Source organism: Paramisgurnus dabryanus, chromosome 9 (assembly GCF_030506205.2).
Source record: "Paramisgurnus dabryanus chromosome 9, PD_genome_1.1, whole genome shotgun sequence".
Taxonomy (NCBI): domain Eukaryota; kingdom Metazoa; phylum Chordata; class Actinopteri; order Cypriniformes; family Cobitidae; genus Paramisgurnus; species Paramisgurnus dabryanus.
In genome coordinates, this window is record NC_133345.1 from 26,034,247 (window position 1) to 26,106,335 (window position 72,089).

Below are 72,089 nucleotides of genomic sequence, written 5' to 3' on the forward strand. Positions count from 1 at the left end.
TCACTGTCACCTGTTCCCCTCTTGATTTTCTCCCTATTTACGCCCTTGTGCTGTTCTGTGCTAGTCCGTTTTGTATATTTGAAGTAAATGTCAAGTTATGTTGTAGCTAAGTCAAGTATTGAATTAAAGTTTAATGTCAAGTTTATTGTTAGTCTAGCCTGTCTTGTGTATTGTTGGCAAAGTTCTTGTTGTCTGCCCTTGTGGGTTTTTGTTTTCCAGTTTTTGTTTAATAAAAGTGTTTTTATGTTCATCTGTTGTCTGCGCCTGGGTTCTGTCCAACCAATTCCTGACAATTTTATCTCAGCGTTGATTGCTTTAAAGTAGGAACAAATGAAATTTTAAATAGACCTGCACATCGAAACCCTGTACCACTTCCCTGATGGTAATAAAATAAAGTGTGTATACAGGATATGATCCCGGCAATTTTCTTGGCATGATTTGAAATTGAGGCATCAAACAACTCTTGTTGGTTTCTCCTCACCCCCTATAATTTTAAAAGCAGTGTGCACCAAATGTCCTAACCTAGATTTTAACTGGACAGATAAATTACCATACCATGCAGTAATACCAATCTCAGTGATTCTCAAACTTTTTTGGCGTGAGACCCTCCCCAAAAATTAAACATTCTAAAATTTGAATTAAACAAAACATATTAAATTATTCAATGTATTGCTGTTGGCTAGCCTTATTTTTTGAGGTTTTAGAATTACACGTTACTTTATGATAAATTAATATATTTTATAAAATTTCATAAACTGGGGCCCCCCGGCACCATCTCACGCCCCCCCAGTTTGAGAACCACTGCCATATCTGATCTTGAAAGCAGACTGGTAAAACAGATATCATGTTACATTATTGTCAGGGAGTCGACCATTTTTCAATCGTTCCCTAAAAATTCCCACAATTCAACGCAAAAACAAGTGAGCATCGATGGTCTCTATGTTCCCTTACCGTATATCATGTGACCTTTTCTGAAGCTCTCCAACCGAAAATCATACGAGCCAACTTTGTTTTAGTTTTAATATAAACACACATCGCTAGACAGTAAGGGACCACAATATTTAAAATAATAATATTTGAAATGGTAAAAAACAATATATATTTAAAATTGTATTATATTTCTCCATTTTTTTGCATGGATATCTTTTAGTTTTAATATAAACACACATCACTAGAGCAGGCACGTGCACAGATAGGGCTCAACCTGTGCAGAACACATGCCCTTTTTGTCCTTACACTCCGAAGTGCCCTTTTTTGGAGGTGTTTTATTATTTTTTTAAATATATAAATTAATGCTATTGTTAAACATTTACGTCTGTCTGTGTGTTTTACAAATATATTTATCAAATAAAATTATTAAAAAACTAAATATTTTTGGATCCGCTCAAACTGTCTGTCAAACATCTTAACTCCGCCCCCTGAGTGCAGCGAGCTGAAGTTCACAGCAGTCAGAGGCAGCTGAACGTCTTGCAACGGTAAATAAGTATCTTGTTGTTTGAGTACAATGCTGTCTCATTACGAAAGAAACACTAGTATGTATATAACGGCGCATGTTTTATAAATTTGAGCAGAGCCGAATTATCCATAGACGGGATTGGTCGAGTGGGCAGTAGGGGGCACTAAGGGCTCCAAACTGAAGCAAGGGCTGGCGCAAAATGCGACCAAATTGAGTTTTTGACAAAGCGCGAGGAGTTTTTAAACAAGTGTTCACCCATGTGAAGGGCACCCATGACAACAATACGGAATGCACGGTCGGGTTTTTACCGCTTTTTTTGCATGACGCGTATTAATCGTTTAACTAAAGTCAACACATCTCACGCGAGAAGACGCGCCCGCGCGGGTAAATGTCTAGCCTACATTAACACCAAAAACATATCAGATTAGAAAGGTCTTAGACATCAGATGCCCAGTTGGGAAAACTGGATAGAGACGAAAAACGTGTAAAGGATACAAGTATGTACATTATATTGCCCTGTCACTCATTACAGTATGCAATCTGGATATAATTGATTGTATATGCATGTATCTTATGCCTTGAATTAGTCAAGGGAGTTGTATGATTATTTGGTTCATAACTTTTTATTCTGAAATCAACTGCATAGAGTTAAGTCTATTTAGTATTTAGTATATTTTTTTAGTAATGCAGTTATCTGCACCTTCAAAAGACCAAGGTTCCTGGTCCTCAGCACCAGGTAGGCAGATACATGTTGAATATGCTTATGGTATGGCTATAGTATAGTATAATCTCCTATTTTGATCTTTAATATCCTATTTCCCCCTCTTCTCAATCACATGCATAAACATGTTAACCAAATAATAAAAATTAGCTTATAAAACCAAACAGAATACCTTTTTTTTCTTCAAACATATTTTTATGTAACTATGTATGTAAGCAGAGGAAAAAATTAAAATTAATATATTCTACAATTAAATAAGAGCGAGTACACACGAGCACTTCACAAACACATGACTACAAATAGGCCTAATACAGACAAACACCCAGGATGTAAATTGTTAAAGCCAACTTACAAGGGCAGATATCCTTTGCACTGTATAATGCCAAGCTATCATAAAATGTCATTTTTCATTCATTAATAGTGATTTTTTTTTCAATCATTAATAGTGAATAAATATACAGCTATTAAGATGATTATTAAGTGATATTTATTTGGAGGGGGTGCCCTTTTTCAGTTTCAGCACATGCCCCTCAAAAGGTCTGTGCACGGCCCTGCTAGACAGTAAGGGACCACTCAATATTTAAAATAATAATATTTAAAATTGTAAAATATTTTTATATTTAAAATTCTATGCACGGATATGTAAGAGAATAATGACAGCATTTTACACAATGTACTGTTTAAAAATTAAGTTAAAAAAATTAGAAATGTTGGGTTTGCCGGTTGTTGATGAGTAACAGCTGTGAATGATCACAACACGCTTAAGCAGCCATGTCTCAGGAGAATAAGTGAACAGTGTCTCAATGTAAAGTGAGCTAGGGTCCGTACCAGTGCCCGAATCTTCGTACACGATATGATTCAGCTAGGGAACCGATTGAGACACAGGGATGATCTTCTGGTTCACACCAAACACTTTGCTTACTTAAAAACTATAGTCTCTGCTGTAATCTGTAAGCTCCTAATATTTACCATTTAGGTACCAGTATGTACCTTTGAGGTACCAGTATGTACCCCTAAGGTACCAATGTTGGTGGTACCAATATACCCCCTTTTAGGTACAAGAGTGTACTTTTTGAAAAGGTACAGCCCCAGTGAAAACTTTTGTACCTTCATGTATCTTTTTTCTGAGAGTGTAGTAAATTATCCATATAGAGTTATCTGATGTTATCATCATCATCATCATCATCTAACATGTATCGTTACCGGACTATGGTCCCCCACACTCTAGGACTCATTTCATATGTCAGATCGAATTGCTACTGTACAAATATGAGCTGAAGTGTGATCTATCTTTGTTTTCTATCTGTGATCTTTCTGTCATTTGCTTATAGCACAGGTCGTCTAGCCGTCGACAGCTCACAAACGCGTGCAACAAAAATCATTACTTGTACGCAACCGGTATTTTTTCTCTTCCTTTCAAAGCATGTGCCAGCATCAACACGAATAAATCAACAACTCATTAAAATTCTGCACTTGTATCCAGCTTTAATTTTCACATAGGATGCCAAATGAAACCAGGCAAGGAGAAAAAAATGTGTGTGTATATATATATGCTTTTTTCATTCATATGAATTTTTTTACTGTTTTGAAAAATAAACAGTGCAGTGAACTGTACTGAACACCCAGACAGATTTTAACATTCAATTATAATTCAAGCAAACACCGAACACAGTTTTAAATGAAAAGCAAATAGAAGCTTCATATCACAATATGAACATAATATCAATGGCTTTCAAAATAGATTACATTATTAATAGAAACTAGTAATAAGCTTTCTAGGCTCACAATTGTCTTTTCAACAACATCAGGAAAAGCTTCTGGCATGGAAACATGACTTTAATAAATAGCGGATATTAGGAATCTCAAAACATTGTGGGATAGCGACGAGCACAGTCTAAAATTACCGTACACAGGCTGAGCATTATGCGCTACAGACTAAGCAATGTTCACTGTTTAATACATCTCTCAACATAAAATGACATACAGAAATGTAGTCCAAAAAATATTGGATGGAAGGCAGAGGAAGTCTGAAATTGAATAATCATCTCTGAGAAAGAGACAAGAAAACTGAAAGGTTCATAGTACAGGAAAGTATGTCGAATTCAACTTGTGCTTCAATGCAGAACGACACATTCTCCGCAAGAAGAACAACAACAAAACACTTCAGAAGACATAAAAATTTCTTGATGCAGTTCACCCGGCCTCAGAGAAAGCAGATTTAATGTCATACCAAAATAGCAACACATGATTCACATTCAACTGAGGATGACAGCAAATCATGCCAATGTTAAATCTCCACATAACCACTTTGAGAGGCTTTGAAAGGCATAAAGTAGCGCATGCTTAATAACACTGTTCCTTCAGAATTACTTTTTCGCTCTCACTGTGATCCTCAGGGAAAAAATAATTTTTTTGTGGTTAGATCAGAAGTTGTATGTCAAACTGTCAATCAAAATGATTGATGACCTATTGATTGATGACCCCTATTTTTATGGCTTTTCGCTGTCAATCAAGTATATTATACTTATATACAATATACATTTTTATGGTGTTATTTTAGTGTCAATCATGTTTGACTGTCATTCTTATGACCTGTTCCTTTGTGTGGTCTAACCCCCCACAAGCATTGCCCTGTTGTAACAGATATGTCTTCCTTCCTTACCCCCCATTAAGTTTGTGATAGGTGTAATTAGTTCTAAATGTGTTGACAAGGTAAATAAATAAATGTTGGGGGTCGAGGAGGAAAGGATGAACCATCAGTAGGACAATGGTGGTGGGGGGTCACAAACACCCACACACAAAATAAACATTTATTCACCATGTCAAAACATTCAGAACAGGGCAATATGTTGGTGGGGGTCAGACCACACACAGAACAGGTCATAAGAATGACAGTCAAACATGACCAGTGGCGGCTCGTGACTGCTCATCCGAGGGGCGCAAATTCAAAATAAGTGTTCGGAGTGTCATGTGTGTTGCTCATGTTTTCAAAAGATGTGTTTGTTGCGTCATGTAAACCATGTGCATCATGTGTTTCATCAAAATAATTGCCTGCTGCACACGCGTCAAAACCTTTTATAATAAAAGAGACGCTCATGTTCACAAAATACACGCAATACACTCCCTTAACAGTAAACTATGATTACACATGAGATTATGTGAGTATCTGGCAAACGCGAGCGTCTCTTTTATCATAAACCCTTTAGACGCATCTGAAACAGGCAATTATTTTGACAAGACACGTGATGCACATAGGATCTCTCAATGCAAAGAACACATATTTTGAAAAATGGATCCACACACATGACAGCTAAATACATGTTGTGACGAACTACGCATCAAGTGCCCTTAAAAAAAGAAGTCAGCGGCCGCCAATGAACTAGACTGGCACTATCATAACTCCATAAAAATGCAAACCATAAAAAATGCCAACGATTATTGATTAAAAGCTAAAAGTCATAAAAGAGGGGTCATCAATCAACAAGTTATTAATCATTTTGATTGACATTTTGACATATACGTATATGTTACAACTACTTACATCTCTTAATTGTGGGCTGGCATTTATACCTGGCATTAAGATGTGTTTTGGTTAAACACCTGGTGTTTTAATCTGTCTCTTTTGTCTGCTTTCGACAGCTTCTGTCATGATTACTTTAAGGGGGTGGTCTGTGGGCGAGTCCCTTTGCTTTTGTTTAACTGCAAGTAGGAGGAATAATAGGTTTAAATTGATGCAAACTAATATTATGTCGGAGTCCGCTGCTTGTGTTGCTGCACAGTGTTTTGCACATTTATATTAAGAGCTTTCTCTGATATTTCATATCAAATTTATAAAATGTGATTTCATATCACATTTATTTTATTTCACATGTATAAGCTTGCGTAACTTTCAAACACTCACAAAATGAAACAAATATAAAAGAGGCAGAGAGCAGTCACTTAAGTTATATCGATGAAAGCCTAAAGATAGTGCTGAACCCTGCTTGTCGCGCTAGAAGTCAGGTCTTATGTAAAAATAATGTGCTCTGTAAATCACATATGTGGAGAGTAGGCAGTCTCTTGTGGCTGTTTGAACACATTTAACTACGTGCGCATCTACACCACAAAAGCAGTCTAATGCGTTTTCAACTACCTCTGAATGTCGTCATAAATGGACGAGCTTAAAACGTTTTACACCCCATTTTTAGTGTCATCCACTTGTGATCCAAACGACCAAAACACATCTTAAAGAGGCGGTTTACACCTGGTATTAAGATGCATTTCGGTTGATCGGATCACAAGTGACGACACTAAATACATGTGTAAACGAGACGTAAAAAGTTTTGAGCTTGTCCACTTTTGACCACATTCAAAGGTAGTCGAAAACACACTGTGGTAATATGACATAATATTAGGCTACGTTTACACGAAAACGATCTGAAGAGAAAATGCAAAAGTAGTGTTGCATTATCAATTTTTATCAATGTTTATACGAACGTTTTGGGGGGAAAACTGCGTGAATATGGTGATGCAAAAGTGTGTGATATTCGATGTAGTATGCCCTCCAGGCCGCTAGATGGCAATGTGAAGCACTGACACACAACAACATGAAGTCTGTGCACCTGCATACAACCTTCTTCCTTGTTCTCCTAGGTCTCGTCCAAAGCTGCCTGGTTTGCCTCTGACGAATTGGCGCATCAACAATTTTATAGATGTAATTAATGCACCTCATCATCAGTAATACTAGCTGTCAATATTCCGTACAACTGCTGGAAAGAGAAGCGACGAAAGCCACCCTGAGCAGACTTTTGCGTTTTTACCCTATAGACGGGAACGTGACTGTAGAGCATTTTTAAGATTTCCACTCTGGAGGGTGGTTTCACTTTTTTGCGTTTTTTAGCCCCAAAAATGCTGTCACTGTGTAAACGAAATGAACATCCGATAAAATATTTTTACGTTTTCACCCTTGAGTGTTCTTTTGTAAACAGGGGCCTTTTCTCAATGTCAAGGATACTTCCTTGGCAGGACTAGTCCTTACAAGTCACTTCGTTCAGAGGATAGGCGAGGCTCCTCTTAAGCATTCGAAGAACACTTAAATGGAACAGGCTAGCAAGTGCGCGTCATTGCGTCAATGAAAGGTCTGTTTTCGGTGCTGCGCGCATAGGATTGTGGGTGATGTCAGCGCGCAAAGGATACACATATGCATCCTTTCCTGTCTATGGAATATTTCTCGAACGAAGGACTCAGTCCTTGGCTGAAATTCCGAGGATCCTCGACATTGGAACAGTCCTTCGATGGACGTCGATGACGTAGAATCCTCGAAATACTGGCTTCCGAGGATCCTTCCTTGACATTGAGAAACGGCCAGGGCCTTAGTTTGCATCAATTTCAATCCGTCATTTCTCCCGCTCGCATTTAAACGAAAGCGAGGTACTCGCCCACAATCTCCAAAGGGCATTCCCTTTAAAGTAATCAGGGCAGAAGCGGTCAAAAGTAGACAAAAGAGAAGGATTAAAATACCATGTGTAATCCGATCGACAAAAAACAATCTTAATTCCAGGTATAAACAGCCCCTTAATACCAGGTGTAAACAGGCCTCTCCTTGCTTCAACAGAAACCATCGGCTCTCTCTGCTCTCTACAGAAATAAGTGAATAACTACACCTGACAAATGAATGCCTTACTCTACTCATCTTTATGAGGTCATAAATGGGGTCTAAAAAGCTCAGCATACCTCTAGCCATACAGGGAGTTGAGTGTATTTCAGTTTTTATGAAACAAATGGATAGACAATACATCCAACTATGGGATGTCTTGTGTTAGTAAAAACACAGAAGTGTCTCTGGGCCTTATAGTTGGTTGAATGCATCCGAATGGATCTCATGCCCTAAAGCACCTGCCAAGTTCCTCAGTGTTTTTTGAGGACAACTCAGGGATGTTGCTTTAAAAGCTGGATGGGTGGTAAGATTTGTTTTTTCTCATTCAGTTGGAATCAACCTATGTAATGAGAAAAGACAGCACACACCGGAGTGTGAATTAAATTCATTGAATTAAAGTCTTGAATAAATTGAGCTAAAACTGAATTATACATATAGTTCATCTTTATGCTCTGTTACTCAGTATTTTTTTGGGTGAAGTTCTTTGAGATAAACTGACTGAATCTTTTAAAGACTCATTAAAAAAAGAGACATTAAAGAGGTCTCATTTGTGCTTTAGTCTTACAGGGCACTTTTATGCCTTTTTGTTCTTCTAGTCTTTATAACTGAGCAGCTGCAATACACTTTGTCAAATATTTATCATAGTTTGAATTGCATTGTGATCATTTGCCCAAATCGAGCATGCCATGTGTGTGTCTCTCTGAAAAGGAGGCATGTCAGTTTTGCCACCTTCACTGGAGAGAGAACACGACAGCTAAGGACGTACATCACAATTTCAAACCTCTTTTTGTCCTCTTGGATCTCTTTTCATTCTCTGCATGCAGTAAATAAGGAAAATATTGAGTACTAGTGATTTATACATGGCTATGAATCAGCTCTCTGTCATTCTGATCAGTTTTTTCCAGTGTGGCAGAGCTCAGCATCTCCTCTGTGCTTCCCATGTCAGCGATGATATCTTGAATAGTAGCCTCGCTTTTCTCCGTATTCTTACCATTATCAGTATTCTCACTCCTGTCCACATCTTTCAGTGTAGACATCTCCTTGTCTTCTGAGGTTTGGCTTTTATCGCTAGCAGTGTTCCCGATGTGTACATTTGGATCTGTCTCGTTTGTTACATCATCGCTTGTTGTTAGGGTGTTCTCTATGTCGTTGAGTTTGTTTTGGTTTTGCTTAGGGGAGCTTGAACCATTTTTCTTCAGTGTGTTTCTGGTGCCATTGGTATTGTTACAGGGTCGGGTGTCTCTTAGGCTGCATCCACTTTGGAGCATGGAGAGCGTCCGATGTTGTCCGTCCTCCCTCTGACAGCGGTACAGCCCGCGGAAGGCCGAACGAAACTTCTGGGACATCAGGTTGTAAACCACAGGGTTGATCGCACTGTTGGCATAAATGCAGATCCGGCAGAAGAGCAAGAACCAGGCATCTAGGTAGGGCGTGCTTACGAATGAGTTAATAAGAACCAGGGTTCTGTACGGCATCCATAGCAGGGCGAACAGCACAACCACCACTGCTAGCATCTTAGTGACCTGAGGAGGTGAGAAGGAAAAAGTTTAAAAAGTGTCGGTTTGGCATAAAGCAAGAGTTTATTTTTGTTTAGTTATCATGGACTATTAATAACAGCAAGCATGTGTCTCTTGTTAACATATTCTACTACGCTTTAAACAAGTTGTTTTTATAACATTATCAAGAAGTTATTAACTGTGTGAACATATGTTAAAATCTTCTTTTTAATGGTATGAACAAATGTTTTCCTTTTAACAAGTTCCCACACATCCTTAAGGGCGATTTATAGTCGTGCGTAGGTGCTACGCCGTAGCTACGGCGTAGGCTATCCGTAGCCTGTGCGTAGCTCTGCGTAGCCTGACGCGCACCTCACAAAATTCCTAACAGCGCGTCGGACCTACGCGGACCGCAAGCTCTGTGATTGGTCCACCAGAACCCCTCCCGTCAGGTAAAAAAAACTGCGTCATAGGTATTTCCGGTTGAGACGGTGAAAACAAAGATGAGCCAAGTTGAGGAGTGATTTAACTAAAACTGCAACATAAGTCGCTGTTTATTTACTTACATCATTGCTGGTCTTCTCAAATTATACACAACAAGTTGCTATTTTTTCTTCGTTTGTGGGTTAACTTGCTTAGCTTCTTCTTCTGTGACGACTTCTGCTGCTACTGTGGTTACACGCGTGATTACTGCCAACCAGCGGTTTCGCGTGTCTTTGCACGTCGACGCGGACGGCGACGCACAAGTATAAATGAAAACCGACGCGGAACCTACGCCGTCGCTGATACGCCGTAGGACCTACGCACGACTATAAATCGCCCTTTAGTGTTGACAGATGTTGGGCTTGTGGGATTTCAAGCAGTGACAGATAAAAACAACCTAATTTTATAACTAGAAGTATGAGGAAACCCAAAGCAACCAACCAAAAAATGCATTTCATTTCAAACCCACGGGAGTTCACAGTGCTGGTTCATCCTAAAAGCTTCCACTCTTCGGGGAAGGTTTTGCACTGCTGCATGGATACAGGAATTGGGTCTCCACTGAGTCTTAATTAAATACACTTAAATATAATGGTTCCTTAAAGGTTATTTGTCAGGCTGTTTGAATCCATACAAAACCTTTAGTTTCCATAAAAGCCCATGTTTACTTATCATGCTGGAACAGAAAAGGGCACTTCACCAAGCTGCTGCCATTAAGTTAAAAGCAAGTGAGTTCATTGTTAATATAAAAATATGAAAGGACTTTCATATTGATTTTTAACAGCTCTTATAATGTTACTTTTGAAGCAAATATCACAATTCTACAAAAGTACGGAAATTACGAACTTCAAATTAAAAAATATTTTAACAGACATGTATTTTATTTTGAGCAAATACAAACAGGCTTAGACACATAGTTTTGATTTTAAAGGAACAGTTCACCCAAATAATCAAAATTAGCTCATAAAGGCATTTTACCATTCTTCTTTTCTCCAGCCAAAAACATTAAAGGTGCAGTGTGTAATTTTAAGAAGGATCTCTTGACAGAAATGCAAAATAATATACAAAACTATATTATCAGGGGTGTATAAAGACCTTTTTTTAATGAACCCTATGTTTTTATTACCTTAGAATGAGACATTTTTATCTACATATCGAGGGTCCCCTTACATGGAAGTTGCCATTTTGTGCTGCCATGTTTTTACAGAACCCCTTAACGGACAAACTTTTTTACGAAGCTGTCTCGGAAGATGACATGTTTCTCTGGTGGCGGCTACCGTAGCTTCTCTATGCGTTTTAAAAGCGAGGGGTGAGCAGTTACCTAAGCCATTCGCAACCTTACCACTAGATGCCACTAAAATTTACACACTGCACCTTTAAGTTACTCAAATATGTATAAATATGCTCAAAATATGAATATTTTTTACTCTCAAACATATCATTTTACTTCAAAAAACATATATTAACCCACAGTAGTTTCCTTTTTCAGAATATTCTAACGGGTATCCAACACGCAGCTACAATTCAGTGCCAGTACAAGACAGAAAAAGCCAGGACATTATTTCATATAATATAATGTAAACTTCCATTATATTTGTTTTCCTACTGTGGAAGTCAATTGTTACGGCAGCTGTGTACTTACCATCATTTATTAAAATACCTTCTTTTGTGTTCATTAAAATAAATAAAAAACTCATACAGGTTTGTAACAACATGATGGTGAGTAAATAATGACAGAATTTTCATTTTTGGGAGAACTATCTTTTTTATGAACTTAATCATAATTCTAAACATCTGTTTTAAAAAAGTTATGCATACATTTTACAGTATTGCATAAAAATATTAGCAGTAAAGTGCCATGGCAACATAGGGTGGTATATAGACAGATGGATGCCTTCCATCAGATTCAGTCAAACATTACCTGTGTGTCCAGGGTAATTGTAAACAGACAGACACTTGATGAATCCCTATGAGAAGGATGGGATATATCTGCAGTCTTTCAAAGAAAACACAATACAGGCCTCCTCTGTGTCCCCTTACCTATTTCAAGTGACAAATAAATACTGAAATCCTCCCATTGACATACACACGTGGGGCATCCACTGGGGTGCGCGCATACTTATTATCCCATGCTAGAGACAGACGAGCGAGAACGGAGACCTTCAATAATAATGACAAAACTGTCTACAAAACAAAGCGTGTAATTGAAGCCGTGTGAGGCTGGGAGGAGCTCTTTAAATTAACAAAGCAGCAGATAATCACCGCATGACTGACAGTGAATATTTGAATATGCATTTTTATTATCTGGTTATTGTGATTCCTTATCAATAGAAAACAAGGTCTTAACACAGCACAAACAAAGCCGTCTGTTACTCACGATTAGGTTAAATAAAGAGAAGCCTCTACTGTAATGATGACTTAATCTGATTCGTAGAAGAGATAACTTCACTCCGGCACCAAAGTTGCACGAAATCTCGAAACGCATTGAACTTTTTGAAATTTTCAGATGAAGCGATCAAACGCCTGGAGGTGGTACAAAAGGGAGTCACTCTCCTAACCTCAAAGAGCATAATCTTCAGGAATATTAAGCATACTTGACTGAACATCACAAATCATATTATGCTAATGTTCTGCTCAAGTGGGGACCACTTGAATCTTCAAGATTTTCATCTGAGATACACGTGAGCTACTAAGCGCACACACAAGCACACTCACGATAAGCCCAAGGACACCTGAATGGCCTGAAGTTCACATTGAAACATCATCAGCTGCTCTGAAGTTGTATGGTCGTACCCATTTGACCCTTCAAAATAGCCATTCAACCCTATTAAAGGGACACTCCACTTTTTTTTATAAATATGCTCATTTTCCAGCTTCCCTAGAGTTAAACATTTGATTTTTACCGTTTTGGAATCCATTCAGCTGATCTCCGGGTCTGGCGCTAGCACTTTTAGCATAGCTTAGCACAATCCATTGAATCTGATTAGACCATTAGCATCGCACTAAAAAATAACTAAAGAGTTTCAATATTTGTCCTATTAAAAACTTGACTCTTCTGTAGTTACATCGTGTATAAGGCCGACAGAAAATTAAAAGTTGCGATTTTCTAGGCAGATATAGTTAGGACTATACTAGGCTGATATTACGCACTGCCCGAAAATAGTCCCCTGCTATCCACACTATTCCTGAGGTAAATGCATATTTTCCAAAAAGTGGAACGTCCCTTTAAGTATTATCCATAAATAGATAAGCATATCTGGGTATTTGAGCAATATCATTAACGTAACTGATTTTAAAACGTTATGACTAATTTAGAAGAAAATAGGTTGGGCGAAGGCTGGTCTTTGCATTACTCAACAGCTCTTATTTTCTCACATGCACAAATCATATTTGTAAAACATGTGATGTGTCTGAGAGTCCAGCAGTGTCTTAACACAGCTAATGCACTGTTGGTCATGTAAAAGCAAAGGGCACTATGATTTTGCCTCTAATGTCTCTCCGCTCATCAGCTATAGCCTATCCTAATCATCCAGAGGCACAATATGTTGCCTGCAGGCCCTTTCATGTAATAAAAATGCTTTAGATCCACATATGTGTTTATTCTGGTGTGATGGTGAGGTAGGTGTGCTTGTGATATTATAGACTGTGTAAAAAATTATTATAAAAGTGATTGTGATTTGCTGTATTGCTTGGCCATGAGTCCATGGTTAGGATAATAAACTTCAAAGCTGGTCAAATAAATTAAATCAAATGTGCAACAAACCAGTCTTGATTATCTAAAGTCCACCAATTAAATGTGTTATTAAGAAACACTTTAGGTTCGGAGCAGTTTAGTAACTTCCGGAGAAAAATAGCAACACATTAAATACAAACTGACATTTATTAAAGCGAAACATTACTCCCATTGAAAGAACTGACCTTTCAAAAACCAAATATGAGATAATAATCATACAGCACGATACAGGAGAGGAGCTTTGCCCCACGTTTGCCCTCGACTGCAGTCTCGGTGGATATTAAAATGCTGAATTAATTGTATAAACCCAAGCATGCAAACACACACCCACCTGCTTCCGGGAGGAGAGCGCAGTCTTCGGGCGTCCTTGGCGACCTGCCTTACTGGCATCTGCTGGATCTTTACAGCTCCTCCTGAGAGTGGGGGCAGTTATGGTGCCCGAGTTGGGTGTGTGGGGTAGAGGGTTCAAATAAAGGATTCGGGCGATGAGACCGTATAAGGCAATGGCCAGAAGTAGAGGGATGACGTAAAAGATGGCGAAGTCGATGAGATAGATGGGCAGGTAGAGGTCTCGAGAGACACGGTAACCACACTGTACACGCCCCTCGGGGTCCACCTGGATGTCCACTAGGAAGAGCCAAAGCATGCAGTAGACACAGGTAAAGGCCCAAACCCCAGCAATGATGCGCTTGGCTCGAGACACCGTACAGACAGTTTGTGCCCTCATTGGGTGACATATGGCGATGTACCTGAGTAACCAAATATCAAGATTAATAAGTTAAAGACCACAGAACATTTTTAGTTTGTGGATAATTGTGGAAATTTAAATAAAAAGGACTTAAACCATTGAATATGTCCTACCTACAATCAGTGCTTTAAAGGGGACATTTCACAAGACTTTTCAAAAAAGTAAAATTAATCTTTTGTGTCCCCACAGTACATATGTAAACCCAATAGATAATTTATTATAGCATGTTCAAATAGGTGTGATGAAAATGTATCGTTTTTGGATGTGTCCTTTAAAATGCAAATGAGCTGATCTCTGCACTAAATGGCATGGATTATTATCCCCTTCTGACATCACAAGGGGAGCCAAATTTCAATCACCTATTTTTTCACATGCTTGCAGAGAATGGTTTACCAAAACTAAGGAACTGGGTTGATCACTGGGTTTTCACATTTTCTAGGTTGATAGATGCACTGGGGACCCAATTATAGTACTAAAACATGGAAAAAATCAGATTTTAATGATATGTCACCTTTAATAGAAATAAGTCTTAAAATGCTTTATTCATTGCCAGGAAATATGTTAGATATATAATGCCCACCTCATACGTAATAAACCACAAGACTCCAGTAAAGCCCACAATTTTCAATTAATTTGTTTCTTTAAAATCGTTATCCTACCTTTCCACCGTGAAGGCTGTGATCGAACAGGAGGATGCATTAATGCCGAGGTACTGAAAGTAGGTGATGCCCAGGCACCCGGCATGCCCATACACCCAGGTGCCCATCAGGCTCTCCGAGATGTTCGGCAGACCTGCAGCCACCAGAACCATCAGATCCGCCACCGCCAAACTCACCAGATAGCAGTTGGTGGGTGTACGCATGTGTCGCGTGGTAAGAACCACCAGCACAACCATGATGTTTCCCACAATTCCCACCCCACAGACCAGCAACACCAAAAACACAGAAACTGTTTTATACTCCAGGGACTCGGAAACGGCATCACCGGGTCCCACCAGGGAGATGTTTGTGGGTGTGTCCATTCTGGAGCTAACATTTTCTGGCATGATTTGTGTTTTTGGCGTGTGTATGAGTATGTGTGTTACACACAGAGAGTAAGAAAGAAATGGTGCAGAGGGAAGGAGAATTTACTCTTTCGGTGTGCAAATGAATGATCTATTGTGTTCCAGATTTTACTAATGGTCTTTTTTCTTAGGTATGTCGTTTCATTTTCTAGCCTTCGACTGTGAAAGGATGTTCCTCTGCAGACTGCAACCCATTATTTCTTCTGTGTTAAACTGTAAAAGTATCCCTCCATTAAAGGCATCTCATTTAAAACCAGAGGCTAATTTTCTCGTAGTTTCTTTTTTCACCTGGTAATACAATTGTCCATCCAGTCGATCACCCTGTTAAAAGATTGCAGTAGTTAGTGGGGAAAAATGCAAGTCTCAATCACTGTTAAGAGGATTTAATTACCATGTGTTAATTGATAAATAATAGTCTATTTCAGCTTGCACAAAATGATAAGACAGGACACATGGAGTCTAGAGCTTTACGGATTAAAAAAGCATAAACACTTTATTTTGTCTTGTTACAAATATTCCCATAACACCTGCTTTAGTCAGGGTTTTAGGAGAATTCCTCTGAACATGTATGAGAAGCTTTTAATTATTCAAATGAGACATTTTAGTGGCGCACAGTGATAAGTAGGAAAAATCGCAGAAAGGCACATTCCACATTTAATAACCAAGTATTTATGTATAAATCAATTTGACTATGCTTTACATCAGTGATCTTAGAAACCTTTAGATAACCGTACCTCATAAATTGCACAATATAAATATTAGAAATGTTCTTTGATAGCATTTTAACAAAATTCTAGTCTGAAATTGTGTTTTTTCGATTTATTTAAGCTTCTAAATAGGGTCGAGATATGGGGGAAGCTTAATAAACTCTGGACATCTGTTGCTCTTTTCAGCTGTCTCTTTGGCTTGGAAATAAGACTGCACTGCCTCACCTGTAGCTTCCCTAATAAATTGAGGTGGATGCGATATGCAGAGTAATTGAACTCGATCACGAATTGCCAACATTGCACGACCTGCTCGGACTTCATCTTATTCTGTTTCATATTCTATTACTCTGTGAATGCTTATAACAAAACAAGAGCACTGCGAGTTTAAATAATGTACTGAAGAGAGACACAGATGTGTGTATGTGAAAGAATCAAAATGATGTCCATATATGTCAGAAAGGAACGAAAATCTAATTCAAAAATTATAAAGCTGTATTTATAATGAGGGTATATAAATAACAAGTAATAAAGAGTGGCTGCATTTACTTAACTTAATAAACATCCAAGTAACATCCAATATTAGCAATATCTATAATATTCAGATACTATCACATGGAGAGCTGTATTCTCATTGCCACAAATTTTCACTTATGCTAATATACAGACATCCTGCAATGTTGTCATTCACAGTGTTTAGCTTGACTGAATCACTAACAGAATAATAAATCAGTTCTTAGGGCTTTTAGGCAAACATGTGTGCTTTAAAAACTAGTGAGCTGTCTACATATACAACAGTTTTCATATAGCCTACGCCTTCCAAACCTCTGATGCCCCAAAATAGGTGATGCCCATTAATGCTGCTAGGTAGGCAACTCGGTACGTTTTTAAACAAAGGCAAACTGTTGATCTGAGAGTCAGTGTCTCGCTTTTATTTGTGCTTGAATAGAAAACATATTTCTAATTAAGATTACATACAATCTTAAAAACAAAGGTGCTGCTAAAGGTTCACACTGATGCCATAGAAGAACCATTTTTAGTTCCTCAAAGAACCATTTAGTCAATGGTTCTTATTCGTACCTTATCATAATCTAAAGAACCTTTTCCCACTACAAAAAAGCTTTTATAAAACAGAACACAAAAGGTTATTTTGTTGTTAAGGTCCTTTATGGAACCAAAAATGGTTCTTGGGTGGCATAATGTGGCACCTTTATTTTTAAGTGTACTATGGAAATAAAAATAGTTCTGAAAAGACTCTGAATTTTGCATGAATTTTCAAGAATTTGGCAGCATGAATATGCATGAATATATGCTTTTTATAATATGTATGTCAGTACGCGTAATAATAGTTTATATTTAAATATGCATTTTCAAAACACCAAAAATAAATCTTACAGAAAAACGTGTGAGCGAGAGATTGATTAACATAAGACTTCAAAAACATCGAAGCGAAGTAGGCTATATTTCAGTCTAAAAATAAAACGTTAAACATTTGTAGACAATACTCACAATGAAACGAAATTATATTAACAATTTTGTACATATTATCCATTCGCATTTCTCTAAGTAATGCAAATATTTTAAACTGAGTTATGCATAAAGAAAAACACTTAGGTTTGAAATACCTCTAACTTCTAAAGGTAAAGAATAAAGCGTTTCCTACCAGACGTCATTCTTGCTGTGTGAAACCGATGCACTGAAAACCACCTCGCATGAAGGCTCAGATGTAAACCCCAGATGAAAAAACAAAATGCAGTGATGTGAAGTAATTGACATAACCTTGCGAAGAAGCGCTAGTAAATGCACTCTTTTAACTGCAAGTCCTTTAAACCAGAGCTCCCTTCGTAACAATAGCCCCCCTTAGTGGATAAAGTTGCTGGTAAACATGCGTATGTTTGTTGGTTGGAGACACGACTACTCGTGAGAGATTTTAACGGATAAAGATTAGAGTAAATAAACATTTAAAATCTCTAATTTACCAGCTTTATTCTATCAGTCAATTTTCCTTTCATATATTAGCATGATTGCAATAAAAATGATAGAAAATAGCAATTTACATTCCAATATGAAATAAAGTAAAATAAAATAAACTTTCAAAAAGACATTGTATTAATGTGCTGCAGTGTTGTACAGACAATTATATATATATATATATATATATATATATATATATATATATATATATATATATATATATATATATATATATATATGTTACCATGTTAGCCTAATTCTTGATAAAAAAAAAATCGTAAAGCAAAATACACTATGTTCTATTTCTTTTTAAGCTTATTTGTATGATCTCGTAGCAGTTTATTGTTATAATTTATCATTCATTTAACTTTTTAATATTTTACTTATTAACTTCACATATTTATTATTATTTCTAATTCTATTCTTTGTTTGTTTATTATCTTTTTTATTATATATTTGTTAGACAAAATTGTATAACATATGTTGATATATAAGTGACTATTGCACTGTTTTATTGATTTTAATGTCACTGGCAATAAAAAAAAGACTATCGCAGACGTCGCGGTTTGATGACGTCTGTGTAATGGCCGCCCTCACTCTGTCGTGCAGGGTTTATGAATTTCTCCGGTAAAGAAAAATAAGAACCCTCGACAAAATCGTTCATTGTTTCAACACAGTCACCCCGAAGAGAGAGAGAGACCGGGTGACTCCCTACATCGAGACCCTGTCTCCCGAGACTCTGTGTTTTGAAAGGTGACCGAATGTGTTTTAATTCGCGATCTCCTTGTGTTTTGCAGGCGGCGGCGCTTTATTGTTGCATGAGACTTTAGTCAGCGTGCATCGAAGAAACAACGTGCGACGATAACCGACGAATTTAGGGTCGCAGATCAACGCCTTGGGGTTATTTACAGTCACGTTTCGATGTTAAAGTTGCGCGATCGTGCGGGAAATGTCGGATATTACGTCGTCGTCTAGTGAGCGCGCAGGATTCGGGCCTGTTAGCCGCATCGCCATCAACGAGCTGTCTCGTTAAAGATAAAGCGGCTTATAAGACATGTGTCGCCCTCTCATGAATCCATTGCCTTAAATCTGAGAAGGTAAACAAGTTCCGTATGATTTACTGATTGGAGTTTGTGTAAATATGGAAAAGTTGGTAAAGTTTTGGATGCGGTTATGCTATAACAACGTTAGCATGCTAATATACATTTGTTATTGTTAAGTGTCTCAGTGTTCGCTTAACAAGGGCCTTGTTTGTGTAAATTAAACCAATTTACTATGGTAATCAAAGTTTCTGCCTAAATATCATATCATTACTCTTGGTATTAACTATAACTGTCATGAGTAGACAATGATAACCACCAAATTTTTGAAATATTCTTGAAGCTTCTTATACTGTTTGACGAAATATCATTATTTTATCATTTCATATTAATAAAAATATTTTGGTATTTTGTCAGAAACTAGGTTGCAAATGGTAAACATTTTCATACTGATTTTGGGTAAAAAATATTTTTATGTAAAATAATAGCAGCAATAAAGCTTTTTTTTCAAGTTTACATTTATTTTTTGTAAATTTTAGTCTGTCTTTCTGAATGTGTTTACTGGAAAATATAAGATGTAACTTGTAACTATTTGAATTAATTGCTTTATATTTAGTCTTTAACTCAAGTAATCTGTTTTAAATGTAGCGGATAAGTTATTTTTACTTATTGGCCACCATTGAATTTCTACTGCAGAGTTCTTGCTAATGGATACCCCTGAGAGCCCAACCCAATCCCCACAATCCCCTGAGGAGGAGGAGAAGGGTCTCTCTGACAGCGAGCTGCTGGAGTCACCCGAGTCCCCGACAGAAGAAAACAAGGGGATATCGGACAGTGAGCTTTTAAAAGATGATGAAAATGAAGAAGAGGAGGGAGGAATAGACTCTGACTTTGATGATGGAGACAGGCTAGCAGCTGATGGAGGAGATCCAGAAGAAGTCTCAGACCAGGAGGACTACAAGATGGGCGTGGACAAAGGAGAAGACCACAATCAACAAGACGTTTGTAATACAGGGCTAGGAAATGGGAAGGAGTGTAGGCGGTCTCCTGAGGAGGAAATTTTAGAGACGCCAAGATCACCAGATCCTGATTCACCAGGTCCAGACCAAGAACGACCTTTCACCCCAGTAGTGGAGGAGAGGGAAGACACAAGAGAAGACGAGGAGGACAATGATGGCGTAGAAGAAACTACCAAGTCTAGCCATGGCCGTGCTGTGCTTGAGGAGGAGGATGAGGAGGAAGAGGAAAGAAGGAGGAGAAGGGCGGCGATGGTAGTGAGTGAGTTGAAGGATGAGTCTTCTGTGTCCAGAGATCTAGATGAACACGAGCTGGATTATGATGAGGAGGTTCCTGAGGAGCCGAGCACTGCTGTTCCCGAGGAAGAGGATGCGGGAAAGGGTCCTGCTGGAGAAGATGATGATGAAGAGGATGAAGAAGAGGAGGAAAAGAAAAGGAAGAGGAGAGAGAGGAAACCCATTCTGCCCCCAGATAATAGTCCACGAAGAAAGGAGGATTCCAGGGGTCAGGAAAGAGGCAGAAGACACTCGTTTCGGGATCAAAAGAAAGATGAAGATGATGGAGAGATTGATGAGGGAGAGATAGATGTAAGTATGATGAATTATTGCCTTGTAGCTACAGCACAATTTATAACGGTATGGTTAGGAATAAAATAAAAATAATCCACTAATAGTGTAATGTGCAACAACTATTTAAGCCCCTTGTAGTTGGATTATTTAATCCCTTACCTTTGGTTTAGAGCGAAACAGAAATGTTTGTCTTATGTTATTACATCCTACTGTTTTGCACAGGATGATGACCTGGAAGAGGGGGAGGTGAAAGACCCCATGGACAGAAAGATCAGACCTAGACCCATCTGCAGGTTTTTCATGAAAGGTAGCTATTCATTCATGTAATGAATGTACTACAATCAGCACTTCCGGAGCTCAGATACAATAGCTGCGAAATCAAAAATGAAATAATGATATATTAACCAAATGCCTTCAGAACGTATTATACATTCATTAAATACTTGCACTTAATCCAGCCCCAGCCATTCAGAAATACATGTTTGTTGGCAGAATCTTTAAAAAGTCTGATACAAAATGCTAATTTACAAGAAAACATGTCAGATCAGTGTTTCCTCTAGGATTTTTTTCCAGCTGTGGTGGCAGTGGGCGGCTATGTTGATTAAATGTACATATTTTTTACATTTAGAATAGCCTATTAGCTAGGCTACTGTAAAATAACATGAATTTTTTATAATTTATTTTTCCTTATATTTATAGCCTATTGCTTTATTATATTTGTTCTAAAATGTATTTTCTTAATATGTTTTACTACATAGCTTCATACGCATCTTTTATTGTAGTTTAAAAGTTGTGTGCAAGTTTGTGCCCATGTTTAGAGTTACAGTTCCCTGTGGCAAAGTCATGTTTGATAATCCGCATACACAGTGATTGACAACACCCGACCAGTTATCCGACATCAGTAGCAATTTTATTTCACTTCCGGCCCGTTTGACATAAAGACTGTGATGCTGCCTGCTATCCCCGGTCACACCACAAATCGCGCAGAAAATAGAAACCTTTAACGGTCTTCAGACAGATCCTAAACACAAATAAGCACCGGGCCATTTTAAAACTGCTGCCTATCGGAATCTAGTTGAAATGGTCTTGGATGTTAGACCAGCAGTCCACTCTTGCCTATTGAGTCCCGACCTGCATTTACAACGCAAATTACATGTTAATATTATTACACCCGTTACATCAAATATTATGCGTTTCACCCGCGGGTACCCCGACCTTTACTATTACCAAATAAAAAAACTTTTTAAAAGTTTAAATCTTTTCTCGCAGCGCTGCGTCCGTGTACAGCATAGCCTACGCGTGATGACCTTGCACCTTAAATTACCCTAAAATTATGGTCATACAGATAAACGTAAAACAACATTCTAAAGCAGGGGTCTTCAACGTTTTTTGGGTCGGGGACCCCTTAGATGAGAGAGGCATGGAGCAGGGACCCCCTAATACTAAATGTGTAAAACAGAGATATTTAAGTAAGCAGTAAGGTATGAAAGGCTGCCTTTTCATATTAGGCACAAGCAAAGTGGAGTAAAGTACAACTGATGACCAATCAGAATCAAGGACTGGAACTGTTTTATAAATAGAAACAAACCATATTGTCACACAGCCATACTATATTAAAATGCATAATTTTTTTGTTAAAGTAGATTTAGGTTTTATATTAATATAATAATAATAATATAATTTTATTTTAAGGTATTTGCAGTGTAATATATTTTCATTTTACTGTGAATTGGACAAGGGCTTTCAGTTTATAAAGAAGACTGATCATGGTGAGTGGCACAAAGACTATTTGTCTATTCTGGTGGGGATAGAGGTTGTGCTACTTTATAATTCTGAGGTCTGTTGCCTTTCTCGTGTATCATCATTGTCACGAGTTTAAGTAACGCAGGTTTATTTTCTGTATAGCTTCATATCAGACTCAGGAGAACAACATCCAACGAGTCCGAGCGCATCTCTTTGGGGAAACTTTTTGAGAGGCGGATTTCAACCTGACTATGAATCTTGCACAAAGCACCATCACGGCGCGCGTTTCATTAATGTTTTAATGCGAGCGATAGTTTTGTCACAGTTTAAAATGCTGACGCGGTGTGGTCTCATTTGCCTGTTAAATTAGCGCTTTAAATCTGAACCGCGTGAAACAGCTGTCCAAGTTCAGAAATATAGATGAGACAACATGTCGCAATGATTCTAAAATGACATTCTGAAAGAAAGACACACATAAGATTGACCTGTTTTATGATGACTTCTCTGGCGCTACTGCTGCCTCCTGAGTGGACATTTATAATCTTAAGATATTTTATTCTGGTCCGCTGCTAAACTGAACGCGCGCCTTCAAACCTATGCGGCCACGCACGTGTACAACTTAAAGGGGACATGTAACGTTTTGTACATATATTTTACGTTTTAAGCAAAAAATAGCTTGTTGTTGAACATCATTTGGCGGACCCCCTGCAATTCCGTCACGGATCCCCTGGGTGCCGCGGACCCCCGGTTGAAGACCCATTTTCTAAAGTGTAAATGGTGTAGGCTATTTTAATTTGTGTACACTTACTTATTTAAAATCATTAAAAACATGACATGCTTTCTGCTGCTGGTTTTAGAACGCGTCACAAAAAAGAACAGAAACTCAAATACTTTTTTTATTCATTTTGTCAATCTGCTAATTATTTAAGTGTAACATATTTTGTGTAGGCTTATTTATTTTATTTTTATTTCTCCAAACAGAGACATAATCATCATGATTTGTTGGTTTAAATCTATTTGAGCATGAAACTAAACCCATGGGGAAAATTATGACATTTTAGAAGATTTATTTCTAAATGAGTGAACAACGGCAATCCAGAAAGGAATTTATTTCTTTAAGACAGCCAGTCTGGCAGTGCTGACATTTCGGTAGCTTGATTTTGCGAGCTGCCGCTGTGGGTTTTGTCTAGAAAGGATACAGCAAATGCCAAATAGTTTAGGATTAGATTTGGAGGTAGGATTAGGATGAAAACAGTCACCCTAGCTAAATGAGATACAAATACATCCTAAATCCTGTGAAATGTTTTGTTTAGAGTTAACTTTGGTTGAAGAATTAGCAGTGCTCATCCGGCGAGATTTTGTTTGCTGTATCCCTTCTATCCACAACCGCAGGCGTGGGGGGCCGCCACGGTAGAATGCATAAAGCGGAAACACTGCAGATGCACTTCGAGGATTTTGCATCTGAGCACTTCAAATCTAAATGCGGTGTTTGTGATTCACCTGATATCTAAAATAACTTTCATCTATTTTGTAGTCATTTTTCTTATGTAGCTGGTCTAGATGTGGTTGTAGATAGACTTTTATCAAACAAAATTGTGAAGGACCAAAAGTCATATCACAGTAATTTTGGGATGCCTGGGGATATACGCTAAATCTTTAAGTAGGGCTGCACAATAAATCGAAAAACTAATCAGGATTACAATTACGGGGGACTGATTTGATCAATTACAGCAGTCCATTTGTGCTCATTTCTGGGTATTTCTGCAGTATGTTTGGCCATTTACAGTTGTGAATCAGAGATTTTAAAATTGTATAAGTTGACGTGTCCTTTAGCCATTCATTTAAAATTTTTTTACTAACAACATAACTCCCATAATTATTTACAAAGTGGGGTACATTTTTCGTTAAAGTCAAAGCCTCCTGTGAGATGTCACAATCACCTATACTGATACTGCGTATGGTGAAAATGGAGTGTCAACAGACCATATCAATATGGACAGAATGGTCTCATCCTGTATCCAATGGGAACAAATACTGGTCTTTTTCCTTATTGTAACAGTAGGGGGAGCTGTTGCATACAGAATCTATTTTAACTGCAAAAGAAATTCTGCAAAACAGCGGTCTGTTTCTGATGTTAACGTAATCCATAATCTTGTTCAAACTGTGTAGACCATAATATATAATTGCTAGGGTTTCTTGGTCTAATACATTTCCTGAAACATTATTATGCTAAACAAATGTTTGTTTACTAATGCTTATTGTTCTTTACAAGTCATTAATTTACATTGATGGCTTGTTATTGTATAGCTTGTGAATGTGATAGTTTTACATTTACATAGCAGCTATTTTCTACTTTAAAAAAATTACTGAGAAGTTTTGTTCAGAAATTTAAATATATTTTTTTAAAACAGACACATTTTATTTATAAAATAATATTTTAATGGCTGCATTCTTTCTCTGCCAGGTAACTGCACATGGGGCATGATCTGTAGGTTCATCCATCCAGGAGTCAATGATAAAGGCAACTACTCCCTCATCTCCAAACCAGACCCCTTCTCTCCAAACGGAGCCCCTCCTGCTGGAGGAGGACCTCACCCCCTCATGCCTGCTAACCCTTGGGTACGTTTCCTCATTGTTCATCTCACTCTTTTGTTTCTTTCGTAGTTTCCACAATTAATAGTTGTCACCCTACTTTTTAGCTATTTGATAAATACGAGTTATCTATCATTTGAATCTTTTCTTGTTTTAGGGAGCTCCTGTGGTAGAAGAGTTGCCTCCCCCTCCACCTTCTCTAGATCCTCCTGTGGAGAGTGCCTGGGAAAGAGGCCTTAGACATGCAAAGGAGGTATTTTTGTTTTACTTGATTTTTATAATTGAGCTAAAGTGGTAAGGATGTAGCAGTACATGTATTCGTCCTGTACTATTACTATATAGATGGTTCAGTTCGGTACATGCAGGCAGACGACAACTGGCCAATGACTTTTTAATATACAGTGAGAGCCATTTGTTAAAAACATTTCTTTAAAAATATTAGTTAGATAAAAAAATCTGTGCATTGATTTGTATAAATTGGCCACAGAAATACCTGTACAGACATCTAACTTTAGTTTTTATCAAACCTATTCAAAATAAATGTAAAGAAACCTTGCATTTGGGATTTGTTGCTTTTTTCTGTTATACCAAACCCAAAACCAGTAGGTTAACTTTTCTCAATCATTTTAGATTTCTAACTAAGTGAGTGATACCATCTGTGGATTTTTGGGGGGAACTCATTCATTCAAATGAGTTTTTAATATGTTCTTCAATGGTTTTGGGATTGTAATGAATGGCTTCACTTTTTGGTACTTTGATAACATCGTTTGTATTTAATACCCAGGCCATGATTAAAACTTTTATTTTTTTTCTACTTTTACTTATGTCAGGTGAGTATGTTTTTTAGAAAGCAAAGCAGCTGCTTATTTGAATAATGGAAAGCCCTGGTCCAGCTGGGGAATTGTACGGTATACAGTTTTTAAGTTTTTTGCCATCTGCATGCCTTTAGGTACTGAAGAAAGCTACGATCCGCAAAGAGCAGGAACCAGATTTTGAGGAGAAGCGTTTTACGGTAACCATAGGCGAAGATGACCGAGACTTCGACAAAGAAAATGATTTCTTCAGGGAGCACGGCTATCGAATCACGAGGGAAATCAGAGATTCTGGGTACGGGAAAGCAGCTTTTTAATAACTGCTCAGCAGTGGTTTCTTCCACTTTTTATATCTGTGGCCTAAATATTCACTGCTGGTTCTTTAAGGTTCACGTAAGCAAGTTGGTGGTTAACATGAAACAGTTTTGCAGAAGTTGGGATGTTCTGCGGTGTGACATGCAGCATTTTGCCTTTCTTTACCATGCAAATTGCTTTTATGATCTAAATTAATTGAGAACTACAAGGAATGTTTGTACTTCTAAACGTGACTTTCACACTTCAGCCTATTTAAAATTAGGTGAAAGGTTAAAGGAATAGTCTACTCATTTTCAATATTAAAATATGTTATTACCTTAACTAAGAACTGTTGAATCATCCCTCTATCATCTGTGTGTGTGCACGTAAGCGCTGGAGCGCGCTGCGACGCTACGATAGCATTTAGCTTAGCCCCATTCATTCAATGCTGCCATTTAGAGATAAAGTTAGAAGTGACCAAACACATCAACGTTTTTCCTATTTAAGACGAGTAGTTATACGAGCAAGTTTGGTGGTACAAAATAAAACGTAGCGCTTTTCTAAGCGGATTTAAAAGAGGAACTATATTTTATGGCGTAATAGCACTTTTGGGAGTACTTCGACTCGCCTGAAAAGTCCGCTCCCCTTCTCCCTCTCATAATGGGAGAGGGAGGGTGTTACTGCGCCAAGTCAAAGTACTCCCAAAAGTGCTATTACGCCATAAAATATAGTTCCTCTTTTAAATCCGCTTAGAAAAGCGCTATGTTTTATTTTGTACCACCAAACTTGCTCGTATAACTACTCGTCTTAAATAGGAAAAACGTTGATGTGTTTGGTCACTTCTAACTTTATCTCTAAATGGTACCATTGAATGAATGGGGCTAAGCTAAATGCTATCGTAGCGTCGCAGCGCGCTCCAGCGCTTACGTGCACACACACAGATGATAGAGGGATGATTCAACAGTTCTTAGTTAAGGTAATAACATATTTTAATATTGAAAATGAGTAGACTATTCCTTTAAAAGTTGAAAAACATATATTTTCAAAGACCAAACTTTACTTTAAATAATAAAGTCAATCACTAATCTAGTAAACTAACGTTTCTTCCCTTTTCATTGTACTTTGCAGAGAAGTAGAGCTCAGGGATCCAGGTTATGGGTATGTACTATAAGCTAAACATTTCATTGTGTAACCCTGTGAAATCTGAATACGAGATTTGAAGTATCAAAGTTTGATTTTAAAATGATTTCCATCTTTGACATGGCCATACTCGGTCAATGTTGAAGATATCCAGGTTATATTTTCATAGAATCATCTTCATATGATTTTCTATAGAAAACAGTAAATCACAAAAAAGAACATAATCTGGGTTTTCACAGGCAGGGTCACAAATACAAGCTCATCATTCTTTATATCTGTGCATTGATAACCGCTGTGTCTGTCATAGTGACCCATATGGTGACCCATACTACGATTACGAGATGGAAGCTTTTTGGCGAGGGGGCCAGTACGAGAATTTCCGTGTCCAGTACACAGAGACCCCACTGCCATACTACCCCGTGAGTTCATGTTGATTAAGCGTTTTATAAAGATTTACTACTTCTTACAATAAAATGAGCAAATTTACTGAGATTATTTCAGGGACTGTCCTATTATCTGACCCAAACAGACTTGAACTTGAACTCAAGCTGCACTATTATGACAAAAATCATAATTGCCGATTATTTACCTTAATACTGTAATTGCGATTATTAATCAGTGTTCCCACACCTTAGATAACTTCAAATTCAAGTACCTTTCAAGGACTTTCCAGGTTCAATACCCTTAATTTCAAGTATTTTTAGTTAGCTTTGTTTGTTTGCAGCAGGACCGTGAGCGGGAGCGAGACCCTCGTGAGCGTCACCGCGAAAGGGAACGGGAGCGCGAGAGGGACCATCGCGAGCGTGAGCGCAGGCAGAGGGAGCGCGAGAGAGAGAGGGAGCGCGAGAAGGAGAGGCAGCGCAGAAAGGAGGAATGGGAGAGAGATCGTCTGAAACGGGATGAGAAAGAGGGACGGCCTAGAGAGCGTCCTCCCAGAGAGCCACGGGAGAAGGAGGAAAAGGAGAAGCCGCTTAAACCACGTTCACCCCCGAACATGCCCCCCAGGTGAGTCTCAGGCTTTACACTGTCTTTTGCAGCAAGCTGAACTGTTGTAACACTTTCCTACACTTTAAGTTAAATAAAATGGTAACATCAGCCAAATTTGATTGGCTGGCTGCTACACACATTGCAGGGCTCAGGTATGTGCGTTTTTTATCACTTCCTTTTTTTGCAGCCTACTGCAACTGAGGAAGAAGTATAAATACCTGTCAAGTTTAACATAGTTAATATTTATTAGCTACATATTGTGACATTAATGGAAGTTCTGACTACACATGCATTTTCCATGCATGCATGTTTTGACTTTGCCATTACTCGTGGTCAATACTTAATTTGAATAAGCTTCCACTTGGTTGTATACCGGTCGGTTATTGTTTTTTGTTTTACATGTTGGCCAGCTGTCCCCTTGGCTTAAGTAAACTACATTGTGCATCAGATTAATGCTACTATTAATCAATTTTATATAGCAGACCTCTAGACTAAAATTTGAGAGTTACTTCGGGCACTTGGAATTAATTTGGTAGCACTAGATTTGCAATTTGGGGGAAGATAGAAACACTGAAACTATATCCAAACTTGTTAAATGCATACATTTATTTACAAATTAAACAGATAATGTCTTGTTTATGGAACCAGCATGCAGCCATTTTACGCCCTACCACACACCAGCTAATTAGTGGAGAGGAGACCGAGTGATATAGCCAATTGGTTTATAAGGGGATAATTGCTAGGCCAATGGGCAAGTTTTGTAGGCCAAAGGGGCCAGGATGCCAGGGCACCCCCCCTACTCTTTTTCGAAAGACATCCTGGGATTTTTTTTATGACCACAGAGAGTCAGGACTTTGGTTGTCCATATGTATGGATTCCTTTTTTAATGGATGTGCTTCATACAAGCGGCCACTATTCAATGCCACTAAAAGGCTATGAAGAGCCAGGATATTTGTGTAGTATAGGACACGCTGAAGAAATGAAGGTCATATACATGTAGGATGACTGTAGTACATTATGGGCTCATTTTCATTTTTGGGTGAACTATTTCTTTAACAATTAACTAAAACTGATTTGGTCAATTTGTTAAAAAGTAATAGTCTTTTCATGATGTAATATTTCCTATGCGGTAGTGTTTAGCGATATGACCCATAGTGAGATCATCAGACTTGGAGATTGCCGACATAGTACGATAGTATCGGGGGCGAGTCATTTGTTTACTTATTTAATTTTTACTCAATTACGACAAGCCACTGGATTTGGTTGACAAAATACAGAAGCTGCATTACTCCAAGGTCAGCTGGCAACAATGTCATGACCGCAACCTTCTTTATGCCATTAATTTAACTCTAAAAAGCTCAATAGAGGAACAACTTGATCAATAGTTTTAAACCCCTGTGCGCATAACAACCTCTCTAGTGCAAGGAAACTGATAAGAGCCTTGTGCATTACAAGTGTAGGTAAGAGATGGAAAGATCTTACAAGCGCACTTACGCAAGAAAAAGCATGCAATGCACGTTGGTGTCGCAATTGTCGGTAATGCGGGAATGTTAATGAGAAACTTAAGATGACAATAATAATAAAAGCAGAAGAATAATTTAAAACTTTTAATAGGCAAACAAGCCAACTATCAGCATAAATGCTAGCGCTCCTCAATAGAATGCTAGCGCTCCTGAATTTATTTGCTTTTAATTTATTAAGCTAACATTTCTGACTTACTGAACAAAAGTCTGCTTTGGGTGTGTATAATGAATACTATTTTTAGAATGAATTCTCTAGAAATAAAGGGGGACCATTTTAATAACTCGAGTATGAATGTGATACCCCTTTTGGGAATTATTTTTTAGGCCGACTCGGAAGAGATAGATTTGCATCTATTCGCTTTCTTTAAAAGAATTCAGTTTAGTCTCCGATTTCACCATTACATAAAGGGATTTGTCTCGTTTTGTGTGAATGGAATCACAATAAGGTCATTTTTTGGTAGATACGCACAACCGGCGCAACGTCATAGAATGTCTCTGAACAGGTTCACGCCACTGATCTATATAAATGACTGGATTGCGCATAGAACGCTTGACGTAACTGCGTGAGGTGACGCCAGCACAGAGTTCGAGCCGCCATCTTGGTATACCCAACCGGCAGAGAGCGTCATTGACTTCCATTCAAAATCATGATCAAAATTTACCCGCTTTACAGCGTATCAGTTACACAAGGTTAATTTTTAGGATATGTGTACGTTAATTATTTGATAATTCTGGTGTTATTTGCAATGTTTATCTTTTAATCGGGCAGGATAATGGATTTATAAAAAAACCGTTAAGGTGAGTGTGTGTTGCATTTGTTAATGACACGGGTATAAATAAAGTTTTGTTTGACATTCAGCTACACTGTGACGGTCAGCGTTATTTCTCTAAATAAGTTTAGGTAACTTGTAAGTTTAGATAACATTATTACAAAACTAGCAAATTATTGCATACACATACGGTACAAAGTATGATTATTTATTTAGATTTCAGAATGAGCACGTTTATTGTCATTAATACTAAATATGCTGCGGTCTGTCTGCTGATCTGATACTGTAATAAAGATGAATGTATAATAACTGTTTAAAACGCAAAATGTACAACTTTCAGTAAGTAACTATTTACATGCTTTGGACGTTTGTGTTGTAATAATGTACAGGGTAACTTCACATATAAAAACGAAGACGAGTAAAGTGATGTTTTATCATTAAAATCTGATAACGTCCATTGATTTAATAGAACGTTTGGGTATACCAACATGGCGGCGCGGTGGCTTCACAAGTGTGACGTCATGCGCAATCCAGTCATTTATATAGATCAGTGGTTCACGCCCACTTTTGGGGGAAAACAAACTAGACCTCCCATTGACTTCCACACAAAATAGCGGAATAAAGCAACGTTCGTACACACCCGGCAGGCGTAAATAACTTAAGAAATCACTCAGATTAAACATGACGAGTAATTATCTGTCCACCCTGCCTGCCATTGAGCGCGAAAGATACATAAACACATTTAATTTGGTCATTATAAAAACATGTCTCTTTCATTCTCACAGTGTCAAATTTGTGTAACAATGCTTCCCATTGGCCAGAGGTGTCTTACCCGGATATTTACTCGTACCTCATTGGGTCAACAGGGAAGACAGTAAATGATTTTACTTCGTATTTGAAAGTTACTTCGTATTTATATATTATGTCTTTATATTTAGAGTACCTAAGAAACTTTTCCGTCCAGCTATACAACTAACTGGCTTAGCGATATTTCCAGCAATCACTGGATGGCGTTGTTACACAAATTTGACGCTGTGAGAATGAAAGGGACATGTTTTTATATTGACCAAATTAAATGTGTTAATGTATCTTTCGCGCTCTATAGCAGGCAGGGTGGACAGATAAATACTCGACATGTTTAATCCGAGTGATTTCATAAGTTATTTACGCCTGCCGGCTGTGTACAAATGTTGCTTTGTTCCGCTATTTTGTAAGGAAGTCAATGGGAAGTCTGGTTTGTTTTCCCCCAAAAAGGGGCGGTGACGAAATTTACAGTCAAGTTCCCGGATGTGCCGGTAGTCCGTATATCTTTGAGGAAACATTAAAAATGCATTGTTGACCTTTCTGCCTTTTGACAATTTATAAACATGAAGTTTTCAGTTCCAGAAAGCTCATTGGATGTGGTTTATTATGCTTTATTGCACTTATGCAGTCATTTATGCAGAAAATAAGGCTGGGTATTCCAGACGGCTTATAATTATAAGGATTATAAAGCTATGTTTTGTTCATTAAAGCAGAAGTGTGTTTTTTTTTTCTTTTGATAAAGTTTAAATACTGCAATCATAGGTATATTGCCTAGGCTGTTGTAAGAAAGCTATTCATGTGTTTATTTTCTAATAATTTGTGAAAAACACTGTGGCTTGGGACTGGTTTTCTGAATATCTTAACATAGCAAGATTAGCTCAACCAGTGGCATTGTTTGTATGACCAAAAGAGGTGGAAGTAGTGTTTGAGATCTGTTATAATATATAATATTTATAAATGGCCTTAGTTTAAAATAAGGGATGTCAAAAGAATAATCGCGATTAATCACATACAAATTAAAAGTTTGTTTTTACATAATATGTGTGCGCACTGTGAATTAATATTTTGTAAAAAAAATATTTACACATTCATGTATGTATTTAAGAAACATTTGTATGTTTACATATATTTATTAAGATTTTTATTATATGTAAATGTAAAAATAAATATACATAAATACAATTTTTCTTAAATGTATGCATTTATGTGTGTGTTTATTTATATATACATAATAATTACATGCGCACATATATTATGCAAAAACAAACTTTTATTTTGAATGTGATTAATCGCAATTAATCTCTTGACAGCCCTATTCAAAAATATATTACCACATTTTCAAACTGTGTTACGAAAATCATGTAAGTTATTAAGTAGGATAAAGGTAGGAGTTTTTATTAAGTATCTACATGATAACTCGTAATACATTGTATAAATAAAGCTTCTGCAACTGTTGCATGATTTTGGAATCACTGCACAGCTGTGTAGTTTCTGTAACTCCATGTCATAGGTGAAAGTTTTACCTATTGTTATAGGTTATTGTGACGTCTTTTTGCGTTCTGGCACGACAACAACATATTACTAACACTCGTTTTACAACAGTAAGACGCACGTGATCCTGAAATGAGGGAAATTTCTGACTTTGCAAGGGAATGGAGGAAGGAAATCATTAAAAAGCGGACATTGGTGCTTATTGTTGCTCAGGTGTGGTGAATACAGGACCATGATACATTTTCTTGTATTGAGCAACTCTCTATGACGTAAAAAATAAAGGTGTGAATGCCTAGAAGTGTCTAGGCAGGTTTTTTGTGTGTGTGCGCGCACGTGCATTAGTGTGTGTCGGATCAGATTATTGATGATGTTTGTTTATTTAACGCCCGGCTTGAGTTCAAATGTATCACTGACTGTAGTTTGATTTCATTATTTCATAACTAAAAACTGATATAGTAAAAAGACTAGAGTAAAATATGACTGGTAGTACAAATGTAAAAAATACTGTATTAAAAAATAGTGCAAGTTTAATAGTTGCCAACAAATCAGTGAAATTCACGATAACAACCGCACCACATCGATATTCATAAGCGACAAATACAGTTTATTTTAACAAACTCATTTGTGTAATGAAGTGTACATGAAATGAAATGTTTATATAAATATTTGTAAAATAATATTCAACAGCATGCCAATATTTATATAAATGTAGACTTCCAGTATGCCTCAAGCATTTCTTTTTAAAGTTATTATACAAGTAATTATTGAGTAAACAGTATTAACAAGCATAGAAACAAGGGATTTACTTTTGTTTATCAGTGTTTAATGTTATCTACTTTGATGCTGGTACTTTTCTCTTATAAACTAAATTATGTAACCTATGCCAATCTTGCACATTAAATAACATTTATGGCAGGCTGGCGTTTTTTAAAAAACATTACATGGTGTTATATGGATGAGGTCTAAAGATGAGGAAGCAATCCTTGTTCTCTTTTCCATTGTTTTGGTGTCTGGTGTATTCCTCTGTCTGCCCCCTTTATTGTTATGTATGGATCCATTGTTGTGCTTCTTCTGAATCTGTGTCATTCAGCGTCTGTGAGATTCCACACCCCACTATAATGTCAGGGCATTTTGAAATATTAGTTAAAAATTACAGAGGGTACGTCCTGAGTGATACTGTTGATTTAGCAATTACTCTCTGGTTTTCTGAGCACTGCTTTGCAGGCAAATTTGCTCTGCACTTTAACACAAGTGTCACATTGTGTTGTGTGCTAAGACACGATATGCGTGTGGAAAGAAAGAAAAATCCACGTGTGTTCTTGAAAGAATGCTTATCAGTTAAATTATGCCAGGTGAAGAATACAATGACTGAAATAAAGTAAAAACATAGCACTATTTATAGCATAATAGTTTTGTATGCGAGAGAACATGTTGTTTATGTCAGCGCCTATTGTGTGCTTATTTATCATCTGTCTTGCAATTCTGGAATTGTACTTCAGCATTACAATGTTTGTTTATAAGTTTCATTATTTTACGTAGGTTTCGTCATTTTACGTCACAAAGGTGAGATTGAGAGAATTGATCTGGTGATGAAACAGCAGGTGTACTTTTAGAGCCGTTCTCACACATGAATATTGAGTCATTGTCACACACCCACAAATTCCTCGCTGATGATATAGAGACTTTGAGATATGTACTGCAAACAAAATTGACAGTGGTTTTTCAAGTTTGTTATATTTAAAGGTATAGCGGAAGATTTTACAGAATTTTTGTAAAGAACCGCCCCTCCACTTACAAAAAATGCACATGCGCAAAACTCTACCTGCTCCAGAGAGGGAACGCCTATTAAACGTAAGCACGAGAGAGAGCATGCACGGGCCTAGTTTTTCTCTTCGCTCCGTTTACAAGTTGCTGTCGGCATGTTTACCGTGTCTGCGTGGTTCGTGACTTGTGTCAGGGTTAGCATAGCTTAAATCAACTTTTACTAGCAGTGATTTTAAATGGATTTCTCCAAATAATATGCCAAACTTTACCTGTCGAGTAGAAACTTCTCTTGGGAAGCCCAATCTGTGCTTTTAGCACACACCAGCGTATGAAATAGTCTCCAAAAAACACTCTGGGCTTGTTTCTTTCTTCATAGTTCTTTCTCTTCTTGTCATACAATTCGTAGACACTTTTTCTCTTGCGACCCGATCTCGAGCTTCAATGAATGGCTGAAACCTATACACCTGAAAGTGCACATGTGCAGAAAGCGAACCTTGGGACGAGCACGTACGGCAGCCTTATGTCAACATATCACCAGAATGATTAACAACTGGGAAGACCAATAGCCTTGATGATCCACCCGGAAAAAGATAATCTTTCGCTATAGACAAATTGTAATAATTTGATTTACGTACTTAATATGCATTTTTGTAAATCTACCCAAACAACACGCGAGAAACACATTGACATCTGTTTTGCATTTTCTTTCATTCGAATATTTAAATTGGCAAGGCTTCAAAGCGTGTCCAAATTATAAACTTTCATGATGGTGCCGCTAGGCCTGTCACGATAACAAATTTTGCTAGACGATAAATTTATCGGAATTTATCGCGATAGACGATAACATTGACGCTCCGGGACCATTATAATAATGCAGATACACCTTTTCAAAGATCTATAAACTTTTATTTCTAAACAATAAGTAATACTGGAACTGGAAGACATTTTAAATATCCACAAGAAATTAACAAAATAACATAACGGCATAACGGCTCGTTCAGGTTTAGTGGTTCACCTCGGTCATTAGGTTTAAATCCAAAGTACTCCCACACTGCAGCTGTAGCGTTTGGTTTTGAAACTTGGCTGTTTACACTTGGTATTAAGATGTGTTTTTGATCAGATCACAAGTGGACGAGAGAGACATATCACGTTTACACCTGGTATTTAAATCAGTCTCTTTTGTCCACTTTCGACCGCTTCTGTGCTGAATACTGTGAGGGGTGGTCTGTCGAGACGGTGGGCGAGTCTCTCCACTGTCATTTAAACGCCAGCGGGAGTAATTATGAGTTTATATGGACGCAAACTAATATTATGTCTACTGCTTGTTTAGCAAGGAAACATGCTGCACAGTATTTTCTACATGTATATGTTAGAGCTTTCTCTGAATTTTCAGCGCAATTGATGAAATAAGATCGCGCAACTTTCACACGCTTGCAAAATGAAACTGCGGAGATCACCCGCTTTAGTTTATCAATGAAAGGCTAAAAATAGCACTGTTCACCTTGTGTCAGAAAAGTCAGAAAAGACGTAAAACATTGTGATCCGATCGATAAAAATGCATGTTAATGACAAGTGTAAACAGCCTCTAGTAAATCCATCTTTTTCTCCAACTCTCGTCTTAACTAGTGTTTTCTCCTGCTACACTTCTCACGCGGCGCTCATCCTCCTCAGTACTCCTACTGTGATAGGCTACGCCAGGAGTCCCCCCTCCCCACACAGATCATGCGATTGACAAATGACTGTCGAGGGTTCACTTCTTGTCACTCGTTGCACGGAGCGGTCATCCAGTCTCTTTGGTAGAGAGAGAGAGACAAGGAAAACAAACAAGCATGCAAATGTGATTTATCGCGGCCTAAAAAAATGATCGAGCTCATTTTATTTAACGTGCGATTAATCGATTTATCGTTTATCGCGACAGGCTTAGGTGCCGCAGTGGCCCGGTCTTACTGGTACGAGCATTGTTCACGCTGGCCCCAGTCTATCGGGCTTTTCGTATTGTCGGGCCCTGACATGCACTTTTAACTATCCAGTCATACCTCATAATGCTGCAACCACAAAAACTATTCAAAGTCGCCACGAAATTAAAAGGAAAAACTGTCATTTGGTTTTGAATAGTGCGGTATATTTTACAAATGACTTATCTGTGAGCTTCGTTATTTTTAAAAAACTCTCTCTTTACTTCTGGTCATATGGTATGGCAGGTGGGCGTTGACCGCAAAAAAGATTGCAGCGATTAGCAGAGGCGGACACTATTTGAGTATTTTAAGTACATTTTCCAATCATCTATGCTTTATCAGAGTGTTTGTCTTGGGGAAAAATTTACTTTACTAACTAAAAAATTTTCACTACATTCTAAACTAAAGCATAGAATCATACTGTGTATTCCTTTTATATTGAAGATTAAAATAGATTTAATACCTAATTACATAAAAATTGTGTACTTTTACTTTTTTGAGTAAAAGTACTTTTTACTTAAGTAAAAGTTAAAAAAACTATATGTTTAATGTACTTAAATATTAAATATAAACCAAAAACTTGAAATTATGAAATGTATTGGAGTAAATTATGATAATATGCTTTGGAATGTATGTTTTCCAAAGAAAAACACTGATAAAATACTTAAATAAAAATACTTGAGTAGTGTTGAGCACTTAGCAACGCGACCCTACTTCAAAAGATCCAATCAGCCCTTCCTTATTTCATTTCAGAAGTCGTTTCACTCGGATTTACGTCACCACAGGGAGAATAAGACAATCTCTACTTACGTTTCTTGTCGACTTTAATCCCGCACAAACATTGTTTTTGTGATCAATCTTTGATTATCGTGTTTGAGTACTCATGCCCATTCCTATTCTGTACAAAAGTAATTAAAATTGCAATTTGTAAGTTTTGTCTGTAACAAATAAATCTAAATCGGCTATTGAGCAAGTACTCAGTTACAGTGTTTAATGCTGTCTCTTTGGTTTACTTTAATTCACAGCAGTAAGATTATAATAATGATGTATAATTTGAGCTGTCAGGTAAAATTTCACTGGTACTTTTAGTTTGGCTTAAACTCCTGTAAAGAAAAGTACATGGTGCTTTTCTGTTTATGTAAGCAGCACTTATTCAGAACAAGCTAAAGCAGGGATTCCCAAAGTGTGGTACGCGCACCCCCAGGGGTACGCGAGCTGCCACCAGGGGGTACGCGAGAGGAAAAATGTAATGGCGGTCTGTTTCTTTAAGTGGGATTTTTCCATACAATAAATAAATAAAAAAATGAACAGTAAACATTTCCTTTGTAATCGCTTTTATTTTAAATAAAAAACTATAATTTATTAGTTTTTGATAGAAACGTAGAAGACAGCTGCTGTCTTTTTCTACGCACTGCTCTTCTGTTATGCACTGCAGCCGCTATATGCGTGCCAACTCGTTTTCATTCATTCCATATATATTATAAATATGCTTAACTGACTGAAATCAGGGAAACTGTCATGTGGGACGTCTTATGATAAAGTTGTTAGTCACGAAGGAGTAGACCAAGAGAGAGAGACTTTTTTATGGCAAAAATAGAAATAATGTGACGAGACATGGGCACAGGATACGCGACGCGAGCAATGTGTTTTCATGCATGGTAAAGAGACCGCCAATGAATTATATATATAATAAAATACATAAATACTTACTGTAGAGAACTTATTAAAAGCTTTCATTTAATTTTGTTTGAAACTTGAGCTGTTATAATGAATCTGCAAACTATTATACACCTTTTGTGCGAACAGTAAAGGCTTTCGTTAATGTGTTTGATTGGTCTGCACGTGACGCACTGGTAAACATGAGGAAACTCTCATATGTCATCTATTAGCTGACGGCAGTAAGTGTACGTTTTTTACCATAGTAAACTCGAATGGCGTCTAAATATCACAGTGGTTAAACGCATACACGGGGGCGCGCATCATCTACGCTGAGCGTAGTTTCAAAAGGTGCAATAGGCGTAAATATTTTTCACAATGTTGGACGTAGCTAAGCCCAACGTAGGACTATTACACCCAACTTCTTAACGTCCGGCTAGTGCAACCGGCCCTTGGTTATTTGCGCATGATTAAACATGAGTATTTATGGTGAGAAAATAAAGCTTTTTTGGATTTTTTTTTAAATGGGGATTGGGGGTGCGCCAACCCGGTTGGGACATAGAAGGGGGTGCGCAGGAAAAAAAGTTTGGGAACCCCTGAGCTAAAGGGTGGACCAGACTTTGTGTCGCTTGTCTGTGTTAGTGAAAATCTACTGTAGATGACCTAAACACATCTGCTAAGCTGTCAGCATTAAAGTTGTCACTTTCCTCATGCTTTTCTCCTGAATGAGTATGCTTTTAGTACAGAAGTCTTATATAGTTCACTCAAGCAGGTTATGTCATTGGATGGATGGCTGCCAAGACGTATTGTGTGTTGGTTTCAAAGATAAGAAAAGAATGTTGTGAGTAACTTGTAAATTGCTGTAAAATCAGCTAAAATCTGATTCTTCTCGGGTTTGTGAGATGTAATCGAGCCATTCGTTGTAGTTCTTAAAAGGCATTTTCTGTTAAAGAGTTTTGCATTCAACTTTGAGCTTTGTAACTTTGCTAATTTTTATGCTTGGACATTAACATTTTACAGTAATTTAAATTGAACAAGTGAAAATTTAGAATAGACTCGAATCACATTTTACAAAATAATTGTTTTCTGAAACGATGTAACCCAATTTAAATTTCTTTGCATTAAAACCATGTTATTGGATGGTATGAAATCTTTCATAAAACCGTATACTTCCTTTTCACTACAAAACAGGAAATGAATTGTGTGCTCAGATTTAGTCTAAAAATAGCTCAGTTACTGTGCTATTTTTAGACACTCTGCAACCTGCAATAAACCAGCATCAGGTTTGTTTACTTTTTACGTCACCCAACAAGGACATTCCAGGTCCTAGGCTGGATCACGTACCAAAGTATGTTAGGTGTGAAATAACCTAAGTTAGGCTACTGGTGTAATGTTTGTTAAATACCTTGAAGATCAATGAGCAACTTTAAAAAAAAAACTCCCACATAGCATGGCAATTCACCTGGAAAATCCAGAGATATTGTAGAAGCACATGGCAATCTGGGAAGACCACTGATACTGAAAGCAACTCTAAAACTTTAAGGGGTGATTATTATTATATTAATCATAAAATTAATATAAAAAAACTATGATTCATAGACTCACTTAAAATCTAGGGCTCTTCAGGAGAAATAATAACATACTTCAGTCAAATATATATATTTTTTCGAGTTTAAGGTATGTGTGTGAATGCACGCACAGATTCTGGAAAATCGTTGGCTATGTGAATGAACCAAAAATCTAATGATCCTGGACAAATCCGGGATGCATTTTCTGTAATGTTTGTGTGAAAATGGCTTCCTCCGTATTCCTCCATTAAAGTTGATGCAATTTGACCTTGAACATGACATGTTGCAACTTCTCAGTAACGCCCTTTTACAAGGCCCTCTCTCTAGTTATGCACCCTTTTAAACTTGAGTCACGCGGCCTGTAGTATAGTGAAGAATGTGTGTGGTGTAGAAACATTTTTGTTAATCATGAAGAAGACAAACCCGTCTGATAGCCAGAATGAACAAGAGGAGGATACACTTTAGCTGCAAACAATGGGGATTATGACAATTGAATAAACAGTAATAAAGACAAAACATTTTGCAGGCAATTTCAGTTTAGTTTTACCTCATTATTTGCATGATTATTTACTTATTATAAAAAATTACTGGCTACTTCAAAATTTTGGGTTTTTTAGTAGTACTTGAACATACATGCTTGGTCGAACACGCAACCTTGCAAAGCATCGATTATTTGACTCTTAAGGGGATCGCACACCGGCCGCGCCGTGCAGCGCCACGCCGTTCTAAAAAAATCTAACACATTGTTTTGTATGAGTATATGCACACCGGCGCCACCAGGTGGCGCCTGTCTGCGCCGTACAGCTAACGATTAACATTGGCTGCTAACGTATATTTTGCATTTTGAAGTAGACTCTATCTGACGAAGCTCGCGCTATTTAATGTGCACTTCCGGTTTACAATACCTCCGAGTTGTCCTAGACGCGACGCTGAGCTGTGCGGCCGGTGTGCGATCCCCTTTACCTGTACACAGACGTTTGACACATGCACATTGCGACAAAGTGCAATGCATCCCTTGGCCCACATACTGCATTCTCTTGTACGCGCATGAGTAACATATGCGTACAAAGTACTCGCGGTTACAAAAATCCGGTGATGCGTGTACTATTCTGATGACGGAATTTGCATCACGCGCACCATAAAAACGGGGCTATACTTCTAGGTTGAGTAGCGTTAGCAGTTATGAATGTGGGATGATAGTTTTCAGCCACGTGACCCACCAGGGGGTTTGGAGGGCAAGAAAGTGGTAGTTTAAATTCGTCTCTCCAATTTGTAAAAAAATCTTAATAATATATTAATAAACTAATTTAGATTAGTGCAAACGTCTGAAGGTCTTTAGGTATGAAGTTCATAGTGACAGCAGTCGCTGTAAGCATTGATAAGGACTTTCTACTGACCAAATGCCATAGTACACGCACAAGCTGTAAAGGCGGGCAAAGATCTCTAGTTAACATTGTATAGATTCATTTTACACAGTAATGTAAGCTCAATGTAATGGTTGGTATACTTTAGCAATTCTGGTATGCTTTTTACTCTAGAAGAATAGCTGTTGTTATGTTGTTGTCATTGAAACCGTCTATTTAGTATAAAATGTGTAGTAGTAAAATGTTATGCACCAAGAAACACGTTCTGTTAGATGTTTTGACAACTTTGTATAATTAAATCTCCAGGTAACATGAAGATATATTAACAGAATAATCTTTTAGATTATTTTCTAATTTTGCCTTGAGCCTCCATTTAGTGTAGGTTTGCTTTTGGTTACAAAGGATTGCGTAAGACCCAGAGATATTTGACATCACTTAAATGAGAAGCATGTCGGAAACTCAAACTTCCCGTAGAGTATTTGAATCTGTTCCAGTGACTCTTGGAGGGAGATGTAATTTTAACCAGTTTTATACACTACAATTTCATGACCACACTGGTTGTTAATAGCTTGTAAACATAATTGTTCATTTATCATAGATTGAAACTTGAATACCCACTTGAACCACAAAAAAAGGTGACTTAACAGTTTCATGCATATTTTCTTTGGGGTTTTTTGTAGGAAACAAAAAATATATCCTTGTTTCAAAAAGACATTGATCTTTAACACAACAAATCTGGTTAAAAAAATGTGCATCAATGAGTTAACTGTTGTCTTTGGCAAAGAATGTGGTAATTCAGCCTGCTAATATAAGCATTTGTTTTCCTAAAGAGGTTTGTTTTATTAGAAAGAAAGCTTAAAAGGAAATGAATATTATTGTAATAATACACCATGAAGAATGCCTTTCTGAAGGTTTTTTTGTTTGTTTGTTTGTTTTGAAATATGTCCAAATAAATGTGTGTCTTACAAAAATCCTTTTTTTCTCTTCCCTTCCCAGAGGCCCAATGGAGCCACCACCCAAGAAAGAGATGATGCCCATGCCTAAAAGGCCAGATGAATGGAAGGACCCTTGGCGCAGGTCAAAATCCCCTAGGAGAAGACCCGGTCTCATGGGCTCTCCTCCACGCGGCCGGAGACGACACAGGCCTTCTGGATCTTCCGTTTCCCTTTCTCATTCTTCAAGGTATTGATTCACCGGCATATCTGGTAGTAGAACCAAAATAGATCTCCATGAGTTTGAAATCTGTTAGTGGTTTTATTTTTGATCATACACTGGTATTAATGTTACACTGGATCATTATCTAATAAAGTATTGAATATGTTTAATGTCATAGAAGCATTCAGTTAACATTCGTTTTCTAGTAAATCAATTAAAAAAAAGAGTCCAGCTGTGCTTTCGCCACGATTAATAACTAACGTGGCAGGCCGAAGCCAAGAGAAAATAATGATCTGAGTCTACGTCATCTTAGATAAGAAGTGTTTGATGTTACTGTATAAAAATTGAGTCAGTGTGAGAGGGTCAGAGAGGTTGGGGATTACTTTGAATACATGCTGTTGTATTTTCTGATTGTCTTGCTCAAGGGAATAAAGTAATTTTTGTTTGGCACATGGAACATTTGAGTTTTTCTTATGAAAAATTAAGCTAAGACTTTTTGCCACTACAGGTTAAACCACAGAATTAATGAATGTAATGGTAATGAACCATTTTTCTGAATTCCAGGTCTTCATCTCGCTCTTCATCATTCACGGGCTCTGGCTCCTCCCGATCTCGCTCGCGATCTTCTATGAGTTCTTACTCAAGCCACTCTTCTCAACACAGCTCTTTCAGTGGAAGCCGCTCAAGGCAAGTTATCACAATCGCAACATAATATGAAAGATATTCTTTTATAATGTTTTTTAGCAGGGGTGTGCACAACTAGTTGAATATTCAAATATCTGATTTGCAATAATTATTTGAAAATAAATACTGATTTTTTTATGCCATTTTGGGAATGCTAAATTAAAGTCCCCCTAACCTAAAAAAAAGCACTTTTAAATGTTGTTGTATCAGAAAATGAGTCACCAGTGTGTGTGCAGAAACATCCTGTAATTATACGAATCCATCTATTTTTCTTTCTTATCTCCTTTAAACCACAACAGTCACACAAAACACGCTGTTGGGGATCCCCTATCACATTTATATGTCCCACCCATGCCGCTCACAGACTTCTGTATGAGCGCATGGTTCAACCTTCTGCTAGAGACACATGTTTTGATTTAGTCCAAAGCACGTTATACGCGCTTTGCTCCCTACTTTGCATACGGGGAGGCGAACAGAAACTTTCTTTGCATTTAAAGAAACACACAAAAACAGCAGATCTCTGGTGTATTTTGAGCTGAAACTTTCTGACACATTCTGGGGATACAAGAGGCTATTTTTATATTGCTGAAAAAACCTACATTAGGGGCCCTTTAATGTTTTTACACGTCATTTGTACTGTTTTTACAGACTTGAATTAAAAATATATGCAAATTAATTCGTATGAATTTCTAACTGTTTTGGACATTTAAATTACAGACAAATGTAAGTATTTAGAGTTTTAACACCAATGTCTGATTTTCCCAGCATGTGTGTTATGATGTGCCCCGTATTACTGTATCATGAGAAATTTGTTAGGTGTTGTTGTTAAATTAAGCTCTTAACTTTGTACAGTCAGCAGTAGGGTATCAGGTTGTCTTACGTTATTTGTAAAATAATATTAAATCCAGATATTTTTGTAACATCTGTCAAATGGAAAAACACAGTCAGTAGGGATGCGCCGAATATTCGGCCACCAAGACTTTTATCACTGAAACAATACGGCTTAAATGTTGTGATGACGCAAACAGAAACTGCAAATTGCATGTGCTTGTCTGAAGCAACATGTCTGGGTTGTGAACGTATTTTAACCACAAAAAGGTGGTAAAGTGAGACGTGATCATCACTATGCCCTTCAAAGATAAGAACTCTTTAGGTGTAAACTTTAGAGAGAGTTACGCTAATGTGTCTCATACTGTAGTCGATAAACATACATTTGTCGAATAAAGCAAAAACTGTGCGTGCACGTTTAAATGGACTCAGTAGTGCATACACGGAGAGACGCATTTCAAAAAGCAAACAAACATAAAATCTTTTTGTTCTTGACAGGGCACATACAAACAAAATTATCTCCACAGTATTCTTTATCTAATAAAACATTAGTTTATGTCTTAAGTTTTTGTATAGATTAGAGTCAGAAACCAGTCTGTGCTTATTTGGTCTTAGAGACAGTAACCTCAATTAACCTACTTAAGTCTGTCTCATTAATGTTAATCAAACAACCCAAGAAAAAGAGAAAATCACTTCTGTAGCTCTAAAAATAATAATAATAATTATGTTTAATTTATACAATAAATTAATGATTTCTGTAACTAATGCTAATTTAAGACCTTATGTTTGTAATTTCTTTATTTGTTGTTAGATTTTTCCCACCCCTTTTTTGCTAATCCAAAAAATGATCTGATCCGTGCCTCAAAAACTGTAATGTGATCCGAACATTGAGTTTTATTTATTTCAAAGTGTTTTTATTGTTTTAAATGTACATAACACAAACAAACTAACATACATTCTCAAACAAGGTATCCCCCATCCACAAACCTCATAGTTTGTATACATTATCTCACATATCCCATTTAGTCACAAATTTGCATCCAAGGTTCGTACAAATATTGAGAATGCACATAGAACACAACCAAGAAAGGGAAAGAAAGAGAGAGAAAAGAGGAGAAAGGAGATGAGAACCTAATTTTTTTTAAATCTAAAGAATTGACCTCAAATGCATTTTCATAATAATCCAAGAAAGGTTGCCATACATTCTTAACCTTTCTGATGAGTTTTGGACTGTAGTAGTTCTTAACTTTTTAAGCTGAACCGATCTGTGAATTTTGTGATCCATCACACCCCTAGTAAAGTTAGTACACAGTGATATTCATAAATGCTATGTTACTAATAATTGGCATAATAATTTCTTTCGGTTTTCGGCCTTGGTTTCCTCTTTTTCGGTTTCGGGCAAGAATTTTCATTTCGTGCATCCCTAGCAGTCAGCATTATTTTTAACAGAATAATGAACAGACTTTCACTCGAGCAGTTAAATGTGATTTTGTTTTTCTCAACAAAACATGTAAATCCTTCATAAATAAGATGCCGACTATGTTCTGTTATGTATCTTTTTTTTTTCCGCTCTGCATGGGTTTAAACACTGGTTTTCTGTATTTCTGAGTAAATTTAATTAAATGAAAAATAAATAAAAAGCTAATATGAAGAATATAGTTTGCATTTAGGATATTTCCTAATTATAAGCTTGTTTCAAAATTGTGATGCATAAAATATTCAAAATTGTGAAGCATTTATACATACTTTATTGACTTTTTTGTGAATGTTTTATGTCATTTAAAAATAAGCAAATAATTCAATATTAGTTTTTTTGTGAGCTTAAATATTTGAATATAATATTACTGAAAAATGCCTATCCCTTGTTCTTAATGTATCATCTAGTTAACAGCTGATTTTATCCTTTTGTTTTGATGTACTGTAGTCCAGGATCTTTCATATTCCATTGTCAGGTTTTGGCTAGAAACATAAATATTATCATAACAGGCTGGCAGTGGTGTTAATGACATCTTTCAATTTCTCTAGATCCAGATCTTTCTCTTCCTCTCCATCCCCATCCCTGTCAGCACAAAGAAACACTATAAAGAACAAAGCAGAGCCGCAGCCTCCTGCTGCAATAAAAGGGTAAGACTAACAGATGTGTTTTGAAAGTATTTGTGTAATTTCTTTAAACTAGATGAAAATAATTTGTATTGGGATTTATATTTGGATGTCAAAAGTACCATTATTGCATTACTTGTAGTTTTAGGATAACAGCTCATTTATGTACACTGTCAGATGACATTATTCACCGCATGAACATAAAACAAAATATTTTTATTCTCAAGCTCCCCGTTGAAGCCTGGTGCCTTGCCCCCTCCTCGCAGGGAAAAGGCACCCCCCAAAATGATGCCCAGCCCTTCATTACCTGGACAGCCTGGAAAGCCCATCACCGAAGGGCCCAAACCCCCCAACTCTCGTCCGGGTGGCAGGCCCCCTGAACCCAGAGAGCCAAAGGAACCCCCTAACATAAGAGAAGGACGTAAAAAAGAACGGCCACAGCAAAACCCTCGCAGGTACGGCTCATTAAGCCACTCTTTCTCTGGTTGATTCGTAAGCCATTAAAGGGATAGTTCACCCCCCCAAAAAAATTATCTGCAGCTCCCTTACAGTAAAAGTTAAAGGTGACTACTGACCGTGGTCCCTATCTGCTTACATATTTATCCAAAAGAACAGCTTCTGCATTTTGCTTTGTTGGTTCGCTGTGAGTGAATGATGCCGGTTTCGATTATTGGGTAATCTTTGCATTTACCTATTTGGCAGACATTTTTAACCAGAGACACTCAGCTCAGTTGTAGAGCATTGATGTTAGCAGTGCCACTATGGATAAAAGCATCTGCCAAATGCAAAAGTAAGTGTAAGATGGGCATCAGTTTGTGTTCCCTGGGATTGCTTTACCAGTTGCACTACAGGAACAGACGTGACCCTATAGGAATTTAAAATGGTGGGATTTCATTCCCGTGAATATTTTTCAAGCGACTCATGTTTTACATTTGGGTGTTTTTTGACATTTTGTCTTTTAGGTGGTTTTGCATATTGAACCTGTTTACCAAAGTCTGGAGCTGAGCATAGTGTAACTGTGCTATCTGTGTGTGTGTGTGTGTGTGTGTGTGTGTGTGTGTGTGTGTGTGTGTGTGTATTAGGAGGTGATTTCAGTACAGGAAAGCAATGTGTTTGATGTGTGTGTGTAGGAGCGAGGTATCACTGGGCATGTGGAATACCCATGTGGGTGTTAAGGAAACTCTTCTGCCCCGCTGGTTTTCAGATGGTCTGATAGAAAGAAGCTTTTGTTGACTTTACAACATGATTTCACTGCCAGTGTAATGCTGGCACACGGCCATTTGATTTAGAGGAACATTTGTTGCCGTTATCATCCAATTACTTGAAAGCAAAAGCACACCTCTTCTCAACAAGCCATGTAATTTGAAGAATCCTGTCTGTTAGGAATGCATCACATGTAGGCCAGTGGTTTCCAGAATACTTCGCTATATTTTGTACTTATGAGTTTGTTTAACTCTCTGGGGTCGACCAGAGAGAGTTTTGTTTGTCAGACAATCAAAAGATAAATGTCTACATAATGCTTCAAATGTCTACTTTTAAATGATGACGTAAGTAAAATCAAAAACAAATATTCTCATTCAGTGTAAACGGTATGAGGAGGAGGAGAGGTACTGTCTTGCTCCTGTTACTTATTATCTAAAAATGAGCTGAGATCGCCGCACCATTGGTAAGTTAAAGAGCTCAGACGATCCATATGCATAACTCACCCTAGTGCTGGGCGATAATTCGATAACGATAATTTTACCGATATAAACTTTTCCAATAAAACGATAACGACAGCTCGATAAGTCATCGATAATGTTTACACACTGTGCGTAATGTTGCGCAAGCACTTCCGGATGCGGCACGCGCTCTTGGTTTACAATCACACTGTGCAGTTCAGGAGTGGAGTAAGATGAGGCAGGCAAGTTGAAACTTAAAGCAGTCTGTCTTGGGTCTTAAAGTGACAATAGCCTGCTGCTTTTTTGTGTCAGTAATGTGTTAATTTCATAACAAATATATTTACATTTAATACAGATGCCTGAACATTAAAGCAATATTTTAGTATTTGTATTTGTCATGTTCTGAATAAAAAGTAGTTTAAAACCATTATTAACTGTCTTGTTTTTAAAATGTTCATTCAGGAGCAAAAATCTGCCTTTAAATTTGACAGGAATAAAGATTTGTTATTTATCATGATAATTATCGATATCGACTGATATGGAAAACATTTTCTCGATAATTTTTGGGGCCATATCGCCCAGTCCTAAGTCTCACTCACCCCCTGCAGTCAATGGTCACTCAATCCCTGATCCAGTCTCTCCATTCATTGCTCTTCGGAGTTGTTTTATCCGAGTGCAGCAAACAGGACATCTAAATCCTTATTTACTCACACCTGTCACTTCACTTCAGACACAAGTGATTTTATTTGTGCTTCCTTCAGACAGTGTGACGCGACGGCCAAACGCAAGACGCATCATAGTTGATGCAATGTGTGGGATCTTATACTGTAAATGACACGATTTTAAACAGGACATCTAAAACCTTGTTTACTCGCGTCGATCTCTGCACAGCAAGTTCATTATACGTACAATCACACGCCTAGCCAGCCATTGCTTTGTGCTTCTTTCACAAACAACGTGTGACTGAGTAATTTCATCTGTAAACAAACACAAAGTATTGATAAGTTAACCACGCTACTCCCTTGTTGTATTTGTACTATAATGATTACAAAAACACACAAGAGTTTTTCTTTTGTGTTTTTTACTGCAGAAAAATCTGTAACACGGTTACTTATTTATCTTAGATAATGAACTGGCCAACCAAACTCTTAACCGCATGGTTTCCCGCAGAAAATGTGTTAGTTAAGGTGCTAGGGTTGGGTGAGTGGGCGGGCGGGCCGAGGGCGTGGCAATCAAAGGGAGAGGGCATATGCATCATGATGAAAATTAAAATATTTTTATTTAAAACACTCAAATTAAACTTAATTTTGAAAAAAACTATGACAGAAAATGAATACATACTAGATTATTAATGAATTATTATTTTTTTAACTCTAATGGGAATTGCTGTGTGATGAAGTGAAACTAAAGGGTTAATAAACACAAACTAAAGCAGATTAATAACATTATCTTAAAGGATTGTAACTACTGTAGCATGTAAATAACGTGTGCAAGAGCGCTCAACAATTATATCTAATCAACAAGCACGTGAAACCAGCTAGCAGGTTGCTCAAACAACAAAATCACCAACTTACTTTAAATTTGCAAGAACTATAGACTTATACAATAACAGGCTTAAATAAACCCAAAACATAAGTCCACTTACAGTTCTCACGGACACGTGTTTTATCAACTGGCTGTCCTCCAGACATGACAGACCACATCCTTATCTCATTTCGGGCGTGTGGCGTACGTGCACGCTTGTGGTGTGCGCAGACGCACTATTCTCCAAGATGCACTTGACGGCCTTTTGTGCAGTAAATTATTATTATTATTATTTTTGGATGACCTAGTTAAGGCGGTAGGGTTTCCAAGCTTAGGCGGCCCGTCCGAACTAAAATGTGCTGCAGGAAATCTTGAACTGTGATAATTTTTACAATGGTCAAACAGTACTTTTACCAGTATTCAATAACAACTTAATCAAATTTACATGAACATGAATTTTTTTGTTATAAATTCACAAGTAAACCTTATAGAAACCATGGTTTTACTACAGAAAAAGTAGTTTCCTCTCAGTTTCCTGACTGAAAGGCTCATTATGCAAGTCTTTGTTTTCTCGGTTGTCATTCACAGATTATTCAGGCGCTTTCAGGACTCCTAGTATATGGCTTTTCTCAGCATTTCTGTATTAGAAATTCTAAATCAATATATTGTTTTATGTGAATGAGTAGGCAGAATGATTTTTCACATCATTTTAAAGAAAAAACTCTAGACTACTAGACACTGTTTTTAAAAGTCTTGTGAAAGCATGTTTAGTATGGGTTTTGTACAGCTTATATCAGTGACTTACTTTTTTTTCTCAAAAACCTTGCATAAAAATACAAACATGTACATACATGTTGCTGTAGCTCAGTTTGTGCTGAACACAGTGTTATGAGAATTTTGCCATTTTATTATGTTTTAAAGCAACTGAAAAAGCACATATGTCACTGCAGGTCAAAACTGCTTAAGGATGCAAAATCAGCCAAGACCCCAGAGGGTTAAATCCATAAATCTTCAAAAGTCAAATATACAGAATTGACTGCGAGGGTGATGGATAGACGCATTCTGAGTATGACTTTCAATCATACACTCTCAATAGACTCCATGCACAATGAATGCACCAGTGAAACTTAAAGGTCCCGTTCTTTCTGTGTTTTTAAAGCTTTAATTGTGTTTATAGTGGGCAATATAACATGTATAGCGCTGTTTTCACTGTCCTAAAAACGGGCTGATGTCTTCCTTGTTCTATGACGTCCCTCCTTCAGAAATACGTAACAAGATCTGATTGTGTAGCTTGTTTAGTGTGTTGTGGTTCAATAGCAGCTTAGCTTAGCAGAGCCGTTTGAGCCAAAGCTGGCGACTGACGTATTCTTGTGGGCGGAGTTAAGTCAAAAAACTGTTTTACTGACGTCATTAAAGCAGGAAATAGAGGGCTGTAGTCCAAACCGGCCGTTCGCTGTAGGTTTGAAAGAGGAATTCTGTTAAAGAATATATATCACCTGGCAGTGAACTTTGAGCTTTATCAATTTACAGGTAATATTTTTGCTATTATAGCAACATTACACACTTACTAAAGTTTAAAAAATGGGATCAGGAAGAACGTGACCTTTAATATTTTGGGTAAATGTTACTAGGCAATTTTGATGTTATTAGTGAAAGTGAAAGGTAAATTTTTTTATTGTCTATATACTGTACAGGGGGAATGTGGTTGGACACTTATGAATTGTTAGCACATGTATGAGGGAAGTAAATTAATTGGTTATTACGTATGCTAAAATGGTGGCTAACAATGGTGTCTTGTTTCATTTTAAGGAAGTATATTGAATACCATTTTCCAAGTACTAGCATGCTTTCTATGCATTTTATTTCATCAGAATTGGCTTCCATAAAAGTTTGTCACACTGTCCATAGTTGTAATTGGTATTGTGTCAAAGAGGAACACAGACAGACACGTGACAGAAACACGTCGTGTGCAGAACTTTGGATGTTCTTCCTATTACTCTATGGTTTTGACACATTTTCCATTAGCAGTTTTTTCAAAGGGCATTAGAAACATTGACACGCTCAGTGTTGAACTCTGTGTTATGTTGTCTGTTGAGCTCTGAAAATGCCTGAATGGAATGGAAAGTACATTCAGGGTTCACAAGAAAAATACTGCACTGGCATAACTCTAGCAATACGTCTGCCTTAAAATGTATTATTTTGATATCTGTCTGCTCTGTTTGTGTCCAAGAATTAATTCATTAAATACATGAATGAGTGCCCAGGATTTCTCGATTTCAAAAAGTCAGTTCCTGTTGTTCAGTTGGTAAAGCTTTGCATAAGCAATGGAAAGGTCATTATAAAAAGAATTGCATAGATTGAATGCACTGTAAATCGCTTATACAATAAAAATGCACAGATTTAAATGATTCGGTGTTTTCAATATGATGCAGTGATCCTCATTTAAGTGATAATCTCTCAAGTTTTGTAAACCATTTCCACCCTTCTGCACCCAAACCTAGGTTCTTAAATAAAGAGTATCTCATCTCAATGTTAAATGACCAAGTGACTAACTGTATGTCTCTGTCTCTCTCTTGCAGGCGGACTGTAAGTGGCAGCATCAGTGGTAGCGTGAGCAGTTTTTCCGGCTCCAGCTCTCGCTCGAGGTCTCATTCCTCCTCTGCCTCACGGTCTCGTTCTGGATCCCACAAGTCAAGGTAGGGAAAGCACGGAGACGTTGAAGTCCAAACTTGTCGATTAAATCTATCCCAGCTTCAGTAAATAAGCTGTATATATCTTTAAAGGGACACGCCACTTTTTTGAAAATGTGCATTTACCAGCTCCCCTACAGTTAAACATTTGATTTTTACAGTTTTGGAATCCATTCAGCCAATCTTCAGGTCTGGTGGTACCACTTTTAGCATAGCTTAGCATAATCCATTGAATCTGATTAGCATCGCGCTAAAAATAACTAAAGTGTTTCGATATTTTCCTATTTAAAACTGGACGCTTTTGTAGTTACATAGTGTAATAGTTGTGTAATAATCAAGGACTTTGCTGCTTTAACATGGCTGGAGGAGGCGCAACGATATTACGCAGTGCCTGAAAATAGTCCCCTGCTATTGAAAGTAACCAAAAATCGCAACTTTTAATTTTCTGTAGCTCTTAGTACATGATGTAACTACAGAAGAGTTGAGTTTTAAATAGGAGAAATATCGAAACTCTTTGGTTATTTTTAGCGCAATGCTAATGGTCTAATCAGATTCAATTGATTATGCTAAGCTATGCTAAAAGTGGTACCGCCAGACCCAGAGATCAGCTGAATGGATTTCAAAATGGTAAAAATAAAAATTTTAACTCTAGTGGAGCTGGAAAATGAGCATATTTTCAAAAAAGTGCAGTGTCCCTTATTATTGATCAAGTAAGCCCATGTAAAAGATTGAAATTAAATTAAATTGAAATCAAGTTTTGATTCTCCTAATCTTGTAATTAGATGTGACACTATTTGTTATATCGAAGATAAAGTGTCAATGTATCCGTGAATCTATCAGAATGGGAAAATGCATTGTCTGTTTTGTTTCACAGGTCTTTGTCAGTTAGCAGCGTGTCGTCGGTCTCCTCTGCCTCCTCTAGTAGCAGCTCCGTCAGGAGTGCTGATTCTGATGACATGTATGCTGACCTGGCTAGCCCCGTGTCCTCCGCAAGCTCCCGATCACCCACTCCAGGCCACGCCCGGAAGGACAAGGGCCCTCCTCGAGACAGAGGCCCCAACAAAGACAGAGGTACTGTACATTTAGCCATCATAAGTGCAGCACTCGTTACTGTTGTTTTTTGTCGTTGGTTGAGTGTTGTTGTTAATTCGTCATTGCTTTGATTTTAATATCATGTTTTATGTGTTCTCCCTAAAAGGAAAACCCCCAAAGAAAGATGAACCTTTTAAAGATGAGAGGAAGCGAGTGGACCCATCCGGTCTTCCGCCCAAAACCAGCTCGGGAATGCCTAGATCTGGGTCTGGAAACAGGGGACACCCAATGCACCCGCCGCCACCCATGGGTCCTCCAGGAGGATACGGATCTCATAAGGACATCAAACTCACGTTGCTCAACAAGGTAAATTAAGAGACTGTGAGTCACACAGGTGTGCAGAAGGGTATTTTGGGTCATTGATTTCTTTATTCCTGTTTGACCAGCAGCAAACTGACAGGGGCAATAGAAAGAGGTACTTCCCTGCTGATAAAGATCGACCCCCTTCCCCTCTCAGTAAGAGGATAGCGCTGTCACCTGATAGAGGTAAACAACGTGGCACATTAACTGTCCCATCAGAAATACCCATTCAGAATCCTGATACCTGAAAAATATTTGCACATATGTTTGTGGTTAAGATCGTTCCTCAATAATGTAAAAAATTCTGTTTGATCTCTTTCTGTAGGGCGAGATCGGAGGATGCCCGGGCGACCCCCATTGTCTCCTAGAATGGATCGACCCAAAGGTCAAGGTCCTCGACCAATGCCACCACAAGGAGAAAGGTACGCACTGACACTTTCTATTCGACTCGCTAGAACTTACCTTAAAACTACCTTGGAATGCATGGGTATTTCCATTAGCCAACTATATAACATCAAATTCGTGTATATTCAAATTTTATGTTTTAAACATTGTCCAGATTTGCTATTGTAGTCTTGGTTTGCATAAAGGGTTAAAGCCCAATGATATGCTCTGATTTTATAGATGCAAAAATGCATATATACATTAAAACATTAGTTCCATGTTTACGTACACGCATTGGATTTTGCACAGCCGGTGTTTTATAACCAATGAGTTTGTTTTATAAACCTTGTGTGACTTAAATGGAAGTTTAGAATATATTTCATATGATTCACATCGTGTAATTATTTCTTTCCAAACCAGGAAGCGGCCTCTGTCTCCACCGCCGAAGTCTGCTGGGAAAGGTCCTGCAGCCATGTCTGCAGGTAAACCTCCTGCACCTGTACCCGGATCCGGTGCCGGGTCGGCTTCTAGTTCCGGCTCGGGCAAGCCGAGCAGCACCCTTTCACGGCGTGAGGAGCTGCTAAAACAGTTAAAGGCTGTCGAGGATGCCATAGCCCGCAAAAGGGCAAAAATCCCCGGGAAATAAACCACGTCAGCCTGGCCTCATACAGCTTCTGGGACATATGTTTCTGGATGCCCAGCGTTTGCTAGAAATGTGGAAATGGTCACCGTTCATTCTTTAAAATGAATGTCCTGGGGAAGAAAAAGGCCTCCGACACGTTTCTGCTCGTATTGCCCTCAGAGAGAGGTCGTCTAGATTTTATATTAATGTGATAAAGTTAAGAAAAAGTGGCACTGTTCAGCTTAACTTGTTCATTCAGTTTTGCGAAAGACCCAGATTACTGTAGGTTTCAAATTAAAAACTGTGTACATTTAATGCATTTTTTTGCTCTCTTCATCCTCCCATAAAACCATTCTCTCTTTTTTTCCTATGTTTTTTCAACTTCTGTTTTAAAGTTTTGGTTGGCAGACAGGGCTCAGACGTGATGAATTTTGCCTGTGTACATTTCATGTTTTGCTCCCGATCAACAAATCTGCTTTTTCAGAACCCTATAATTAGCAAGTCTGCCTCAACCAATGAGTTTGTTCATCACATCCCTGCGTTTTACATATCCTGTTCTTTTTCTCACCACATACAAACACTTGTTGCTTAAAGTGTATGATTCTAGAGAACCAATGACAGTGATGTGAAGTATTGCTTTTTTAAAAGTTTTGCAGTTTTCCCTGTAGCTTTTGCATTTTATTTCTCCCTCATTTTTAGTTGAAAGTGTGAGAGACTACAGGCGATAAGGAATGAATCCGTCTTGCTTTTGTGACAGAAAAAGCTTCTAAATAAACTATTTTGATAAAGAGAATAAATCTTTTGATTCGTATTCTCTATCAGTCAATGTAAAGATGGCATATGAAGCAGAACTTTCTCCGTGCTTGATATCAGTGCACATATATACACATGTGGTACCGTAATGATCTTTCTGCAGTGTATACTGTACGTCACAGTGAGTTGGTGTGTTGACATTCAAGTCCTGGAAATAAACCTGTTCGGTGTTGCAATCTCCTCCATCTACAGCCAAGAATGATCACATACTGTACAGCTGTTCATTGACATGACCTCATTGACCGACTTGAATCATTATTCATGTTGTTTTAATTACACGTGTATACGTCACAAAAATATTTCAACTAGAATACAGCCACATTCTTCCAATAGCAATTTTACATGATTAAACAATCCAATGCGTGCACAAAAATCCCCATGCAATTAAGCCTCGCCTCCTAATGTGCAATCGACAATATAAACAAATCACTTAGAAATTAATGAACTGTATAAAAAACAAATGACTTTAAGTTCAGAATTCAAGTAAAGATTTAAAAGGAATTTCTATGTTGTTTAACAATCCTTTATTAATGTTAGTTAACATACTGACAAAACTTTCACAGTATAGTACATTTTAATCACTAAAGCAATAAAAAAAAATTCTGTTGACCTTGATGAATGCATAAACTAACATTGTACAGTTTAATTATTAATTAACATTAGCAAGTGCTGTAACTATCTAAATGAATGGAACCTCATTAACAATGCTGGAATTTCTCTGATGCAGGTGACACAATGCAGCTTGTGTTAACAGATGGCACCATAAATGAAATGGTATCCGTGACAAATATTGCAAAGATGAAAATTTGCCTAAAATATCAATCTTTAAAATGTTAACAGTGACGTGTGAGTGAAAAAGTAAATAAGTAGTACCCTAACCAGGAATGTATACAAATATCTCTGCAATGAAGGTTAGGGGACTCCTGGAGAGGATATTTCCATGCATGTCATGATGTGATTTTGGGAATTTTGGTTTATCTAGTCCCATTAGATCTTGTGATTGCAACCCCATAAACAGTAATGCTGTGCTGTTAGCTCTTTTAGTTAATAGATGACCTGCTTTTGTCATATTCAAAATATTCAGGGGGCTCCCACAATTTACCTCAGCGTTCACACAAGAAATAAGGGGAAAATCGGTCTAATGCAGGGAATTTGTCTAAATCTGATGCAGAATACCAATTCTTGTTTAATAGTCACTTAACATTGTGTGGGGGAAAAAAATATATATATATATATTCGTTCCTATAAAATGCAGGTTATTTTTCGTAAAAGTTTAGTGTTTCTAATTTGTTTTTTGAAAAGTTTCAGTATGCTATCTACTTAAATAGACGTCATTATTTATTTTTCGTTAGCACACAACATTTACAAGTTTTAATGAATACTTTTTACAATTAAATAAGATTATTGAAGCGAGAGAAAAAAATAGACAAATTATCTGTTAAAAGCTGTGAGAGTTGGCAAAGATCGATTTATTCTAAATAGTTCACAAAAGACACACAGGGGGAAGTGTTCCGTTCATATTAATGTAAAAAGTATAAAGATTATTGACTGGTAATTTTTTTTTTTTTTTAAGTGAAGGTTCTCATGACACGGTATAGGATCGGTAGAAGGCTGTAGCCTATTGCAATTCATTTGAAAGAGGAAGAAAGGAAGTAAATATTTATTATTATTTCCTCATAGGCTGGGTTTTCCCAATGTTTTAGACAGGTGAGTATAAATTCACCAGCAGCACTGTAATGCTATATAGTCCTCTGACCCGATACAAGCTGAACACTTAATTAAAGCCATATACAGCGGGACACATTATCGTTTTTAATAATGCCTGAACAAATTAAGTGGGTAAGTAAAATATATATTTTTGAAATAGAACAGAATGTTATATTCTATTATATAACTAATACCATTTTATAAAGAAAATCTGCTCGTGTTTATCATTGTTTTAATAATGTTTTTTTATATATTTATATTACAGACTTTGCTGTTTTGTGGAGTAATTGTCTACTGCTTGAACCTCGTGGAAGGAAATCGTGTGGGATGTTTTGATAACAGTGAAGGTTTCGGCAAGATCCAGCAAAAGATGCTTCGCGCCATGCTTGTATCCAGACACGCGCCTGTGGGATCTGCCAATCACAAAGAGCGCACCTGCAAACATTTCTTGAGCGAGCTTTCCAGTGTGCACTTGTCATCGGAAATCAAACATCGATCACTCGCCCCCTGGCGGACAAGGTAGATATCACTAATACACATCTACTAGCGAAATGTTTTTGGCTTTAATCTGTTACTGTATTTGGTTATAAATAAACAAACTAAATGTCTCATAATCCTTCCCTGATTCATAATGAAAGCTTGTAATAACGATGTATAAGTTGAATGGGCTGTCCGATTTTGCGGGAATGTCTGACGTCAATTAATTGAACTCGAGAAAAAGATTTAAAATCTGTTAACATTTGTAGGCTTCTGCATGATAAAAAAAATAGTATTAACTGTTAATTAAATGAATTAATAAATCACGAATCCGCTAAAAGTCTAATGTAATTGTTTATCTTTTCTTCAGAATTGTGGAAGACCCAGAAATGATACCCTCACGATATGAGGAAGCTGAGTGTTTGTGTGATGGATGCATCATTAACGGAGCTCATAACCACAGCTACAACTCTGTGCCTGTGCTACAGAAGATGTTATTTCTGAAGAAGGTCAAGTGTCTGTCTGACCCAAGCAAATATTCTTTCAAAATTGAATATAAAGAAGTGGCTGTGGGCTGTACCTGTGTGGCCCCTAGGTCGTAATCTCTTATAGAGACTACTAATTACCCAAACCAACTGTAGAGATTTATCTCATGTACTGTCCGTGTTTGTTTTAAAATGCAGTTTTTGTACTTTGTTCTATATGCTTATATCAGTAAGCTGAAAAGGTTGCATGTATTACATGAATTGTTTTTTAGCTTATGACATTGTCTTTCTTTAACGGAAGAATTTGTATTTTTGTAAAACACTAATTTTTTGTTGTCTTGTTATTTATTTAAATAATAAATATTTATTGACTATTTATTTAAGTTATTAGAATGTACATTATGTAAACAAATGATATATTTTGCATTCAGTTCAGTCAGTGTCAGTGACACGAATAGTAAAATAAGATTGATGTTTTACTGTGATAATAGTAAAATGTATTGGAATATTTTGTTTTTTAATTTGTAATTGTACTGATTGTATTATACTGATATAATGTAAGCACAATAAAACATTAATTTATTAATTTATTCATTCATTCATTCATCTTTTTTTAAATCCTGGGATTCAGCATCTAATTCTTGTTCTCTGTGAATTTTCTGTAGACTTTACTGTGATATTTCATATTATACATTTAATGTTCCAAACGCGATAGTGAAATAATACATATTTGAAATGCTTTAAATAAATATATAGAACTTTTATTTTGAAACGGATTCTCTCCGATATTCATGACGTTTAACCACCGCGACAGCGCGTTTGAAAACGTATAGCGTGGAAATTAAAATGACCACAGCACTTTTAAAGACCCTCGGTATATTAACCAAACCTGTCCGAGGTAAGAGAGAACATAAGTAGAATATGTACATGTAGAAGTGTTGTTTAATAATGTGTTTGAATTATGATATTACACTTAGCGCTACTTTCCAACTGTTTACTTTTGAGTCCTGTCAAGTATAAGTTAGCTGTCTACACGTCTTTTCTAGAAGCTCATTCAAGCGATGGCCAAAGCACGCAAACGACACTTTTGTCAGCTCTTCAGAGGAACCTGTCTGAGCTTCATGAGAACCTGTTAGCGGGTGGAGAGCTGGAAGAAGCCCGTCAACTGCTGGAGGAGGTCAGGAGAGAGATCACATGGGTGTGCAGTGATTCTGTTGACCTAACCTGGACCTTTGTCCAGGAATGTCTTCTCTTACTGCTATCGCTTGCACGTCACCTCACCCATCTACTGGAAGTCTTTCACCAAAATCCTGTAGTTCCAACACCTGGCACCCCTGAAGCTGCCCCACCACTTTCTCCAGATGTGCTCAGTGTGGTCCAGCAGAAAACACTCGCCACTGTGCTGCAGTTTGTGGTCACATTGGGTCTCTGCCCATATTTGGCCCCTGGTGTTGGGGTGGCACTGGGTCTGAGGTCGGCTTTCGGGGCTGAAGTGGAGGCAGCGGTGCGTCGTGATGTGGCCCCTGCAGGAGACCGTCGTTTACTCATTACAACTAATGTATTGCTGGAAGTTTCCAAGCTTTCATCTCTAGCAACCCCTATTTTTACACGCCACCTGGGTGATATTATGGCGGCTCTGTGTCAGTTAGCATATCGACCTCATCGGCCAGATGGAGATGGCATAAAGAACCATAAGGTTTTTATGATATTAAACAGATTAAAAGTCTAATTTCATCACTTAAAATTAGGAAAACACCACCGCTTTTCATTATTTTAGTATGTTTTTTCCTCAACTTAGACGAGTTAATACATACCTATCTTTTTATAATGCATGGACTTAATCTTTGTACAGCGGGTTGTGAATGTGTTAGCATTTAGCCTAGCCCCATTAATTCCTTAGGATCCAAACAGGGATGAATTTAGAAGCCAGTCAAACACAAGATTAAGTGCACACATTGAAAAAAATAGGTATGTATTAATTCATCTAAGTTGAGGTAAGAACGTAGTAAAATATTGAAAACGGTGGTGTTTTCCTTTAAATGCTAATGACCTTGTAGGTTTGTGATTCCCACAGTCATGGAAAGGCTGGGAAGTACAATATTAAACGTGTGCTTTCCAGGCCTGGAAAAGTCATGGACACAGGAATAAAGTCATAAAAAGTCTATATGTATATTATTCATGCCAATGACTTTACAGGCCTGGAAAGCACACTGTTTATATGAATAAAACATGAGTATGAATAAAAAGTCATAAAGTCTATATCAGTGGTTTCCAACATGGTGCCCAAACTGCCCATGGGAGTTGCATTGCAAAGCACATTCTATTAATAGCCTCAATATATTTACAACATATTTTTTATATTAGCTTGGCTTATTTTATGTATGTTAACATTTTAAACAATGATGAAACATATCAACAGGTAAAATAAAATCAACAAGTAAAACAAAAACACTTTGAGTAGACTCTATTAAAAAAAGTAGCCCTCCAGATTGTTTTATTCATTGTGGTAGCCCTTGCTCATAGTTAGCTCTTAAATATTTAATTTGGAAGAAATTATAATAAATATTATCTTTTGTAAATACAAACATCTTAAATATGCAATAGATTTCAATTGTGACGTGGTTTGGGAACCATGTAAGTTTACAATTGTCAATATAATTTGATTTCATATTGGCCAAAACCATTGATTTAATCCGTATCATCCACATACAACAGGGACTGACAGTAGAAGAGCGCAAATCCTGCAAAGAATCACTTCACAGTCTTTTAGGAAAAGTGTACCAGCCAATCGTCATTAAGGAACTGCTGGTTCTCCAAGGTGGTCCTAAACAGGTGTGGTTGTGGTTCAATCTATCTGCATTTAAATGTTAACATGTACACAGACATCTCAATTTTAACCGATGGTATACTTTGGTCTCCATGCTGTAGGCGTCTTCAGTTTCCAAAGGTGTATGTGCTGGAGGTAAAGCTTTGACCCAGGCACCCCCATGGCTGAGGCGTCTATGTGGACAGCTGCTTTCAGAGAGGTTAATGCAGCCTCATGGGGTCCAAGCAGTGGTGAGGGCCATCCTAGAGAGTACTGGAGGTAAGAAGGAATGGAAAAGTTAAAAGAAACATCTATAGTTGTAAGATTACTAAATTTGACAATGTTTGAGAGTATGATCATGCAGAGTCAAGTCATAGGAGCACTACGTTTTCATTTACTTGACATTATCTATGGTGTTTTTCCAGTGGTGTGATGCCTGTTGAGTGTTGGTGTAAAATGCATCATGGTTAGATAACTTGTTTTTCTGAAAAATAATACAGTAAACTTGGAAAGGTTTAGAGGAGGCAAAATCTTTCAAGCCATGATGTTTGTGTTAGAATGGCTGGATGAGTTAAAAATAGGATTAATGGAGACAAATATGCTAGTAAGTGGAAGACATGTTTTGCATATACTATAAACAGCACAGTGCTATTAGATTCTGCAATTGTGTAATAATTTTTGTATGATGGAAAGCGTGTATTTTCATCCAGTGCATCATTAACCAAAACACACCCAACCTATTTCCAGTGTGTTTATGATTCTGTATAAGAATGGCTGGATGAGTTAAAAATAGGATTAATGGAGACTAATATGCTAGTGAGTGGGAAGACATGTTTTGCATACACTATAAACAGCACAGGGCTATTCTGCAGTTATGTCATTTTTTTGAATGATGGTGGAAAAGCATGTGATTTCATCCAGTATGTCACTAAGCAAAAAACCCAACCTATTTCCAGTGTGTTTATGATCCCAGGGTATAAAAGTCTATTTTTGTTACAGTTATAAACTTTCAGCTTGTGCCTTTTACTAAAAATTTGCCTGCATTTCACACATTTGACCAGTAGGTGGAGACTCTGACTGGAGGAAATGTGATGCTGTGGCTAAGATTCTTGCAGCCTGTCCTCAGCAGTCCCTCTCTGCTGAGAGTTACTTCAGTCGAGTGTGTCCACAGGTAAACAAAGCCAATGTTTCTGTTATTACACAAAGAGAAGTAAACTTATTACAGAAATATTTATTTAAGAATAATGTGGCTGCAAAACTTTAAAGGGAAACTTCACTTTTTGAAAATATGGCCATTTTTCATCTCCCATAGAGTTAAACATTTGATTTTGACTGTTGGGAATCCATTCAGCCGATCTCCGGGTCTGGTGTTAGCACTTTAGCATAGCTTAGCACAATTAATTAAATCTGATTAGACCATTAGCATTGTGCTCAAAAATAACCAAAGAGTTATATTTAACATTGCTCTTCTGTAGTTACATTGTGTACCAAGACCGACAGAAATTAAAGTTGTGATTTACTTTATTACACGATGTAACTACAGAAGAGTTTTAAATTGGACAAATATTGAAACTCTTTGGTTATTTTTGAGCGCGATGCTAATGGTCTAATCAAATTCAATGGATTGTGCTAAGTTATGCTAAAAGTGGTTCCGCCAAACCCGGAGATTGGCTGATTGGATTCCAAAAAATGTAAAAATCAAACGTTTAACTTTAGGGGAGCTGGAAAATTAGCATATTTTCAAATTAAGTGGAGTGAGGGGTTTTCCAGACAGGGTTTAGATTAATTTGGGGCTTTGTTATATTAGAATATTCAAGTAGTTTTTACAAACATACCCTACAAAAACATTACTGGTGTGCATCTTGAGACAATACAATGGCACTGATATATGTTAACTCTTTCACCGCCAGCGTTTTTAAAAAAAGTTGCCAACCAGCGCCAGCGTTTTTCATGATTTTCACCAAAGTTTAATGCCTTCCAGAAAATGTTCTTCTTTAAATATATAAACATACAATATACCAAATGAAAGAAAAGACCCTCTGCTTTCAAACAAAAAAAAAAACGTTTCATCCTACCTTCAGTGGTTCTCAGCTTTTGAATATGGGTAGGTTTCTGCAAAAACACCACATTTTGAGCAAAAAGCAGAGATAATTCCATTTTTGTGACGGACTTTTCATAGAGATCCCATTCAGATGGATCTTTAAAACAGACATGGACATGCAGCCACTTGCCATAGGGCAATACTTCCGGGTTTAGGAAGGGCGCCACCTGGTGGATAATAGCGGTATTGCGTAAAGACTGAAAATCACATCATTGGCGGGGAAGCGTTTTCTCTTAATTGACGGGATATCTCGTCAATGGCGGTGAAAGAGTTAAGATATGTCAGTGCTAGATGTTTTTAAATTAAAGCACTTCAAGCATGAATTTTAGTATCGGACTAGCAAAAGCCCTGTCCGGGAAACCGCCCCTATATTACGTAATAACAAAATCCTGGGTCTTATAAAGATGTTATCATATTCTCCTTAAAAACTTTATAGGTAAGGACTAATTGATGACGAGCCGTTGAATCATTCGAAAATAATGAACACTCAATGTTGATTTAGGTTCTGGAACTTCTGCACTTCAAAGACAAACTGACTGCACAGCAGTTCCAGAGAGTTGCCACCAGGGCGGCACTCACCATGGTCCAAGATCGGCCTGAGTTTGCACATCGATTCCTCCTTGGTCCTCTTTTCTCCACCCTGCATCGCTGTACAGAAGAAACAGGTTGTTATATCTGTTTGTGTGTGTGTGTGTGTGTGTGTGTGTGTGTGTGTGTGTGTGTGTGTGCGTGTGTGTGCGTGTGTGTGTGCGTGTGTGTGTGTGTGTGTGTGTGTGTGTGTGTGTGTGTGTGTGTGTGTGTGTGTGTGTGCATTGTACTGAACAAGACATAGACCAGTGCAACCATAGACTTGTGTGCAAACAATACAAGCGTGCAACAAGAGCATGTTACAATATAAAACATACGACAAAAGACAGTGCAAACATAACATTAAATGATCGCACAGGGCATACAGACCTAGAACAATGACATAATAGTGCCGTTATAGGATAGATAAGAAATATAGTACATTAAACAAAGAGTAAGTTATACATTTTGCACAGAATAAGGGGGAATTGAGGTAGTTTGAGAAGAAAAAGTCATGTATGAATTGAAACTTTAATATACATTTTTTTTATGTATCTCTGTATGCAGGGCACACTCATTTCCATCTTTAATAAGTCCAATAACTGTGTTGTCATTAGCCAAATTTCGGATTTTGACTGATGAGTCCGTGCAGTGATTTGTGCATATTGAGAATAGTATAGGGGTGAGCACAGACCCTTGGGGGACACCAGGGCTAGGGGTGCAAGTGCTAAATGTGAATGCCTCCAGTTTTACATGCTGTGTTCTGTTGGTAAGAAAAGTTGTATTCCAGTTGCATGTGGATGTTTGCACAAAGAGTTTGTTGTGAAATATGTCTGGAATGATTGTATTTAAGTGATTGAATGTATGTGTATATGCATAAGTGCTTATGTATTTGGAGTCTACGGTTTTGTTTGTTTTGAATGCATTCACGTCTTTTACATGATCTGTATTGCAGAAAATGACCCATCGAAGGATGCAGTGGAAGAGTGGGAGCTGACATGCTGTATTGAAGATATATACAAAGTAAGCAATATAGGCTTTTAATCCTTTAAAAAGTAATCTTTGTTATCATCTTTGCATAATAGCACTACTTTCCTCAGATCTGTGTGGTGGGTAACAGTCCATCCAAATTGCTGTTGAAAGACCTACAGGATGTCAGCCCAACCTTATTCAGCCTCTTTTGCTTCACAAAACACAATGTGTCTCATTTACGGTCAGTATATATTTTGAATGTTATACTTTGTAAGATATTTTTAAATTTTAAATGGCTACAAGTGGTTGTTCCCTACAGAACGCCTTGTCAGGAGATCCTTTTATGGTGCCTGTCTCACTCTGAGCGTTCAGAAGCTCTGTCACTGCTGAAACGTCTGTGTGGCCTGATGGGAGAAGTTGGGGGAGTGAAACACGGCTTTCAGTTCTCACCTGGGAGCGAAGGAGGGGCCAAACTTAGTGTTGGAGAGCAAGTTAGGTGATTAAACAGGAACCGTAAGATAATATGCAATGCTTTGTAAAATCATGTAAAATCATATTTCCTCTTGTTCTGGCAGTGATGAAGATGATGCGCTGTATGAGAAGGTCTCCGGTGAGCAGTGGAAAGTGCAGTGTCTGGTGGAACTGTTGGGAGAGATGAAGGACAATGATCTCCCTGGAGAGTTTTTCTTATTACTTTTGGAGGTACTGACCTTCTTTAAGACCAGATGTTTTTCAAACCTGTATGACTTTCAAACATAATTTTTTGAAGACACCAGAGGCGATGTTGTTTAAATATGGAAAAGTTACAGAAAGAAGCAAATTATCTGTATTGTTTGTTATATGAACCAGTGAAAGAACTACAACAGAAGGTCATCTAAGTTAAAATTTTTGTCTAAATGGTTTCTTTAAAATTCTTGCAGAATTTAACAGCTATGGCTGGTGAGCAAGAGAAAGAACAGGAAGTAGACACCTCATCCATGACCTTGCTGGAGCTGGAGCATCACCTGCTGGAGCGTGCGAGTGGTCACGGACAGACACTGGCTCTACTACAGACACTGGCCATCGTGTGTGAAGGTCTTCCACATACAATACTGCTACGCAAACCCACTCAGGTGTGATATAAAAGAATATAAATCATGCATGTTATTTAAACAAATGTGATCCTATGTGAAATTCAGGCTATAGTCTCATAATCTAATTTTTAGATTAGGAGCGTCAAAGTTAGTTTTTAGTAGGGATCAACCGATTTGGATTTTTCAGTGCCGATACCGATTTTTGTTTCCTTAGCCGATGACGGATACAGGCTGCCAATTTTCTTGAGCAGATATTTGGAGCCGATACTGCTTTTGTTCACTCAATTTACATCATAAAAATTACACAATGATGATGCCAAATGTACCAAGTCTCAATTAAAAATATAGCTGCAAGCAGCAATGGCGGGCCCTCGCACGTTTTTTTACCGCTACACGGTGCGTCCGAGAAATCGATGCACGGTGGGCAAGGGCATCAAGTGGGTAAATATCAGTGGGCTATTTAATGTTGTTACTGAGCCATTTGGGGACTGTAGGTAGAAGAAACCCCACATTTTAGACAAACGGGGGCGCTAGTGAGCCACTTAAGAGACACGCCTATGTGTGACCTGTTTGTGCACACTTAACAGCTGACAACTCTGATGTGTGTGCCGACTTTTAGGTTAATCTAAGCAGGCCAAGAGTCCTAAATATGCCTGAAATAAATGTAAAGTTTGGGGCGTTTCCATGGGAACAGCGTTCGAGATATCAAAAATCCCTTCGCAATTTATCATCTACTATGCCTCAGCATCATGTTGACCACTTTGGTGTCAATCGCATGAATATATTAGAAGGAGTATTTAAAGGAACATCGGCGTCAACTGAAAGGCTTAATATGCCTTTAAAATGAAAGTAAACTTTGACGCGTTGCCATGGGAACAGCGTTTGAGATATCAAAAATCCCTTCGCAATTTATCACCTACTATGCCTCAGCATCATGTTGACCACTTTTGGTGTCAATCGCATGAATATATTAGAAGGAGTATTTAAAGGAACATCGGCGTCAACTGAAAGGCTTAAATGAGCCTTTAAAATAAAAGTAAAGTTTGACGCGTTGCCATGGGAACAGCGTTTGAGATATCAAAAATCCCTTCGCAATTTATCATCTACAATGTCTCTGCATCATGGTGACCACTTCTGGCGTCAATCGCATGAATATTATAAAAGGAGTATTTAAAAAAACATTGGCGTCAACTGAAAGGCTTAAATATGCCTTTAAAATGAAAGTAAAATCTGACGCGTTGCCATGGGAACAGCGTTTGAGATATCAAAAATCCCTTCGCAATGTATCATCTACAATGTCTCTGCATCATGGTGACCACTTCTGGCATCAATCGCATGAATATCCTAGAAGGTGTATTTAAAGGAACATCGGCGTCAACTGAAAGGCTTAATATGCCTTTAAAATGAAAGTAAAATCTGACGCGTTGCCATGGGAACAGCGTTTGAGATATCAAAAATCCCTTCGCAATTTATCATCTACAATGTCTCAGCATTATGTTGACCACTTCTGGAGTCAATCACATTATTTCCCCAGGAGGAGTATTTAAAAGTTTACCGCATGCAGCTGTAAGGTTTAAATATGCCTTAAAAATGAAAGTAAAGTTTGACAGGTTGCCATGGGAACAGCGTTCGAGATATCAAAAATCCCTTCGCAATTTATCATCTACAATGTCTTGGCATCATGTTGACCACTTTTGGTGTCAATCGCATAAACATTGTAGGAGGAGTATTTAAAAGAACATCGCATGGAACTGTCAAAAAAAATCCACCTTTGTGACTGACACACTTCCTGGCGCCTGGTGGTGGCGCTATACCCGGGAGTCACAATAGGCACATCGATGCGATCGGAATCTTCAGACGAACAAACACACCGCGTGTCATCACAATAAGACATTTTTTGCCTTTGATATTAGACACTTCCTGTTTCTCTGATGTCGCCATAAATTTGTCGCCTCGCCATGGCAGAACCGTTCGAGATATCAAAAATCCCTTCGCAATTTAGCAAGTACAATGTCTCGACATCATGATCACCACGTTTGGTGTCAATCGCATGCATCCTCTAGGAGGAGTATTTAAAAGTTCAACGCATGCATTTTTTAAACAATCCAAAATAGCCGACTTCCTGTTGGGCGGAGCTTAAATGTTAGAGGGCGAAAGTTGTTCGGGTCGATGAGATCTATATGCGTACCAACTCTCGTACATGTGCGCACATTTTTGCCCGATCTGTGCATCAATGTTTTTTTTTGCATTACAGGGGGCGCTATAGAGCCCCCGTGCCACGCCCGTGTTCCAGCCTTTGGATTTCTGCGATGACGGACGACTCTGACGTCTGTGCCAAATTACAAGAGTTTTCGAGTATGTTAAGGCCCCCAAAAAGTCCAAAAGTGTTAAAAAAAAAAAAAAAAAAAAAAAAAAAAAAAATAATAAAAAATATAGCTGCAAGCAGCAATGGCGGGCCCTCGCACGTTTTTTTACCGCTACACGATGCGTCCGAGAAAACGATGCACGGTGGGCAAGGGCATCAATTGGGTAAACATCAGTGGGCTATTTAATGTTGTTACTGAGCCATTTGGGGACTGTAGGTAAAAGAAAAACCTCACATTTTAGACAAACGGGGGCGCTAGTGAGCCACTAAAGAGACACGCCTTTGTCTGACCTATTTGTCCACTCTGAACAGCCGACAACTCTGATGTGTGTGCCAATGTTTAGGTTAATCTAAGCACGCCAAGAGTCCTAAATATGCCTGAAATAAAAGTAAAGTTTGGGGCGTTGCCATGGGAACAGCGTTCAAGATATAAAAAATCCCTTCACAATTTCTCATCTACAATGTCTCGACATTATGTTGACCACTTCTGGTGTCAATCTCATGAATATTCTAGAAGGAGTATTTAAAAGAACATCGGCGTCAACTTAAAGGCTTAAATAAGCCTTTAAAATGAAAGTAAAGTTTGACGCGTTGCCATGGGAACAGCGTTCGAGATATCAAAAATCCCTTCGCAATTTATCATCTACTATGTCTCGGCATCATGATGACCACTTCTGGTGTCAATCTCATGAATATTCTAGAAGGAGTATTTAAAAGAAAATCGGATGAAACTGTCAAAAAAATCCACCTTTGTGACTGACAGACTTCCTGGCGCCTGGTGGTGGCGCTATACCCGAGACTCACAATAGGCACATCGTTGCGATCGGAATCTTCAGGCGAACAAACGCCCCGCTTGGCATCACAATAAGAATTTTTTTGCCTTAGATATTAGACACTTCCTGTTTCTCTGATTTCGCCACAAATTTGTCGCCTCGCCATGGCAGAACCGTTCGAGATATCAAAAATCCCTTCGCAATTTAGCAAGTCCAATGTCTCGACATCATGTTCACCACATTTGGTGTCAATCGCATGAATCCACTAGGAGGAGTATTAAAAAGTTCACCGCATGCATTTTTTAAACAATCCAAAATAGCTGACTTCCTGTTGGGCGGAGCTAAAATGTTTGAGTGCGAAAGTTGTTCGGGTCGATGAGATCTATATGCATACCAACTCCCGTACATGTGCGTACATTTTTGCTTGATCTGTGCATCAATGTTATTTTTTTGCATTACAGGGGGCGCTACAGAGCTCCCTTGCCACGCCCATATTCCAGCCTTTGCATGAGCCTAGTGGCACGTGACTTTGACATCTGTGCCAAATTTCCGTTTTTTGCGAGCATGTTAAGGCACCCAAAGCGCACGCCAAGAGCTTAAATATGCCTGAAAATGAAAGTAAAGTTTGACGTGTTGCCATGGGAACAGCGTTCGAGATATCAAAAATCCCTTCGCAATTTATAATCTACAATGTCTCAGCATCGTGTTGACCGCTTTTGGTGTCAATCGCATGAAAATCCTAGGAGGAGTATTTAAAAGTTCACCATATGCAACTGTCAAGAAATCCACCTTTTGTGACTGCCACACTTCCTGGTGCCTGTTGGTGGCGCTATACCTGAGACTCAAAATAGGCACATCGATGCGATCGGAATCCTTGGCCGAACATACACACTGCGCTTCATCCCAATAAGACATTTTTTGCTTTAGATATTAGACACTTCCTGTTTCATTGAATTTGCCATAAATGTGTCGCCTCGTCATGGCAACACCGTTTGAGATATCAAAAATCCCTTCGCAATTTAGCAAGTCCAATGTCTCAGCATCATGTTCACCACGTTTGGTGTCAATCGTATGAATTCCCTAGGAGAAGTATTTAAAAGTTCATGACTGACACACTTCCTGGCGCCTGGTGGTGGCGCTATACCCGGGAGTCACAATAGGCACATTGATGCGATCGGAATCTTCAGACGAACAAACGCCCCGCATGGCATTACAATAAGACATTTTTTACCTTAGATATTAGACACTTCCTGTTTCTCTGATTTCGCCACAACTTTGTCGCCTCACCATGTCAGAACCGTTCGAGATATCAAAAATCCCTTCGCAATTTAGCAAGTACAATGTCTCGACATCATGTTCACCACGTTTGGTGTCAATCGCATGAATCCTCTAGGAGGAGTATTAAAAAGTTCACCGCATGCATTTTTTAAACAATCCAAAATGGCAGACTTCCTGTTGGGCGGAGCTAAAATGTTAGAGGGCGAAAGTTGTCCGGGTCGATGAGATCTATATGCGTACCAACTCTCGTACATGTGCGTACATGTTTGCCCGATCTGCGCACTCCTGTTTGTTTTTGCATTACAGGGGGCGCTACAGAGCCCCCTTGCCACGCCCGTGTTCCAGTCTTTGGTTTTCTGCGATCACGGATGACTCTGACGTCTGTGCCAAATTTCAAGAGTTTTCGAGAATGTTAAGGCACCCAAAATGTCCAAAAGTGTTGAAAAAAATAAAAAAAATAAAAAAAATAAAAAATATAGCTGCAAGCAGCGATGGCGGGCCCTCGCACGTTTGTTTACCGCTACCCGGTGCCTCCGAGAAAACGATGCACGGTGGGCATGTGCATCAAGTGGGTATATATCAGTGTACTATTTCATGTTGCTACTGACCCATTTAGGTACAGTAGGTTAAAGAAACCCCATATTTTTGACAAACGGGGGCGCTAGTCAGTCACTAAATAGACACGCCTTTATCTGACGTTTTTGTCAACACTTAACAGCCGACAAATCAGATGTGTGTGCCAAATTTAAAGTTAATCTACGCTGCCAAGAGCCTGAAATATGCCTGAAATAAAAGTAAGTTTGACGCGTTGCCATGGGAACAGCGTTCGAGATATCAAAAATCCCTTCACAATCTATCATCTACAATGTCTCGGCATCATGTACACCACTTCTGGAGTCAATCGCATGAATATTCTAGAAGGAGTATTTAAAAGAACATCGGCGTCAACTGAAAGGCTTAAATATGCCTTTAAAATGAAAGTAAAGTTTGACGCGTTGCCATGGGAACAGCGTCTGATATATCAAAAATCCCTTCGCAATTTATCATCTACAATATCTCGGCATCATGTTGACCACTTCTGGGGTGAATCACATTATTTCCCTAGAAGGAGTATATAAAAGAACATCGCATGCAACTGTCAGGTTTAAATAAGCCTTTAAAATGAAAGTAAAATTTGACGCGTTGCCATAGAAACAACGTTCGAGATATCAAAAATCCCTTCGCAATTTATCATCTACAATGTCTCGGCATCATGTTGACCACTTTTGGTGTCAATCGCATGAATCCCATACGAGGAGTATTCAAAAGTTCACAGCATGTAACTGTCAGCCTTAAATATGCTGGAAAATGAAAGCAAAGTTTGACGCGTTGCCATGGGAACAACGTTTGAGATATCAAAAATCCCTTCGCAATTTATCATCTACAATGTCTCGGCATCATGTTGACAACTTCTGGAGTCAATTGCATAAAAATCCTAGGAGGAGTATTTAAAAGAGCATCACATGGAACTGTAAGGCTTAAATATGCCTTTAAAATGAAAGTAAAGTTTGACAGGTTGCCATGGGAACAGCGTTCGAGATATCCAAAATCCCTTTGCAATTTATCATCTACAATGTCTCTGCATCATGTTGACCACTTCTTGTGTCAATCGCATGAAAATCCTAGAAGGAGTATTGAAAAGAACATTGCATGGAACTGTCAAAAAATCCAGCTTTGTGACTGACACACTTCCTGGCGCCTGGTGGTGGCGCTATACCCGGGAGTCACAATAGGCACATCGATGCGATCGGAATCTTCAGACGAACAAACACCCCGCATGGCATCACAATAAGATATTTTTTGCCTTAGATTTTAGACACTTCCTGTTTCTCTGATTTCGCCATAAATTTGTCAGCTCGCCTTGGCAGACCCGTTCGAGATATCAAAAATCCCTTCGCAATTTATCATCTACTATGTCTCGGCATTATGTTGACCACTTTTGGTGTCAATTGCATGATTATTCTAGAAGGAGTATTTAAAAGAATATCGGCATCAACTGAAAGGCTTAAATATGCCTTTAAAATGAAAGTAAAGTTTGACGCATTGCCATGGGAACAGCGTTTGAGATATCAAAAATCCCTTCACAATTCATCATCTACAATGTCTCAGCATTATGATGACCACTTCTGGAGTCAATCACATTATTTCCTCAGGAGGAGTATTTAAAAGTTTACCACACGCAGATGTAAGGTTTAAATATGCCTTCAAAATGAAAGTAAAGTTTGACAGGTTGCCATGGGAACAGCGTTTGAGATATCAAAAATCCCTTCGCAATTTATCATCTACAATGTCTTGGCATCATGTTGACCAATTCTCGTGTCAATCGCATGAAAATCCTAGGAGGAGTATTTAAAAGAACATCGCATGGAACTGTCAAAAAAATCCAGCTTTATGACTGACACACTTCCTGGCGCCTGGTGGTGGCGCTATACCCGGGAGTCACAATAGGCACATTGATGCGATCGGAATCTTCAGACGAACAAACACCCCGCGT

At 37.9% G+C, this 72,089-nt stretch overlaps 4 protein-coding genes across 10 annotated transcripts in view; 3 read left to right on the forward strand and 1 right to left on the reverse strand.

The window, feature by feature from the left end:
* Positions 1 to 3,318: 3,318 nt before the first annotated feature.
* Positions 3,319 to 17,871, reverse strand: trhr2 (thyrotropin releasing hormone receptor 2). The gene is made up of 4 exons (XM_065278908.2): positions 17,700 to 17,871; positions 14,929 to 15,653; positions 13,853 to 14,270; positions 3,319 to 9,335 (listed from the first exon to the last, which is right to left on the reverse strand). The coding sequence occupies exons 2-4, from the start codon at positions 15,312 to 15,314 to the stop codon at positions 8,667 to 8,669; spliced, it is 1,473 nt and encodes a 490-aa protein (XP_065134980.2). The 5' UTR covers positions 15,315 to 15,653; positions 17,700 to 17,871; the 3' UTR covers positions 3,319 to 8,666.
* A 718-nt stretch (positions 17,872 to 18,589) lies between these two features.
* zc3h18 (zinc finger CCCH-type containing 18) lies at positions 18,590 to 54,936 on the forward strand. Of its 5 annotated transcripts, none has more exons than XM_065278902.2 (19): positions 18,590 to 19,107; positions 19,747 to 20,654; positions 20,859 to 20,943; positions 24,844 to 24,998; positions 25,129 to 25,224; positions 25,921 to 26,078; positions 27,206 to 27,235; positions 27,525 to 27,636; positions 27,942 to 28,222; positions 42,096 to 42,281; positions 42,819 to 42,941; positions 45,792 to 45,890; positions 46,094 to 46,321; positions 51,631 to 51,747; positions 52,616 to 52,812; positions 52,940 to 53,139; positions 53,220 to 53,319; positions 53,459 to 53,555; positions 53,938 to 54,936. In XM_065278902.2, the coding sequence occupies exons 2-19, from the start codon at positions 19,758 to 19,760 to the stop codon at positions 54,161 to 54,163; spliced, it is 3,387 nt and encodes a 1,128-aa protein (XP_065134974.2). In that variant the 5' UTR covers positions 18,590 to 19,107; positions 19,747 to 19,757; the 3' UTR covers positions 54,164 to 54,936. The 5 variants fall into 5 exon arrangements, with proteins under 5 accessions (XP_065134974.2, XP_065134973.2, XP_065134976.2 ...); XM_065278901.2 differs by having other exon boundaries at positions 18,590 to 18,763; XM_065278904.2 differs by having other exon boundaries at positions 18,590 to 18,763; positions 53,223 to 53,319.
* A 1,771-nt stretch (positions 54,937 to 56,707) lies between these two features.
* On the forward strand, positions 56,708 to 58,049 carry il17c (interleukin 17c). The gene is made up of 3 exons (XM_065282707.1): positions 56,708 to 56,791; positions 56,925 to 57,178; positions 57,507 to 58,049. The coding sequence occupies exons 1-3, from the start codon at positions 56,771 to 56,773 to the stop codon at positions 57,736 to 57,738; spliced, it is 507 nt and encodes a 168-aa protein (XP_065138779.1). The 5' UTR covers positions 56,708 to 56,770; the 3' UTR covers positions 57,739 to 58,049.
* Positions 58,050 to 58,423: 374 nt separating this feature from the next.
* Positions 58,424 to 72,089, forward strand: part of tango6 (transport and golgi organization 6 homolog (Drosophila)) — a 43,330-nt gene continuing 29,664 nt past the window's right edge. The window contains exons 1-11 of one of the 3 annotated variants that reach the window (XM_065283339.1): positions 58,424 to 58,519; positions 58,668 to 59,317; positions 60,337 to 60,453; positions 60,550 to 60,706; positions 61,489 to 61,598; positions 63,031 to 63,193; positions 64,051 to 64,118; positions 64,196 to 64,308; positions 64,387 to 64,563; positions 64,643 to 64,769; positions 64,988 to 65,179. In XM_065283339.1, the coding sequence (XP_065139411.1) occupies positions 58,468 to 58,519; positions 58,668 to 59,317; positions 60,337 to 60,453; positions 60,550 to 60,706; positions 61,489 to 61,598; positions 63,031 to 63,193; positions 64,051 to 64,118; positions 64,196 to 64,308; positions 64,387 to 64,563; positions 64,643 to 64,769; positions 64,988 to 65,179 (1,926 nt within the window). In that variant the 5' untranslated portion in view covers positions 58,424 to 58,467. The remainder of the gene's footprint in view (positions 58,520 to 58,667; positions 59,318 to 60,336; positions 60,454 to 60,549; positions 60,707 to 61,488; positions 61,599 to 63,030; positions 63,194 to 64,050; positions 64,119 to 64,195; positions 64,309 to 64,386; positions 64,564 to 64,642; positions 64,770 to 64,987; positions 65,180 to 72,089) is intronic. The other 2 variants (XM_065283342.1, XM_065283340.2) reach the window with 2 other exon arrangements.

Coding starts and splice junctions, on each gene's coding strand:
- trhr2 (XM_065278908.2), bottom strand. CDS start 15,314: ATGCCAGAAAATGTTAGCTCCAGAATGGACACACCCACAAACATCTCC. Junction 14,271..14,928: donor ACAGCCTTCACGGTGGAAAG/GTAGGATAACGA, acceptor TTGGTTACTCAG/GTACATCGCCATATGTCACC. Junction 9,336..13,852: donor CGCTCTCCTCCCGGAAGCAG/GTGGGTGTGTGT, acceptor TCACCTCCTCAG/GTCACTAAGATGCTAGCAGT.
- zc3h18 (XM_065278902.2), top strand. CDS start 19,758: ATGGATACCCCTGAGAGCCCAACCCAATCCCCACAATCCCCTGAGGAG. Junction 53,140..53,219: donor AACTCACGTTGCTCAACAAG/GTAAATTAAGAG, acceptor CTGTTTGACCAG/CAGCAAACTGACAGGGGCAA. Junction 53,556..53,937: donor ATGCCACCACAAGGAGAAAG/GTACGCACTGAC, acceptor TTTCCAAACCAG/GAAGCGGCCTCTGTCTCCAC.
- il17c (XM_065282707.1), top strand. CDS start 56,771: ATGCCTGAACAAATTAAGTGG. Junction 56,792..56,924: donor TGCCTGAACAAATTAAGTGG/GTAAGTAAAATA, acceptor TTTATATTACAG/ACTTTGCTGTTTTGTGGAGT. Junction 57,179..57,506: donor CTCGCCCCCTGGCGGACAAG/GTAGATATCACT, acceptor TCTTTTCTTCAG/AATTGTGGAAGACCCAGAAA.